Source organism: Microcaecilia unicolor, chromosome 2 (assembly GCF_901765095.1).
Source record: "Microcaecilia unicolor chromosome 2, aMicUni1.1, whole genome shotgun sequence".
Lineage (NCBI taxonomy): Eukaryota > Metazoa > Chordata > Amphibia > Gymnophiona > Siphonopidae > Microcaecilia > Microcaecilia unicolor.
In genome coordinates, this window is record NC_044032.1 from 247468823 (window position 1) to 247540911 (window position 72089).

A 72089-nucleotide genomic window follows, 5' to 3' on the forward strand; every position below is an offset into this window, starting at 1 on the left:
GCTCAGATTGAATCTCTGCATCAGAGTCAGGGTCTATAAGCTCAAAGGAGTTCTCAAAGGAGTTTCAGAAGAAAATCTGGTCCTGAAAACTATGTGGTTTCCATTAGATGAGACACTGGCACAGCTCTGATGGATTTTGGTTAGTTGGTACATAATGAGGCTCATTTTTGAAAGAGAAGGGCGTCCAAAAAGCGACACAAAAGGTACATGGGCGACCCCGTGAAAGAAGGTCGCCCAAATCCAAAAATCAAAACAGGGCCGTTAAGATGTCCTCAGCGTGAGGACACCCATCTATGGTCATCCCTACAGGGGGGCGTGTTAGGGGTGTGTTATGGGCGGCGTTACGAGATGGGCACCTCCACCGTATATCGGCTAGCAAAATGAGTTCGCATGGGCGGGAACATGGGCATACTTAGTTAGACCTGAAATAAAAGCGACCAGGAAAGGGGGAAGTCGTCTTTAGACCTATTAGCGATTTTGTGGCGTTGGAGAGTGGTGAGATCGTTGTTGGGAGAGAAAGTTGAGAGTTGTTCAATGCCCTGTTACCTTTTTTTTTGTTTGTTTAATTTATGAGAAGTCTTTATTGTTAACTTTGTCTGTGTCCCTGGTTTGCTGTTCTATCTGCCCTTCAATATGCTGGGGCTGGTGCCCACTAAGACCAGCTTCTGTGTCTGACTGGTGTCATCACCTGCACAGCAAAAGGGGCGGAAGTGTGTTGCTTAAAATAACCCAGTTTTGTTTTGCAGCATTCATATACATAGCCCCACATGTGAAGACCCAGGAAACAGATGATGAAGAATGGCATTAGCAGATAATCAGAGAGGAGGAGTAGAGTGCACTTTAGAGACTGATGTGCAAGAGAACCACACAGGCAGGTGGAGTACACATAGAACTGTGGAAGGAGTGTAGAGATCACAGTGAAATTACCTTTGCGGGTGGGTGGCTGTTTTGGTGCCATTGTACAATGTGATGCAAAGAATTGAAAATACTGAGAAGGGCGCTTAAATACTATAACAGGGATGCCCATGTAAGAACGTGATGGGCGTCCCTAAGATGGACATCCTAATTTTGATTATTGATAAAATCCCTAAACGTCCCCAGCTGCTCTGGTAATTTGGACATCCCCATTTCGAATATGGGTGGGGGAACTATGGATGTCCCCAGGTGCTCTGTGTTTTGGACGCCCTAATTTTGATTATGGGTGGAGGAGTGGCCTAGTGGTTAGGGTGGTGGACTTTGGTCCTGAGGAACTGAGTTCAATTCCCACCCTGGGCAAGTCACTTAACCCTCCATTGCCCCATGTAAGCCGCATTGAGCCTTCCATGAGTGGGAAAGCACAGGGTACAAATGTAATAAAAAAAAAAAAGATAAATGTCCCCAGCTGCTCTTCTGGTTTGGAAGTTTGCATTCCCTTTATTGGTGCCTCTTTAAAATGGCTTTCTCTGTGCTTCCAGTTTAGAGGTTTTTCTTTAGATCCTGGGGTGGTATTTTTAAGCGTTTTACCTTCAGTTATAGTAAACCTTGTTTTTGCCACTGTATGCTTTTGTAGACCTGTTTGTTTTTTTTTCGGTCTAATTTTTTTTTGGTGGGGGGGATACCTTTTGGCCAATTCTTAATAGATAACTGGTGTGTGGGCTGTGTACCTTTCCTTTCAAAACGTTTCTGGCTGGGTGTTAGCTGGCAGCTTAGCATATACTCTGCATTTTCTGCATCTGACCAACTCTCCATCTTCCATCCTTCGACGGGCCTAGTAAGATGGACATCCTTCAGCAGTTCTGTGAGAAACACGTCCTTCTTACTGTATTTTACATTTATGAATGTTCCTATTTCCCTGTACCTGGATGTCCGCAACTACATGCATTGTACTTGTGGAACAACCAGGTACATCAAAGAAGTCCAAAGTATAGTAATAAGGACGTCCTTCTCGTTGAACCAGCGAAGGATGTTATTATGACAAATTCAAGTACAGTGAGTTTTACGGACGTCCTTTCGCAGTTCTGGAAAATGGGCATCCTTTTTACTATACTTTGGGCGTCCCTGATTTGGGTGTTTTGCACTGCGATAATGGAATGTCTAAGGACGTCCATACTATTTTCGATTAAACCTACCTGATTTTGGTCAACTTCACGAGGGTGTTCTAATTCATACTTGGACGATCTTTTGAAAATGCCCTTCCACATCACTTTTCTGGTTGTGTTGCCTTTCATATATGCTCAGCTCTATTATTGATATACATGTAACATCTCTTGGTTTAGTTGTAGGTGTAAAGCTCAATATCGTAGTGACGCTTGTAGAATTTCAATTGTTTAAACAACCAATCAAACACTAAACATCTACATATGCAAGCTCAATAGGTTAGTTGTAGGTGTACCCAGGATGGCTTTACTATCAGCATAAAAACTGACTGTATCTATTTGAATGTCCATTTTATTGAGCATCCTTTCTGCTATCTCTACTGCCAGCACTGCTCCACACAGTTCTAAGCTTGAAATAATATGATCAGACAAAAGATGGCAAATCAATAGTGTCATGCAAATAGGAACAACAAACATACTCTGAAATGTCTATATGCAAATGCTAGGAGTCTAAGAAATAAGATGGGAGAGTTGGAATATATTGCACTAAATGAAAAATTGGATATAATAGGCATTACTGAGACCGGGTGGAAGGAGGATAACCAGTGGGACACTGTCATACCGGGGTACAAAGTATATCGTAATGATAGGGTGGACCGGACTGGTGGAGGGGTAGCATTGTATATTAACGAGAGCCTTGACTCAGATAGATTACAAATTCAGCAGGACACAAATCACACCTTTGAATCATTGTGGTTTGAAATTCCATGTATAAAAGGGGAAAAAAACGGTGATAGGAGTGTACTACCGTCCGCCTCGCCAGGATGAGTAGGTAGAGGCAGAAATGATAAAAGAAATCAGAGACGCAAACAAAATGGGCAATGTGATAATAATGGGTGACTTCAATTATCCAAATATAGACTGGGTAAATGTAACATCGGGACACGCTACAGAGGTACAATTCCTTGATGAAATCAAGGACAGCTTTATGGAGCAGCTGGTGCAGGAGCCGACGAGAGAAGGAAAAATTCTAGACTTGGTCCTTAGTGGAGCGCATGATCTGGTGAGGGACGTTATGGTACTGGGGCTGCTTGATAACAGTGATCATAATATGATCAGTTTTGATATCGACCTTGAAGTAACTGTACACAGAAAGTCAAATACGTTAGCGTTTAACTTTAAAAAAGGAGACTATGATAAAATGAGAAGAACGGTAAAAAAAAGTAAAAACTGTACAATAGGCGTGGACGCTGTTCAAAAATACCATCCTGGAGGCCCAGGCCATACATATTCCGCGAATTAGAAAAGAAAGATGGAAGTCCAAAAGACAGCCGGCCTGGTTGAAAAGTGAGGTGAAGGAAGCTATTAGGGCTAAAAGAAACACCTTCAGAAAATGGAAGAAGGAACCGTCTGAAAATAACAAGAAGCAGCATAAGGAGTGTCAAAGCAAATGCAAGGCGCAGATAAAGAAGGCCAAGAGGGATTACGAAAAAAAGATAGCATTAGAGGCAAAAAAACATAGTAAAATTTTTTTTTGGTATATTAAAATCAGGAAGCCGGCAAAAGAATCGGTTGGGCCGCTGGATGACCGAGGGGTAAAAGGGGCAATCAAGGAAGACAAAGACGTAGTGGAGAGACTAAATGAATTCTTTGCTTCGGTCTTCACCGAGGAAGATTTGGGTGGGATACCGGTGTCGGAAATGGTACTTCAAGCGGACGAGTTGGAGAAACTTACTGACTTCACGGTAAACCTGGAGGACATAATGGGGCAGTTCAGCAAACTGAAGAGTAGCAAATCTCCTGGACCGGATGGTATTCATCCTAGAGTACTGATAGAACTGAAAAATGAGCTTGCGGAGCTACTGCTAGTGATATGCAACTTATCCTTAAAATCGAGCGTGGTACCGGAAGATTGGAGGGTGGCCAATGTAACGCCGATTTTTAAAAAAGGCTACAGGGGAGATCCGGGAAATTATAGACCGGTGAGTCTGACGTCAGTGGCGGGGAAAATGGTAGAGGCTATTATTAAAAACAAATTTACAGAGCAATCCGAGGACATGGATTACTGAGACCGAGTCAGCACGGCTTTTGTGTGGGGAAATCTTCCCTGACCAATTTACTTCAATTCTTTGAAGGAGTAAACAAACATGTGGACAAAGGGGAACCGGTTGATATTGTGTATCTGGATTTTCAAAAGGCGTTTGACAAGGTACCTCATGAAAGGCTACAGAGGAAATTGGAGGGTCATGGGATAGGAGGAAATGTCCTATTGTGGATTAAAAACTGGTTGAAGGATAGGAAACAGAGAGTGGGGTTAAATGGGCAGTATTCACAATGGAGAAGGGTAGTTAGTGGAGTTCCTCAGGGGGTCTGTGCTAGGACCGCTGCGTTTTAATATATTTATAAATGATTTAGAGATGGGAGTAACTAGCGAGGTAATTAAATTTGCTGATGACACAAAGTTATTCAAAGTTGCTAAATCGCGACAGGATTGTGAAAAATTACAAGAGGACCTTACGAGACTGGGAGACTGGGCGGCTAAATGGCAGATGACGTTTAATGTGAGCAAGTGCAAGGTGATGCATGTGGGAAAAAAGAACCTGAATTATAGCTACGTCATGCAAGGTTCCACGTTAGGAGTTACAGACCAAGAAAGGGTTCTGGGTGTCGTCGTCGATAATACACTGAAACCTTCTGCTCAGTGTGCTGCTGCGGCTAGGAAAGCGAATAGAATGTTGGGTATTATTAGGAAAGGTATGGAAAACAGGTGTGAGGATGTTATAATGCCGTTGTATCACTCCATGGTGCGACCGCACCTTGAGTATTGTGTTCAATTCTGGTCGCCGCATCTCAAGAAAGATATAGTAGAATTGGAAAAGGTGCAGCGAAGGGCGACTAAAATGATAGCAGGGATGGGACGACTTCCCTATGAAGAAAGATTAAAGAGGCTAGGGCTATTCAGCTTGGAGAAGAGACGGCTGAGGGGAGATATGATAGAGGTATATAAAATAATGAGTGGAGTGGAACAGGTGGATGTGAAGCGTCTGTTCACGCTTTCCAAAAATACTAGGACTAGGGGGCATGCGATGAAACTACAGTGTAGTAAATTTAAAACAAATCGGAGAAACTTTTTCTTCACCCAATGTGTAATTAAACTCTGGAATTCGTTGCCGGAGGAAGTGGTGAAGGCGGTTAGCTTAGCAGAGTTTAAAAAGGGGTTGGACGGTTTCCTAAAGGACAAGTCCATAAACCGCTACTAAACGGACTTGGAAAAATCCAAAATTCCAGGAATAACATGTATAGAATATTTGTACGTTTGGAAAGCTTGCCAGGTGCCCTTGGCCTGGATTGGCCGCTGTCGTGGACAGGATGCTGGGTTCGATGGACCCTTGGTCTTTTCCCAGTATGGCATTACTTATGTACTTATGGGTTGTGGTGCTAACTTAGCTTTGCCAAAAATGAATCCCACATGAGATAGCCCATCTACATCTGTTCTTTGCATTCTCTCAAGGGTTTCTTCCTAAACCTTCTACATTTCTTCAGAGAATGAGGTTTCTTATGTATAGGGTACTGTCTGTCGGGATCCTCTACTTTCTCTGTCATAGAAGGATGATCAGATGGTGGGGTTATTGTGGGTGACACATCTGTCATGTGTACAGCTATAGGTTTCCTGTTGTTGCTATACTTCTTGACTGTTTTTTTTTCACTCAGGAAATAGCCTGTCTTGCCTGCCTCAGGTACATCAAACATGAAGCTAGGATCATGTCTCCTCTTTTTCAAATCTTAGATAAATTTCACAGTGAAGGAAGGAGTTTTCTCTTGATTGTCTTCTTTATACTTGGTGCCTACTGATAACCATTTTTCTTTTCTGTCATGTGGCAACTTTGATATAATCTCATTTATGCCCCAAGATGTATCAAAGTGATACAGGTCAGGAAGGTTTGGATTAGTTTATAGTGCTTCCAGTTCCTGGAGATCTCCTAATTCTTGTAATTTGTCATTAGCTCTATTTGTCACCTTTGGGTAACTCCCCATTCTTTTCATCAGCACCTGTTGGATAGCTTATGGACTGCCATAGCACTGGTCAAGTGTCTCCCTCATTTTATTCAACCCTCTTGAAGGGTCATGCATCTGATAATCTCTTATATAACTGGCTGACTCCGTTCCCAGCCATTTTATCATCAGGTTCATCTCTTGCATTGGAGTGAGTTTCTTAATTGCTGTAGTATCCTTAACGTTAGATTTCCAACCTCTAAATTTTGGGGGGAAGTCATTGAATTGGGTAAACCCCACGTTTACCATCTTTTGTGAGCCATGCATGTTACTAGATCTTCTTTTTCTGAAGTTTCTAGCATGCTGACAGTAAGTACTTGTGGATGTCTGTTTACTGGGGTTTGCCTGAAGTCAGGCATGGAGTATGGCTAGTCAGGTGTCTCTTGCTTAATCACAGGGTGTTTTACTGGGCATAACAGCTCAACTTGTATCTAAGCCCAGTTCCTGGGTTCTACCAGATTCTGTAGTTATGATGAAGCATTTCCTTTGGTGCACTTTTCTGTAGCGAGAGCTGGTGGCAGAGCATCATTATGCATGTGAGCATGTGGATCCCTGTGGTGAAGGTTTGCCTCCTTAGCATGCTTTTTCTTAGGCTTGCTTCTTTTGGGTGAGCTAGACTCTGGGATAAAGGAATGTGTTTGCTTAGAATCTGATGACATTTCTGAGTCAGACTGTGACTGTTCACTTTTGTATGCCAAAGAATAAACCTTCACATAGGTTGTAGTTTGCTATGCAGAATATTCTGTGATCATGTGACTAAGCTGGATCTCCTTGCCATCCTGCCGTGTGGCTTCTATCAGTTGGTGCACAGAGTCTTTTCCACCAAAGAGGTCACAGTTACTAACGTGATTATGTCTACAGCACTACAGCTGGCTTCCCACTTTGAGCTGGTTATCAATAGAAATCAAACAAAATAAAACATGGAAAAGAAAATAAGATGATACCTTTTTTATTGGACATAACTTAATACATTTCTTGATTAGCTTTCGAAGGTTGCCCTTCTTCGTCAGATTGGAAATAAGCAAATGTGGTAGCAGATAGTATATATAAGAGAAACATCAAAGCATTACTTTGACAGTCTGACAGAGTGGGAGGGTGGGGGGGTATGCATGGGGACATCAAAGCATTTCATTGATATTCTAACAGGATGGGTGTTGGTAGGTGAGAGGAGGGTAATAAATAGAGAAATACAGCTTTATGTTTTATAATGGGCTAGGAAACCCAGATCCTTGTTAAGTCCTTTCTGTTGGGTGTTAAAATATTCAATCATTCTGACTTCAAAGGTCTTACGTTCTTGTATGGTTTTAAAGTTACCTTTCAGGATTCTCACTGTGAAATCATTGGTACAGTGTCCTGGTCCTGTAAAATGCTGACCAACAGGGGTGGGAGCCCTACTGGCACCAGTATTGTTTATGTGATGTCTATGTAAATTGAATCTTGTCTTAAGCATCTGGCCTGTTTCTCCAATATAGCATCCTTCGTTACATTTTTTACACTGAATGATATATACCACATTGGAAGATGAGCAAGTGAAAGATTCCTTTATGTTGAATATCTTTCCTTTGTGGATGACTGTGGGGTCCTGAAAATAGCAACTACTAGGAGGGCAGTTCTCCAGTCTCCTGGCAAAAATGCCGCTCTTCCTGTGTTGCAGGCTAATCATTGGGCTGGTATCCCTGCCGATAGACTTTGGCCTGGATTTGGCCAGGTTTGAGATGGGCGGCCTTGGTTCTTGCCGATAATGGAAACCGAAGCCGGCCATCTCAAACCCGGCCAAATCCAAGGCATTTGGTCGTGGGAGGGGCCAGCATTTGCAGTGCACTGGCCTCCCTGACATGCCAGCACACCAACCGGGCACCCTAGGGGGCACTGCAGTGGACTTCATAAATTGCTCCCAGGTGCATAGCTCCCTTTCCTTGGTTGCTGAACCTCCAAAATCCCCCCAAAACCCACTCCCCACAACTGTACACCACTACCACAGCTCTAAGGGGTGAAGGGGGGCACCTAGATGTGAGTACAGTGGATTTTGGGTGGGTTTTGGAGGGCTCCCATTTACCACCACAAGTGTAACAGGTAGGGGGGATGGGCCTGGGTCCGCCTGCATGAAGTGCACTCCAGTACCCCCTAAAACTGCTCCAGGGACCTGCATACTGCTGTCAGGGAGCCGGGTACGACATTTCAGGCTGGCATACAGGCTGGAAAAAAATGTTTAAAATTTTTTTTTTAGGGTGGGAGGGGGTTGGCGACCATTGGGGGAACACGGGGAGGTCATCCCCGATTCCCTCCAGTAGTCATCTGGTGAGTTGGGGCATCATTTTGAGACTTGGTCCTAAAAATAAATGGACCAACTAAAGTCGGCCAAATGCTCGTCAGGGCCGGCCTTTTTTTTCCATTATCGGCCGAGGGCGGCCATGTGTTAACCACGTCCCTGTTCCGCCTTCGCTACACCTCCAACACACCCTCTTATACTTTAGCCGCCCCTGTGACGGACTGCAGTTGAGGCAGGCCAAAATCGCCTTTCGATTATGCTGATTTCGCCAGCCTTGAGAGTTGGGTAGCCATCTCCCGATTTGTGTCGGAAGATGGCTGGCCTTCTCTTTCGAAAATAAGCTGGAGTATGAACTAAAGATCATTTTTAGATTCTGTATTTACTTGACTGCTTTCTTTTTTTGCTGCTAAACCTAGCTCTTTCAAGGAATCATCTTACCAATTTTATCAGTGTTTAATAATATATATATATTTTGTGTACTTTCTTTTATGTGTCTGTACAGCAAGCATTTTCTCTTATGAGTATCTCTTCTGTGCTGTATGTGTCAACAAATGCTATAGAAGTTATAAAAATAGTTCTATTAGTACTGGTACCATGTCAATTATTGCCTGTGAATTAAATATGAAAAGGAAAAAATTAAGTGCATCGAGTATCTTTCAAAACACTATTTTTAAAAACCATTCACCCCCCTCCCCCGCCATCAAGATAATATCCAGAGAGGCTTACTGCCTGCAGCATGTAAAAATCTTAGGATGAAAATACCAGTGATTCTATAGGGAACTGTATAAATTCCCCTTCTTCTCTGTATGAGAACATCAGGGACTACCCAAAATGAGTTCCATTGTTCACAAGAGATTATATAATCACAGTAAACAGACCAACAACTCTCAGAGTCTAGGAAACATATTGCCTGATAGATATTCAAATAACATGTTGGGTAGCATATGAGAATCATCAGGCACAATTCTAGAACCATTTTCAAGAGTCTCAGAGAGAAGACTTGGATTGCTCAGAATTTAAGAAATTAACTCCTCATACAGATCTGTTCTGCTAGATTTTCATCACTGAAGAGAGAGGTAAACATTTGAGCTGAGCAAAGAGTGGTAGACCAATACTGGAATTGAAGGGGAATGCTAGGCAGGATTAAGGTGCATTAGATGATTCTATGTAGAGCCTCAAAATTGGAATAGCAGGGGATGCTGAAAGACGAAGCTGAGGTGCCTACTGAGTGAGCCTTTAAAAATATCTGTCATAATTTGGGGATTTTCTGATATACAATTGTTGAATGTCAGTTTTCTTCTCAAACAGATGCTATAAAAATGAGAAAATCTTACAGCCTGATCGGCAGAATTTTGACAAGCAGGCTTTGGAAAGAGTGAGAGTATGTTCAAAAACATTTGTTTTATAAATATTATTATTACTATTAGCATTTGTATAGCGCTGCCAGATGCACGCAGCGCTGAACACCTGACATAGAGAGACAGTCCCTGCTCAATAGAGTTTACAATCTAAAAATACAGACAGACAAGACAATTAAGGGTGAGGGAAATACTGGGTGAGAAGGAACAAGGGGAGGGCAATTGAGTAGTGGCTAGGAGCCAAAAGCAGTGGTGAAAAGGTGGGTTTTCAGCATAGATTTGAAAACAGGTAGAGATGGAGCTAGACGTACAGTATAATTAACGTTGTTACACAGAGTAACTTCTGAATCACACCATGTTAATCCCTTAACCTTTTGTCAGTGAAATATAGATAACCCCCTCTCTGTCCCCATGCTTCCATGCAGGACCATATCGAGGTGCAACCATGCCCACTCTATTCACTGCATTGTGACCAATAGTTGAAGGCAATGAATGGGGAGCAAATTTGGTGTCCCCACTACATCTGTGCCCTGTGCAGCAGCACTGCCTGCACAGCCTACAGAATGGTCCATGCTTCCATGACTGCAATCACAGAGTCATCTTGAATGCCAGAGTACACGTTGAAGCTGAAAGAGACAAGAACTTTGATCTTAATAATGAATCTCGGAAAATAACAAACAAAATAACAATGCAGGACAGGGGGTTAGAAGGTAGACCATGATAGAGCACTAAGAAACAGATACCAATGAGTAGGGAGAGAGGAAGGCAGACAAAAGAATCATAAGCAGGAACAGTTAGAGGCAAAAGTGTTTGAGAGGGAAGATGTGGAGATGAAAAGGTGGGATCAGGAAAAGTTCTGAGAATAGAAAGTACAGGAGAAGGAGATATAGGTGGGGAAACTGGCAATGGGAACATGAGGAAAATTGAGGAGATTAACAGAACGAGTTCAGGCCAAGGGAAAGGCACATGGAAGTAACGACAGAAAAAAATATGACCTCCCCTCAAAGGTGAAGTTTTAATGTAAAATTGGTCAGAGTGAGTTTTAACAGTAGATTTTCTCTGTCTGTATGGAATTTAGAAAGTACGAGGGGTTTCTGTCATCTTGCCTGAGCAGTAGTACTGTAGTAGAAATGTATCAATTTCATATATGGCTGAGCTAGGTAGCACCTTTTGTTAATTATTCACTGAAGGTGAGACAGGCAGACTGATGAGATCACATTGCATAATTTCAGAATATTATCCTCTAAAGGGGATAAAATTAAAATGGGTTTAGTAATGCAAGCATATAGAGGAAGGATAACTGAAACTAATCATGAGGTCAGAGAATTCACTCACCATAATAAAAGAGGAATGGACTGACAGTGACCTGTTGACTGAGAGCTGGGAAGTGGGTCTTCAGGTCTTTGATACTCAGAGATTATGTGTTTGATATTTTGGCTAAGCCAGGAGGTTGCTTTCTCTTGGGAAAACTCTAGTCCACATCAGGAAAAAGTGCTCTATGAGCTTCTCCTGATGAATGACAGAGGGGAGGTTGACATTCTTGGGTAAATCCTGTTACTATTGGTCACAGATCTCTGCTAAGGGAAGATGTTCTGGGTCACAGCAGGGAAAAGTACCCTATGAGCTCCTCCTGAAGACTGGCAGAGAAGAGGTTGCCTACTATGGGGGAATCCTCAGACTGTGCGTTGTGGTGCTGTGTAAAGAAATGGTATTCTGGGCCACAGCAGGACTCCTAGAGGCACCTCAGGAAGGTGGGCAGACTGGTGACCCTTGGGAACAGCTCAGGATGAAGCAGAAGGTCTGGTGAACAAATGGGATCCAAGGTCCAGTGGCAGAGTTGGCCCTTGGGAGTAGGTGTGGGGCATATCGGCCCTTGTGAGTCAACTCAGGGAAAGGCCTTTGGAGGCATGAGATGGTACTCAAGTCCCAGTGATGGAAAGCTTCCAGGGTATGATCGGTACCAGGAATGGAGCAGACGCTCACAGGTACAGGAAGACAGCAGGAGCCCAGCAGAGGAGGTAGCCCTGAGGAGGGCAATCGGCGCTTGGAGCTTGGTAGCGGGACCAGGCCAAGCTGGTTTGACTCATCGGATGTTTAGCAGCCATCAGCCTAAAGTGCTCAACAGGAAGGTGAGACTTGGGAACTTAGTGGGGGAGGTCCAAGGAAGGATATAAGGAAGGAGTAAGACATGGGCCACATTACCACGCCAATACAAACATTCAGTCTAGACTTTCAGGAAGGAGCCAGGAGTTGATGCTTAGGCAAAAGGACTAATGGATTCAAACAGTGCTAGACTAATTGGTTAAAAGAGTACTGGCTATAAAAAAAAAAGTAATTGGTTAAAAGTGTTGGTGTCAGACTGAGTGGTATATGATTTATAGTCTTTTATTAATTGCAGTGGTTATCTCAAATCAAAGCTTTAAACATTGTTAATCTTTCAACCCCTTTATGTACCTGTATTGCAAATCCTGTATATAGTTCAATGTTAAATCTTTTGTTTACAGTTTTGTTTACATAGGACATTTCTTTTTTTTTTTTTTTTTGGGGGGGGGGGGTCCGGTGGGAAAGAGGGTAAACCCATCCATTAACCCCTTCCTTCCCCAGGTGGAGGCACCAGGTGCTAGAAGCCTAAGGGACCAAAGGGGCCTGCCCTAGGGGGACTAGCCTGGTGGAGCCCTGAACCCAGAAACACCACAAGGGGTCATTACAAATATGATAGAATAGAAGGAAAATGTGAAAACATAAGAAGAGACCAGGGGTTTAGGGGATGAAATGTGGGGGTTGAAGAAAGTGGAAAAGAGTGTATAAGGAAGATCACACAACAAAATGGAGGTAGATAAAGATACACATACAGGGTGATGAGTATATTTGTACTAACAATGAAGAAAAAAATCATAGAATGTAGAAACCTCATCTTCTAACCAGTAGACATGAAATAGATTTATTCTATGATTTAAATAGAACAGGATACCTACTTTATTTTCTGACTGCCTGGCGTATGCTGGGTGTGATGATTGGGTCCCATCCAATGCATCCAGAACTTTTTTGAATTGGAACATAATTTTCCAGAAAATATTGTATACACACTTATGTTCTAGTTCAATAGGCGGTTTGGGTAGAAATTTTTTGGACCTCACATGTTTCTTCTGATTTTGCAACCTATACTTTATATAGTATCAGAAAACATAGGGTAAGCTTGGCTACTATAAGAGCATAAAAAAATGCCATTCTGGGTCAGATCAAAGATCTAGCCCATGTACATCGGTATCAGATGCTGTTGAAGTGAGCCTAGATATCGCTTTTATACACAAGAATCACATGCCCTTGAGAAAGCAGTTGACCGCGAAACAGGGTCCTGTCGGGCTCACAGTGATACCGGAGACTTTACGTACGTGGGATACATTGGATTCTGGAAATGTGACAGGCTCCAGCCCCTATGTGATAAGCTCCAGCCCAAGAAGACGGCGAGTAATGCCCAGAGCTATCAAGTTAAGTTGATTTTGCATTATCAGTAAATTTATTGCAACAGTATTTAATTTTTGAACAGTAGTGCATACAAAATTTTTTTTTGAAAAAAAATATGTAGTTGAGTAAATAGATGGACACTTAGACATTGAGGTTTTCACAAGACGCAGTTAACGTGCACTATTGGTTGGCAGGAGGTGGTCTATGATTATACAAAGTCACAAGCTTGCGAGCTTCAAAGTAATTTGACATGAATATGTCGCTGTGATGTTATGAGACACCTTCAATAATCAACATATTCCTGTTGCAGTAAATGTGCTTTGTCTGCTCTAGGTTGTGTATTTCTACAAAGGTACAATTAGACAAAGCAAAGCCATTTTTTGTTTTATTTTTTTGTATCCCAGGAGTAAGCAGTGGATCTTTTCCTGTCTACCTTAATAATGGTTTATGGACTGCTGTCACCACATTTTCCAGCAATGAGTGCCAGAGCATAATGATGCATTGACTGAAACAATATTTACACCAATCTGACTTACGTGTTCTACTTAGTATCTTCATGTTGTGTTCCCTAGTCTTTGAACTTTATGAAAAAGTATTCAGTCAATTATCATTTACTCCAAATGTTTCAGCATTAAGATAGTAGTTACGGTGGCTATTTTAGAACCTCTATTCTTGTTTTGGAGAACTGAAAACTGACATTTAGACGTCCATATTGCATGGACATCCAAATTCCAATTTTACAAAGAGGATATGGACATCTAACACTGTAACTACTTTCTCTTAACCCTGTACCTTCCCGCCACCCGTATCACTTTCAATTTATTGTACTTTCCTGTTTGTTAACTAAATGTTGTAAGCCACATTGAGCCTGCCAGCAGTGGGAAATTGTGGGGTATAAATGATATAAATAAATAAATAATTTGTCCGTATGGCAAAGGGGCATGGTCTGGGCAGGAATAGGGAGGGTCCAACATATGGACATCCAACACCTGTCACAGAAGGGGAAGGGACGTCCAAGTCTAAACAGATGGATGTCCGTATTTAGACCTGGTACATAAGTATATAAGTATTGCCATACTGGGAAAGACCAAAGGTCCATCGAGCCCAGCATCCTGTTTGCAACAGTGGCCAATCCAGGTCACAAATACCCGGCAAGATCCCAAAAATATACAAAACATTTTATACTGCTTATCCCAGAAATAGTGGATTTTCTCCAAGTCCATTTAGTAACAGTCTATGGACTTTTCCTTTAGGAAGCCGACCAAACCTGTTTAAAACTCCGCTTTGTTAACCGCCTTTACCACATTCTCTGGCAACGAATTCCAGAGGTTAATTACACGTTGAGTGAAGAAAAACTTTCTCTGATTCGTTTTAAATTTACTACATTATAGCTTCATCGCATGTCCCCTAGTCCTAGTATTTTTGGAAAGTGTGAACAGACACTTCACAACTACTCGTTCAACTCCACTCATTATTTTATAGACCTCTAGCATATCTCCCCTCAGCCACCTTTTCTCCAAGCTGAAGAGCCCTAGCCGCTTTAGCCTTTCCTCATAGGGAAGTCCTCCCATCCCCTTTATCATTTTTGTCGCCCTTCTCTGCACCTTTTCTAATTCCACTATATCTTTTTTGAGATGTGGCGACCAGAATTGAACACAATATTCGAGGTGCGGTACTTGACATGTCCAGGTTATAGAAAGGTGTTCTGATTGAGCAGATGTCTGATGGAGGGCACAACACCTCCTTAATCCCCCAGAAAGTTACTGTCCACTTCTTTCTTCTCTGAATGTGAAACTGGTAAGGGATATAAGGTTGTATGACAGCTTCAGGTATTATGGACATTCTTAACAGAAAAACATTGAAGGTTTCAGATGTAGTCTAATGGTTAGAGCAGTGGATTGAACTCCAAGAGTCCAAGGTTCAAATCCTGTTTCAGCTCTTATTTTTTAAATTGTGAATCCTCCAGGAACATAAAAATATCTACTGTACCCAAATATATGACACCTGAAAGCCTGAAGGTCCTTTTATTAAGGTGCACCAAAAAAATGGCCTGCATTGGTATAGACACATGTATTGGACGTGATCAGGTCCATTTTTCAGTGCACCTGTAAAAAAGGCCTTTTTTAAGCCTAAAATGAACATGAGGCAAAATAAAAATTGGCACGCATCCATTGACCTTACCGCCACCCACTGACCTAGCGATAAAGTCTCACACATTAACCAGGCGGTAATTGTCAGCTCGCATACAATGCTGATTACCGCCCGGTTAGTGTCGCACATTAGAAATTTTCCGTGGCGTTTAGTGGGTGAATGTAGAAAATGAAATCACCACCCTGGCCATGCGGTAGCCAAGCGGTAGTTCAAAATTGACACACATAGGACACGCGCCTATGTGGCTTACTAAAAGGGCCTCTTACTGTTTACCTGTTTCTGGAGGGCTCACAATTAAAAAAAAAACAACCCACAAACATCTAAAGTGAGAATTGAACCTTGGTCCCCTGCTTCTTAACCCATTTCTCTAACCATCTGTCTACCCTCTTACTCTGCATGGTGACCAGTTTGTAGAATGGATGTTTATTCTGAACATTTCCAGTACATGGATATCCATCTTGCATGTATTTTAGAATGGAAGGAAGGTATCGTGTTCTCATCAGTATAGGAGAATAAAAATAACTTGTGCTGAGGATCCAAGATGGCCGCAAGCTGTTAGGACGCTGCGACTCACGCTCCTAAACCATGCCGAAACAAAGAGGAAGAATAGCGGGTAGGGCTTCCCCGCTAACTCCCTCATTACCTGGTCCGTTGGATCGATACCTGAGATCGCAGGGAGTCCATCGAGAAGGCGGTTTGCTACCAGATGCACGTGCCGGCGAAACGGAGAATTCGGCGCTCTCTGGACTTGAAGTGACTCTAAGCCCCGCTGAACGCACTCCTCCTCCCCAGCCGATAGGCGCCAGTTCCTTTCTCCTGGATTCGACAGGGTCTACTCCCACAGAGGTTAGGGGCCCAGAAGAACGCCGAATCGAAGCCTCCCTTACTACAGAGAGAGAACTGGAGATCAGTTTGCCCGTGAAAACGCTGCAAACTGAGGTGAGAGAAGCTGAGGGACAAAGTGAGGACACAGACCAGCCTGTAAGGTTTGAATTACCTAAAGAATTTACGATTAAACCTAAAGACGTTACATTGGAAGCTTTGTGGGATTTGGTTTCCAATCTGGGACAAGTTTTCCTTAAACAGATGAATGATTTTCAGCCCAAAGTTAAATCCTTGGAAATTAACCTAGGGGTACAAGAGCAACAAATTAAAGATTTGAATGGGAAACTTGTCAATCTGGATCAGAGAATTATGAAGCTTGAAACTTTACAACCTATTATGGTGAAAGATTTGACAAGTCTTAGAGATAAAATGGAAATATTTGACAATTACACTAAAAATCATAATCTTAGATTTATTAATTTTCCTCGACTTCAAAATGTTACCCCTATGGACATGCTAAAACGCTACATGCATGAAAATTTACTAATTCCTGAACAGAATTTGCCACCAATGACTATGGTTTATTATATTCCTGGGAAAGGAACCTCTCAACCCGAAGCTCCGATTGATGTCTCTCTTTTACTTGAGACCTCTGATACTGAATTGGCAACCGCGGCTACACTTGTGGCCACGGTAGCATTGTTACCAGATAAGAATTGGATTTTTCGTTTGTTTTTCCGTAATAAAGATAAACCCTTTTTGGGTTTAAAAGTTTTACTTTTTCCTGACGTCTCTAAGGAGACTCGACGACGAAGGAAACAATTCCTTCTCCTTAGGCCTGAGGTTTTGCACTTGGGGGGTACCTTTTTTTTAAGGTACCCCTGCAAGTGCATAGTAAGGCTTAGGGAGAAAAAATATGTATTTACAGAGCCGTCCCATGTGTCCGCACTTATAACCTCAGTGAAAATGGAAAAGCGTTAATTATAATTGTGCTCTACTTAACAGCTTTTGTATAATTTCTTCTTTATAATTTCTTGATAATTTGTCTCCGCTATTTTCCTGAAATCTTGGATCACAATTATGGACTTGAGTATAATTTTTCCATTGTGAAGCTTACCCTTCATTTTTTTTATTTCCTGTTTTTATTTTACAATTCTGTAATTACTATATACTTTACCTGAACAAGAGGTTTGTCTTGTAATATAATGGAAAATGTTAATAAATAAAATAAAAAAAAAAAAAGGAAGGTATCGTGTTCTAAAATACGTGTGAGATGGACGTCAGTTTGTGATGTTCTGATTGGACGTCCGTATTCTGAGTTGGACGTCCTTTCTACAAATGCTGCTGCACACAAAGTAATTTTTTGTTTATAAATGGGCACTTAAGCATGCAAATGGTCTCATAAAATATTGACAGGAATAAAACTACATGTGTAAAGAGGATGGTGTTTACTTTGCTTGCAGGTGTGTTCAGGGATGAAGTGTGGGTAGAGCATAGGCAGAGTTCCCAAGTATGTACATGGATTATACAAAAACACTAATCAACAGGCAAGCTCGGTTAATCTAGGTATGAACATTTGCACCAGCTTGAGAAGAAGTGTAAATGTCCATGCTTGCAAAGTAGATATGGTTTTTGCCACTTAACGCTTGTGTCTTTATAAAATAGCATCTAAATAGGCCCTTACTAGCTCTCTTAAACTATTTGCCCCTGTATACAGTTACCCTATGAGAGTGTAATAGTCTTCACTTCATAATAGATTCTGCAGGTTATTTTCATCCTTAGACTTCGCACCAAGTTTCAAAGAGAAAATATGTGCATGTTTCCGCTTTGAAACTGGAATAAAGAGAGAGGGGTAACAGAGAAAGGAAGAGAGAGCAGATGAGAGCGGAAAATATAATTAGTAGAGAACAAAGGAGGGTGGGGAGAGGCTATGGACAAAGAAGAAGAAAGAGGAACATGGACTGACCACTAATTTAGAGTAGCTTTTAATATAGAGAGCTGCACGGCTTCCGTCCCCGTGGGAATCCCGCGGAACCCGCGGGATTCCTGCGGGGACGGAGGCAGTTCCTGCGGGGTTCCCATCGGGGATGGAAGCAGTTCTGCGGGGTTCCCATGGGGACGGAGGCAGTTTCTGCGGGGTTCCCGTGGGGATGGAACCAGTTCTGTGGGCTTTCCATGGAAGTGTAAGCTGCACCTGCACCAGCCTCATCTACCGAATACCAATTTATTTGAGTGCTGTCTCCTCCTCCTCCTCCTCTTCTTCCTTGCTTTAACAGCATAAATGTGGAAAGTCTTCCATTAAGGAGGTGGTAGAGTCACAAATGATGACGGAATTCAAAAAGGCATGCTAACCTTAAATGGCTGCATGTGTGCGGATATGTCAAGTGACACTTAGATGGCGACTCTGGCTGTGATGAACTAGAGCTGATACCTGGCAGACTTGTATGGTCTGTGTCTCATACATGGCAATCTGGTGTAGGATGGGCTGGAAAGGGCTTAGACAGCAACTTCAGTGGCTGGAACATGAGGACAGTGCTGGACAGACTTTTATGGTCTGTGTCCCACAAATGAGAACATGAATAGGCTGGAGTGGGCTTCGATGGCAACTCCAGCAGTTGGAACATAAGGATGGGGCCAGATAGACTTCTGTGGTCTTTGTTCCAGAAACACGAAAGAAAGACCATAATCAAGTATATAATATCACACTCGTTGATTTAATGATGAATTGATCATGAGTGTGACTATTGGGCAGAGTGGATGGACCGTTCAGGTCTATTTGCTGTCACTTACTATGTTACTATTAATCCTCTTTGCTCCCAGGCTGGTGCACAGACATCAGCTCTGACACAGGCACGAGAATCAGTTGTCACCTGACCTACTGGTGTGTGCGTGTGGCGACCTCTCAGCACACGCTGCCAGTGAATCAGAGACAAATCTTACATGTGCGCACCAGAGTGTTCCAAGTTCCAACTTCCGTTCCTTCCTTGCCTACAGTGCTGTGGCTCAAATCCAGAGAGAGACTGAGGGAGCTGACTGGAACTTTCTTTTATGTACTATTAAATTCTTACGGGGATGGGTGGGGATGGGTTAAATTCTTGCGGGGACGGGTGGGGACGGGTTGGGATGGGTTAAATTCTTACGGGGATGGGTGGGGATGGGTTAAATTCTTGCGGGGACGGGTTAGATTCCAGCAGGGATGGGCGGGGATAGGTAAGATTTCTGTCCCCGTGCAACTCTCTATTTTAATATTCATTTGTTTCAATTAGCTTTTCCAAATTAAACATTTTTCAGTGCACGTTTTGGGTGGTGACATGGCAATCTGCTAGAATTTTATATTTGCTCTATTTTTACTGTCCTTTGAACTTTTAACTTGTGATGGAGTTCCTATTTCTTTTTAGATTGTGTGCAGTGTCTCTGTCTTTTTAGCATCATAAGCCACGTTGCTGTGTATACATGAAACGGTAGTACATTCAGTTATATAAACCGTAAACCATCTTTCAAGCTAATCTCCAGCACCAAGTCCCAAAAGCTACGTTGCTTGAGGCTTTAAGCATCTTTTATAGCAGGTGTAAATGTGTGCAGCTATTTTTGCTGTCCTAGGTACGTAGTATGCCTGTATTTACTTGTCATACCCTTTCTCAGTCAAAAATACACTTTCTGTAGGTGTATATATCTGCACAGGATTCCATATGTACTGTATGTGTATATTATCCCCTTTATAAAATAGCACTGAATGCATAATCTTCTCTATACTCATGTCTATGCCATTTTCGTATGTGTTCTTATTGGGTATCTATAATATTATCCCCAATATGTGTAATTCTATAACCATGAGCCTATCGGTGTCTTCTGTTTATAGAATACTAGCATAACTGGGTATAGATGTGTGTATGGGCTTAGGTACATGAGCATTTACACTAGTCATAGAGCGAGCTGGTATAACTGTCTGAACCTAAATGCTAAAGGTACGTGAAATACAGTATGTAAGATATTCATATATTGTGGAAGGCAAAAGAGCAGATCATTAGTAGATATGTACCCCCTTTATTGGTAGAGTTGCAAACTAGAATGTTGCTCGACACGGGCCATGTTTCGCCCAGCAGGGCTGTGTCAGGGGCTATGTTGTGATCTGTTAAAAGCTTGTTGAAAACTGAGTGCTACTGTCCAACATAAGGTATTAAAAGACAAACATGAACCACATCATAGCAGAAAAAAATAGCACAAGTTCTATTCACATAACCAAGGCAAAATTCCAGTGAAAAGGCAGCTTGCACACCGGCAACTCGGTGTATATTTGCTACTGATCTGCTCTTTTGTCTTCCACTTTGGATTATGTGGATTGTTTCCCCTTGCTGTTTCTTCAGATATTTGTATACTTTAGTGCTTAGGTGACATTTTTGGCACTTTTATGTTCATGTGAACACAAACAAATATAAATGCCATTATTCAAGTTATTTATATGGTCAATCAATATGTAAATGTTAGCATCTATTTTATAAAATTACCCTCTAGCAGGGCAATTCTAACATGGATTTTCTAATGCACTTGTGGGAGGAGGGTGCATTTTAAAGAATAGGGTGCATACACACACACATATATTTAAACGTCTCTCTCTAAATACCCATGTGTCTATGGGGTCCTTTTACTAAGCTGTGACAATAATTGGCCTTAATTTGCCTTTGCATTGGTTTTTCATGCGCGTTTAGGCCATTTCTATCATAGCCATAAAACGGTTGATTTTCAATTATTAGTTTTCATGGCCATGCACTAATGTTGCAATTAATGCGCATGAGCCCTTGCCACCACCCATATTGTAGGTAGTAAGAGCATACTCAGAAATCCTGTGCTAACCAGCTAATATGCAGTAATGTAGCTGCCCTAAAGGGTCCTTTTACTTAGCTGTGGTAAAAAAGGTCCTGTTTTGATGTGGGCTGAGTCTCCCTTTTACCCCAGCGGGTAAAAGGCCAGATAGTTCTGGATTGGCATATGGCAAGCCCATGGTGGGCTTGCCGTGTTTTAGTAAAAGGGCCCCTATGTGGTTAATTCAGGAATGCCTACTCTCCATCCCCTGGAATGCCCTCACCAAACAATAGAAAAAATTATTTGTTCTCGGATTAAATGCACGCTAATTTGGAAGTTACTGCAGTATGCCTTAGTGTGTCCCACAGTATGCCATTTTAAGTTGCAGTAGGCACATGTTAGCATCTAATGCAGCTTAGCAAAAGGGTCCTTATACCTATATCTATATCTATCTATCTATATCTATTTCTATAGATAGATAGATAGATAGATAGATAGATAGATAGATAGATAGATAGATAGATAGATAGATAGATAGATAGATAGATAGATATAAATCTGCTATATCATATATTTTCTGAAATTATAAGGTATAGGATTTTTTTTTCACCTGGAGTGCCATCTAAAACTTGGTGGCACCCTGCCCTGCCCAGTGCACTGGGTGGGGCATCAATATCATATAAGTGTGGCTGGGGGTAAGATTGCCCACTGGGACACTAGGGACATCCCCTTTATCATTTTCATTGTCCTTCTCTGCACCTTTTCTAATTCCACTATATCTTTTTTGAGATGCGGCGCCAGAACTGAACACAATATTCGAGGTGCGATCGCACCATGGAGCGATACAAAGGCAATATAACATCCTCATTTTTGTTTTCCATTCTTTTCCTAATAATACCTAACATTCTATTTGCTTTCTTAGCCGCAGCAGCACACTGAGCAGAAGGTTTCAACGTATCATCAACGACGACACCTAAATCCCTTTCTTGGTCGATGACTCCTAACGTGGAACCTTGGTCAGAGCTGGCGAGCATGTTTCACATGCACGCCAGCTCTGATCATGGCGCAGGAGCAAGCACAGGTGCTAGTATAGCGCTAATAGCCTCTAGCACCTGCATTTGCTTCTGATCATCGGACTTCAGTAAATAAGTTGAAGCATACCATGTTATTTCCTAACCACTTGTCAAAACCATCATTTACACGTGTGGGATCATAAAGTTTTGCATGCTTGAGAATCAATGGGGAGTGTAATATTCTAAAACACTTCCATGTATGGTTTACCTGTGGAAATAGGCTTTTATAATATTACTCTCCCAATATTTATTTATATGGATTTATTTACCAACTTTTTGAAGAAATTCACCTAAGTTAGTATACAGCAACAATATACATGTAAAAGTAAGCTCATTCAGAACTATTCTATATAATAAATTGCACCTCCAACGTTCCATGTCTGGCTGGCTGGGTTCGTAACATGTCCTGACGTCAGCCAGCCACCAGCGTTCCATTCCCCCTCACTGTCCCGCCCTCGTATCAAGACGTAATGATGCCAGACTGCAGAACAGAGAGAGGGAAGGGAACGCTGGAGGCAAGCTGACGTCAGGAGGGATGCTATGTACAGAACGGAAGCCAGCATCAGCCAGCCAGAGAAAGTTCAGGTACAAATCGAGGTGAGGAGAGAATTGTGGGACATCGAGGGGAGGGAGGGAGGAAGGGAAGGGAAGGGGAGGGGAGTGCAGCGCAGGGCAGAGGAGAATTGATGTACATGGATGGGATGGGAGGACAGTAGAGGAGAGAATCACGGGACACGGATGGGAGGGCAGGGAAGAGGGAAAAAAAGCTTACATGACAGCCTTCCTAGGGCCCGTTTCATTGTTGAGGAAATGGGCATGGTTCTACTAGTATTCTATAAATGGTAACTAAAAAAATTGGCTCTGATAAAAAAAATTTGCTTAGTGCTATTCTATAAGCCATGCTTAAAGTTAAGTGCAGTTTATAGAACAGCGCTCAGCACTGGGAATCATGACTACTTTTAGGCACGACCTTTTACACCAATGAAAATCTAATCTAAATCCCTGCACATAAATTAGGCGCTGATCCTCCTAATTCTATAATACCACAAATAAATTGCAGGAACACCCCCAACCCAGCCAAGCTTGCTCCATAACCACACCCCCTTTTCAGGTCCGCACACTAGAATTTATATGCACCTGTTTATAGAATATGCTCAAAATGATGTTCCAATTAGTGCTTATAATTGCTTATTTTGCCCAATTATCAGCGCTGATTGAATTTTTAGTCAATTATGTAAATTGGATGCTTGTCCAAATTTACATGCATGTAAGATTCTTAGCACCAAGCAGAGGAGTTCCTGGGGACAGAATTGAGGAGGGGTTGCCACTTACATGTGTGCTTTAGAAACTCTGAGAAAATCCTCATACATGACCACATAGCCAGAAAATGTGTGCATGCTAATAAGCAGGTGCCAATTTTATGCATATACTACCCCTGGACTGTGTATAGCACCATTTAAGTTGTGCGCACAAATCCAGCTGTCTATTGGATTTGCATGCAACAGCATTAGCAAAAAAGCCAATTAGCGCAGATAGCTGCTAACAAGCAGTTATTGACACAAACTGATATTAATTAGAATTTATGTGCAAGCTGTCTAAGCGTATTCTGTAAAGTAATGTGCATAAAGTCTAAGGTGCATAACTGAAAAGGGGTGATGGCCATGGATGTGGAATGAGCGGGTCATGGGTGTTTCTAAAATATATTCGCGTTGTTATGTAATACACCCAGTTTGTGCCTAATTTAGGTATAGGCATTTATACCAAATTTTATTCGGCGTAACTGCCCACAACTAAATTTAGTTGCGTGAATGGGTCCTCGATGTATTCTATAAACCTCCCCCAAATTTAGGCGTATTCTATAAAGTATGCCGATTTAGGTGTACTTTATAGAATACTCCTAGGTGTAATTTTTTTTGTGCTAATTTTTTTAGGTGTGATATATAAAATCTTACCCACAGAGAGTAATTCTGAAAAGGTCACCAAAAATTAAGCACTAAAATGCTGTGCACTAATCGTGATTTTTATGTAGGTAATTATTATGTATGGCATAGTGCAAAGTATCACAGTATTAACAAGGCATACAATAGTACTTAGATGGTGAAGGGAGTAGGTAAACAATCTATCTCTCAATACTCAACTGCACATATATTGAGCATCAATATTTAAATGCAAAGATTAAACACATCAGTATGTGTTTTGAAAGGATCATCCGCTCTAAGAAAATAGGAGACTACCTTGAAACAGCGTGCAGCGAAACGTGGATCTATGTCAGAGACATTGAGTCTCCATTATATACAGCGACTTGAGGCTGGAAAGCTAAGTCTTAATTTGGAAAAAAAAGATGATAATAATTATGGTAAACTAAAGAAAAATGAAAAAATAAGTAAATATCAAGAACTAGGATCTATGAGGATTGTGGTACTGCCTCTTAAATATGCTTGGCTCAAATCACTGATAGCCATTACAGAGGCAGGTACGCTGGTCTGATGCTCCTTTCAAAATGCATACTGATGTGTTTAATCTTTGCATTTAAATATTGATGCTTAATATATGTGAAGTTGAGTATTGAGAGATAGATAGTGCAAAGTGTGGCATAGAGGGGCATAATCGAACGAAAACGTCTATCTCCATGGGCGTTCATCTCCGAGAACGGGTCCGTGAAGGGGCGGACCGAACCGTATTATTGAAAAAAAATAGACGTCCATGTTTTATTCGACAATTTGTGAGCTGGGTGTTTTTGCTTTTCAGCGATAATGGAAAATGAAAGTGCCCGGCTCAAAAACGAATAACTCCAAGGCATTTGTTCGTGGGAGGGGCCAGGATTCGTAGTGCACTGGTCCCCCTCACATGCCAGGACACCAACCGGGCACCCTAGGGGGCACTTTTACAAAAACAAAAAAAAAGGTAAAAGAGCTCCCAGGTGCATAGCACCCTTCCCTTGTGTGTTGAGCCCCCCAAATCCCCCTCAAAACCCACTGCCCACAACACTACACCATTACTAAAGCCCTAAGGGGTGAAGTGGCACAAAGTAAGGTATGGGAGCATTTGAGGATATAGGTAGGGCACTTACCCTTCATTAAAAAAAAATGAATTTCTGTGCACAATTAGTTTGAAACCAAAGCTGTGTTTTCTGTTCCAGGGGGAAGCCTTGAAACAGCAAAGACAAAACACTTGTCAGCACTTACTGCCCACCATAGAGAATATTCAAGATAAGTAAATTAAAAAAAATATTTTCTGAATATATGTACATATAAAGTTGTACAAATCATTTGAATTTGAGAAAGTTATGAAAATTAAAAAAAACAAAAACAAAAAAGTATATTTGATAAGAAAATTGGACTGATGACGATTTAAGTTGTGCCACCTACTTTTACAATAGGAGATTACTCTCCAGTGGAATAATACCCCTGATGGTCCGTTAAATTTAAAGTTGTGGGTGATTGAAAAGAGTAAAGTTGTGCAGGACTGCCTGGTTTAGTGCCACTGGATATCGGAGGTAGGCAGCCACCCTGCCTTGCTTATAGGTCACTCCTTGAAACTTTGATTATTAAACTCAACAATCACAATGATCCTTCCACTCTCCCCCAGGACAATCCTATGCAAAGTCATTATAAGATATAGGGAAGATGTTTATCACACTGAAACACCAATTTATCAAGATAAAAATATTTGTTGAAAATTTCCTGTTTTACAAGCTCTTTCAGGTACAGTATACACAGTTCAGAAGGAAAGTATGTCATAGTTTCCCTTTGAGAACTAGGTATTCATTCTTTTAATGTTTGTTGGATTAGATTCTATAAATGGAGCCAAAAAAAAATCAGCACTGAAAAATTAAGTGCAGAGCGTTATTCTATAAATCATTTACATCTGAAAACAGATGTAAATGCGAGTGCGTAAGTTAGGCTCTGATTGAATCTATTCTGTAACAATGTGTGTAAATTCTGGGAATGCCACTAGAACACCCCCTGAGATGGCCCTGGCCATGCCCCCTTGGAATTATGTACTATAGGAGTTCCATATACGTCATTATAGAATATGATGTACATGTGGCTCCCAATTAAGGCCAATTAACATTAGTAATTGGTCATTAGCAGCTAATTATTGGCACTGATTGGCTCTTTAATCAGTTAAGTTGTGCACGCTAATCGGCAATGCATGCACAACTTTAGTCGCCACATATAGAATCTGGGGAATTATGTATTGATGGGTTTTTTCATCATCTACCTCCAAAAATTATAAATCATGTTAATTAGACTCTGAGGTGTGCCTTTCTAAAAGACCCCCATAGCAATTTTTGAAACTGCAAAATGTCTTCTTGTTTTTTTAATGGCCACTTGCTAGATATTTTTGTCTGTTTGGTCCATTTTTGAAAAACAAAAAGCCATTGGGATGTATGGGGGGGGGGGGCAGCATTATTAGTAGACTGGCTACAAAGATATTACAGCAGAGCAGTAAGGCACCCTAATGGACATTGCAGTGGACTTCACATAAAAGCTCCCAAGTACACATCTCTCCATTACCCCATTATATTGTATGGGGAGCCCACTAAAACCCACCAAAAACCTACTTTACCCAACTATACACCACTGCAATAGCCCTTATAGCTGCAGGTGTCACATATATGTGGATACAGTAGGTTTTTGGTGGGCTAGGGGGTCTGACACTTTCCACCACAAATGTAACTGGTAGAATGGATTATGGGCCTGGGTCCCCTTGTCCACAGTGCACTGCACTGACCACTAGGCTACTCCAGAGACCTGTTTGCTGCTCTAATAGGACTGGCTAAAACATCTGAGGCTGACATAGAGGCTGGTATATACTGTTTCTTTCACATCTTTGGGGGGGGGGGGGGATGAGGGTCAGTGACCACGGGGGGAGTAAGGGGTGTCAATCCTTTATTCCTCCAGTAGTCATCTGGTCTTGTAGGACACTTTTTTGTGGCTTAGCCATTACTAAAACAGGTCTAGCTCAAAACTTCTTAGTTTTAGTCCTGGATGCTTTTGTTTTGTTGCATTATGGCAGGGAAACATTCAATTGTTAGGAATGCCCTAATCCTGCCCTATTTGCACCCCAACACACCCTCAACATGCCTCTTATGATTTGGACACATTTCAGATGAAATACATAGGTAAATGTCTGCAAAATGGGTTTTGAAAATAGCGGTTTGAACATTTTGCAAGCAAAATATTCAAATGCTGCTTTATAACACTTTAAACATTTTTCTCTTTCGAAAATGAGCCCTGTGGAGGGGCGTTTTCAAACAGCACCAGTCATCTCTAAGGTAGCCCATCTCCGAGGATGGCGCCGCAAAGGGGCGGGGCCGACCGTATTTTCAAAATGAGATGGGTGGGCATCTTTCATTTTGATAATACGGTTGGGGGCACCCGAATCTCAACATTTGGGTCGCATCGCTGACTGTAGAGATGAGCGCCCTCGGTTTTCAGCCATAATGGAAACCGAGGGCGCCCATCTCAAAAATGAACAACTCCAAGGCATTTGGTCATGGGAGGGGCCAGGATTCGTAGTGCACTGGTCCCCCTCACATGCCAGGACACCGACCGGGCACCCTAGGGGGCACTGCAGTGGACTTCACAAATTGCTCCCAGGTACATAGGTCCCTTACCTGCGGTGCTGAGCCCCCCCCCCCAAAACCCACTCCCCACAACTATACACCACTACCATAGCCCTACGGGGTGAAGGGGGCACCCACATGTGGGTACAGTGGGTTTCTGGTGGGTTTTGAAAGGCTCCCATTTTCCACCACAAGTGTAACAGGTAAGGAGGGGATGGGCCTGGGTTCGCTTGCCTGAGGTGTACTGCACCCACTAAAACTGCTCCAGGGACCTGCATACTGCTGCGATGGACTGGAGTATGACATTTGAGGGTGGCATAGAGGCTGGCAAAAAAAGTTTTTTTTTTAGGGTGGGAGGGGGTTAGTGACCACTGGGGGAGTCAGGGGAGGTCATCCCCGATTCCCTCCGGTGGTCATCTGGGCAGTTCGGGCACTTTTTTGTGACTTGGACTTAAAAAAAAGGACCAAATAAAGTGGACCAAATTCTCGCCAGGGACGCTCTTCTTTTTTCCATTATCGGCCGAGGACGCCCATATCTCCTCAGCTGATAAACACACCCCAGTAAAATCGGCTTTCGATTATACCGATTTGGGCGCCCACAGGAGAAGGACACCCATCTCCCAATTTGTGTTGGAAGATGGGCGCCTTTCTCTTTCGATAATAACCTGGATAGTAAGCTATGGAACTTTGTAAGTCTAAGTGCTTTGAAAATGAGCCCCTCTGTAGGTAATTCTGTAAAGGGGTACCTAAATTTAGTGCCTACAATGTGTCTACTTGTAGCCTGTTCTGTCCTATTCTATAAATAATAGTATATGCATTCCTTTCTTTTATAGAATGTCAAACATGCCACTAGAATTAAGATATGATCCCTTATACCTTCTGTGGAGCTAATGTAATAATCAGCGGAATCACAGTGCTATCCAGCGATATTCAGTGGCACTTAACTTGAAGGTGCTGCTGAGTTTTAACTCTAGCCACCTATGCCAAAACTGGCTAGTTTATGGGCAGAAATACAATGGATGAGAGAACACTACACAACTGTTATAATTACAAATCTGAAATTGTCAAAGCCTGTGAAAAAAAAATAAAGAAAAAAATGTGGAGAAAAAAAGAGAGACCTCAGTAATGAGTGAGTCGGAGAACACCAAACAAACACTGTTAAACCATCACAGGTCTCCCCCAAAAAACTTCACACATCTTTTTATTGTACCAGAGTCACTCTCTACATACATTGATATCAGAATTGTTCAAAAGCTGTGCCAATCAATAAACAAGATTATTCCACTTATCTGATTCAGGGACTTGTACCGAAAAAGCCTTTACTCCATCAATTCACTGCTCATCTCTCATGCAGACACAACCAGCTTCATTGGCAGCCAAGCATGCACCCAACAGGGGTTCCGGAATGCACTGTCCTGCAGCCGAAAAGTAAACAAGATGGAACTGGATCTTCTGAGATGCCAATAATTAAAACAATGTCACTCAAAAGCACCCACACTTTTTCCTTTATTTTCTTTTTCCTTCATTCCCCCCCCCCCCCAACAGGCTTTACAACTTGACATTTGTAATTATAGCAATCATGATATGCTCTCTCATCCACTATATTTTTGCTGTTTTTGTTATATTCTTCTCATACATATAGTTTGTGGGCAGTTCAGGGGCAGAGAGGTTGAGAGGAAGAAACTATGGAGTGCACTTATGTGGTTTCCAGACAATATTCAACTGAGATCTGCATAAATATCTTGTGCAGGCCCCAACTGAATATCGACAGGGACCCACATAAGTTCTGGCAGCCAGAAGAAGGCCAGTAAGACCAGAATATTCAATGTCAGTGCCTGGACGTGGCCCAACATTGAATATATAGGACTAATTTAGCCAACGATGGTCAGCATTTAAAAAAAAAATATTGAATGTCGTCAGCTGAATATTGACCAAAGAATATATGCACATAAAGGCCAATATTCAAATGCAGTTAAAAAGTGGTTACTGGGTAGGCACTGCATAACTCCCTTATGAACAGATTTTAAAAAACATATGGTTAACATTGGATCATTTAAATTACTATAGGGTCAATATTCAAATTGATTTAATTGGCCAGAAACAGCTTCTAGCTGGATAAATCACTTCTGTGGGGCTAACCATTCATACTCAGTGGCACCTACTGTGACCATGTGTGCTGCTGAAAATTGCCATTTAGCACCCAATATGAAATTGGCTATTTTGAGGCCATTCTGGGGACAGAGTTAGCGCTTGGCTGGTTAAGTGCCAATATTCAGTCCTTAACTGGCTAAACTAATGGCATAAATAGAACCACATAAAACACAGTCCTATCTTTATGCAGTTCACCATGCATTGAATTTCCAGGGATAAAGCCAGTAGCGGCTTAGTAAACTGGGGGGTAAATGTCTGTACCACAAATATAGGAATAATATCATCATCAGCTGAATATCAGACCTTAAATTGATATTATTCCCATATTTGTGGTTCAGACATTTACCCCCCTGTTTACTAAGTCACGCGAGCGACTGCCATGTGGTGACGCCGACACAGCCCATTCAAAGTGAGTGGGCTGCATCGGCATTAGAGAACCACCAGCCGCTAGTGTGGTTTAGTAAACAGGGGGGGTAATTTAAGCCTGAGGCTGTGTGGCTAATTATGGGTTCTATAATTTTCAATACCAACCAGATTATCGTGGGTAAATATATGTAAGTAGAGGCTTTTCTACAATTGCTACTTAGACCCATATAGCCACACCAACGAGCCATGCAAGTCTTTTAAAATAACTTCCATTATTTAATATTTTAAAAGGGTGTTTGTAAAAAGCATTTGGCTGATTAAATAGTATTTAGGAAGGTAAAATGGCCTGACTCAAACAACCTCCTTAAATGCAGTGAAAAGTAAGCATTGCTTCCCTAGCAGTGATGCTATTGTTCTCAGATAAAAGAGGCATTGCATAGGTCTCATTTAGGCTGGGGAGCTATGTGTACAGAGGAGGTTTTTTTTAACTGTGCACCAGCTCTTTAGCCCTAACATTGCGACCTACAGGCACAACTGGTATATCAATTCATTGAGCATGAGTCTTTGTGGCTTCCAATTTTCAAAGGGAAATAATGGTTATCACTCTTATAATGGCATAAGTTTCTTAGCATGTTCTTTTTGATTTTTGCAGAAAAGAGATATAAATGAACAAGACAGAAATGATAGAATTTGTTCTTCTGGGCCTGACAGACCGTGTGGAGCTAAGAGGTCTCCTTATTGCAGTGTTCCTGGCCATGTACCTGATCAACATACTGGGGAATGGAACCATGATCACAGTTATTAGTGGGAGTTCCCAGTTCCATACTCCCATGTATTTCTTCCTCTGTAATTTGTCTTTTGTGGACATGTGTTTCACTTCAGTCACTGTCCCCACAATGTTAAGTAACCTCATATCTGACAAGAAAACCATCTCTTACCCAGCATGTATCATTCAGCTCTATTTCTTCATTGTCTTTGCTGACACCGAATGTTTGCTCTTGTCCATCATGGCATATGACCGTTATGTTGCCATCTGTAATCCACTGCATTATATTACAATAATGAATAAGAAGGTATGTCTAAGTATGTCTGCTGCTTCTTTGATCATCTGTTTTCTGAATGCTCTGTTACATACATTACTGGTATACCGACTATCCTTCTGCAACTCTAACGTAATTGAACACTTCTTCTGTGATTTCACACCACTAATAAAACTCTCTTGCACAGACACTTCTATCAATGAGCTGGTGATCTTCACTGAGGCCTCACTGCTAGTGATAGTACCCTTCCTGATCATTCTGATCTCCTACTTCCGCATTATCACTGCCATTTTGAAGATCCAGTCCACTGGAGGGAGGCAAAAGACCTTCTCTACATGCTCCTCCCACCTCACTGTAGTAATAATCTTCTATGGGACACTAATTTTTATGTATTTCAGGCCTTCTTCAAGCTATTCTTTGGAAAAGGACAAGATTGCCAGTGTGGTGTACAATGTGGTGTCTCCTATGCTCAACCCATTCATTTACAGCCTGAGGACGAGGGATGTGAAGACAGCTCTACAGAAAAAATTATCTCTGATATTTAGATGGTAAACATTTACCAAATAACGGATACCAAATTAAAAAAAAAATCCATCCTGTTCTTATTTGTGCTTCAAAATAACAGAGGGAAGGTGCTTAAGTTCCATCTTGACTCTGACTTGCAATTAATACTAGTAAAGTAGTAAAAGAGAGCAAATTCCGACAATTGTTATATCTGTATTCCTACAGATCTGTGGGTTCTTTCTACTAATGATGTACATTCATCAGAGCACATTTGGTGTGTTAGTATGTTTTCAGAACTTCACAGATCAATATTCAAAGGCATATAGTCAGATAAAGTCAACAATTAATTGGATAAATTACTTAGCCTGATCAGGCTGTGGATCATCTTCAGTGGCACTATCCAGGTGGTACAGCTGAATATTCTTATAAATCAATTTGGCAATATTCAGATAGTGCCAGTGAGGTGTATAGGCAGAAAGTGGCAATATTAAGCCAGCTACCAGGAAAGCTACTCAAATAAAGTTTGGTCAAAATATTGTTGTTCTAACTTTATCCAGTTAGCTATCCAGAGAGTGGGATTACGATCATAGCTATCTGGAAAGCGCCATTGTATTGTTTTGATAATCAACACCGGCTGCAATCCAGATACCAGTGCTGAATATTTGTGTTTTATGAAACCTTTTTGGCCAACATTTTTAAACAATATTGACTGTGGCAGCTGAATACTAACTTGTATGTCAATTTACCATGCATTAGCCTTTGAGTTGATTTTGTTATCACCCCATTGCCAACCTTCCATTCTTTAACAAGATTGCGGAGACTATTATTCATTCTCAACTTCAAGATTTCTTGACAAAAACAAATATACTTCATCCAAATCAAACTGGCTTCAGATCACACCATAGCACTGAGACCGCTTTTCTCGGCATTGCCACATACATACATCGTAGTCTGGATCAAAACAGTTCAGTTATATTACTATCACTTGACCTTTCATCAGTGTTTGACTTGCTGGATCATGCTTTACTTCTCCGCAGACTTCATCAAATGGGTATTTGGGATTTAGCATTCATCTGGTTCCATTCATATTTCTCTGATCATTCATATATAATCCACTTTCAAACATTACATCAGCAAAGTTCTTATTGACCTCTGGAGTCCCACAAGGATTAATTTTTTCACCTATTTCTTCTTAGCTAAATTTCTTACACTCTATAGATTATACCTAGTGCTTTTTTTGTAGGAAAAAAGGTACTGGTACTTATTATGGGTGGGGTCACCATCGATAAAGATAAAGAGAAGCAAAAGAAAATACTTCGTAAAGTTTCACAGATGGAAATGATCACCGTCCAAGATAAGTAATATTAAAGTTTTGGACTTTTTTGATATGAAGCATTGCATGTCCGCCCTGAATGAGTGTTTATAAGGGTGAGATGGTATTATGAATATGAAAGTAAATGAAGTGGAGTTTTTTTTAAAAGACTAATGATTAAGAGGTTCCCTCTCTATTTAAAAGGTGTGTCCTTTACAAAGAGGTGTATCCGGTTTTCACTGAGGTCTTTTTTTTCTCCACTATTTTTTCAATTGATTTCCATCTACTCTTGAACACTCAAAGTTGATTGTAGAATTGTTTTTGGATTATTGTGGCAACTGTTATTCCCCAATTGCCAAGTACAAAAATATTAGGCATCATTGCAGATGAATCACTTTTTTTTCAGCCACAAATTACTAATGTAATTAAGCATTGTTTCTACAGATCAGCAAATCCGTTCGATTCACCCTTTTATTGACCCACCAGCAATAAATATACTTACCTATTCCTATCTCATTAGCAAACTTGATTATTGCAACTCGCTATACATGGGCCCCAAAACAGCTGATATTAGGCACCTACAAATGGTCCAGAATACTGCTATCAAACTTAATATTGGAAAAACAGAAATTCAATCACGTTATCCCATTACTGAAAGTGGCAAATTGGCTCCCCTTGCCGCATTGTACTATCTATATGATTTTATTCTTCATCTATAAAATTCATCTGTCCGGTGAACCACTGTCAGGGGCATAATCGAAAGAGAAGGGTGCCCATCTTTCGACACAAATCGGGAGATGGGCGTCCTTCTCACTAGGTCGCCCAAATTGGCATAATTGAAAGCCAATTTTGGGCATCCTCAACTGCTTTCCATCGCGGGGATGACCAAAGTTCACGGGGGTGTGTCAGAGACATAGCGAAGGCGGGACTGGGGCATGATTAAGAGATGGGCGTCCTTGGCCGATAATGGAAAAAAGAAGGGCGTCCCTGACGAGCATTTGGCCGACTTTACTTGGTCCATTTTTTTCACGACCAAGCCTCAAAAAGGTGCCCGAACTGACCAGATGACCACCGGAGGGAATCGGGGATCACCTCCTCTTACTCCCCCAGTGGTCGCCAACCCCCTCCCACCCAAAAAAACTTTTAAAACATTTTTTCCAGCCTCTATGAGAGCCTCAAATGTCATACCCAGCTCCATCACAGCAGTATGCAGGTCCCTGGAACAGTTTTAGTGGGTGCAGTGCACTTCAGGCAGGCGGACCCAGGCCCATCCCCCCTACCTGTTACACTTGTGGTTGTAAATGTTGAGCCCTCCAAACCCCTTCCAAACCCACTGTACCCACATATAGGTGCCCCCCTTCATCCCTAAAGGGCTATGGCAGTGGTGTACAGTTGTGGGGAGTGGGTTTTGGGGGGCTCAGCACACAATGGAAGGGAGCTATGCACCTGGGAGCAATTTGTGAAGTCCACTGCAGTGCCTCCTAGGGTGCCCAGTTGGTGTCCTGGTATGTCAGGGGGACCAGTGCACTACAAATGCTGACTCCTCCCACCACCAAAGGGCTTGGATTTGGTCATTTTTGAGATGGGCGTCCTTGGTATCCATTATCAGCGAAAACTGAGGTCGCCCATCTCTAAGGTCGACGATCTCAACATTTAGGTTGACTATCTCTAAGGTCGACGTAAATGTTGAGATTTGGGTGTCCCCGACCGGATTATCGAAACGAAAGATGGACGCCCATCTTGTTTCAATAATACGGGTTGCCCCTCCCCTTCCCGAGGAAGTCCTCAGAGATCGGCGCCCTTAGAGATGGGTGTCCCCATTCGAAAATGCCCCTCCACATCTCTCTCGTATGTTAATCCCATATTCAAATTTAAGAACACTCCATTCAACGTTTCAAAATCTACTGATGGTACCATCTTTTAGAGAAATAATTCATCAGCACACTAGGATGGCAATTTTCTCAGTTCAGGGTCCTGAACAAATTACCTCAGTCTCTTCGGCATCAGACATCTCTTCAAAATTTTAAAATAGAACTCAAAATGTTTCTTTTCTCCGTTGTAGTCCATGGAGATTAAGCCTGTTAGACCCAACAGACCAGTTAGATCCCTTTTCTATTTCCTCATCTATCTTATCAAAAATTGTATTTCTACCCCATTACTCCTCTTTTATATTTTATTACTATTTCAACTTTTCTTATAATTTTTAGACTGTAAGTTGCCTAGACATGCTTTTTGATGGGCAGGATAATAAATCCTGAATAAACTAGAAACTTGACATGCTGAAAAGTTCTAATACAATAAGAATTGTTTTATTAAACAGAAAGTGTGAAACAAAATGGAAAAGAATATCTGAAAATTGGGAGAAAGGCTAATATTGGTCAATAAAGAAATATGACTGCTAATGAAACTCATCCTCTCTAATACCTAAAAATACCATAAACAAAGGTAGTTTTTGTCTAAGTATCTAATTCCAAGTATGAAAAACTGAGCCATGGATATTCAATGCTTGACGTTGTGCAGCAATTTCCTGAAATTGTGGACAGAATGAGCTCTGTTGGAAACTGAAAGTGGTTCTACACAGGAGCAATACATGGGGTAAAGGCAGTACTTCAATTAAAACAATATAGATACTATGCCACCCTTTTATAATATGCAAACACCTTGGAGCATTCAGAGGACTTTTGTAGGTGAGTGACACCCAAATCCTGTTGTTCTGCTTCCAGCTTGGTTGAGAATATGACTCAGAATAAAATCTCTCTCTTCTGAATTTGCTTTGCTTGGTCTTCATGGCATATTTAATGACAGTAACATTTAAGCCAGGATGGTGGAATCAAAGCCTGCTGCACTAACCATTATACAACTCCTCCACTCCCTTATCAATCCTCTTCTTCAGACTTTTCAGTGAAGAATCTTTGGTTAATGCTGAGCAATTCAGACAATTGTATGAATGAAAGATCATTTTCAGATTCTGTAGCTACTGTACTGCTTTTTCTTTTTGCTCTTAAATTCTAGCTCTTCCTAAGAATCACCTCACCAATATTAACTGTGTTTAATATAGTAAACATACTTCCTGTGCAGTTTACTCTGTGTGTCTGTTGTATAGCAGGCATGTTCTCTTTTGTGTTGTATATGTTTGGGAGTGCTACAGAAATGATTTTTAAAACTACTACTACTACTACTATTTAGCATTTCTATAGCACTACAAGGTGTACGCAGCGCTGCACAAACATAGAAGAAAGACAGTCCCTGCTCAAAGAACTTACAATCTAATAGACAAAAAATAAAGTAAGCAAATCAAATCAATTAATGTGTACAGGAAGGAGGAGAGGAGGGTAGGTGGAGGCGAGTGGTTACAAGTGGTTACGAGTCAAAAGCAATGTTAAAGAGGTGGGCTTTCAGTCTAGATTTAAAGGTGGCCAAGGATGGGGCAAGGCGTAGGGGCTCAGGAAGTTTATTCCAGGCGTAGGGTGCAGCGAGACAGAAGGCGCGAAGTCTGGAGTTGGCAGCGGTGGAGAAGGGAACAGATAAGAAGGATTTATCCATGGAGTGGAGTGCACTGGAAGGGGTGTAAGGAATGGGTGTAGGGAATACTACTAATGTTGCTGGTACCATGTAATATATTACCTGTGAATTAAATAGAAAGAGCAAAGAAGTAAGTGCATTAAGTATCTTTATCAAAACCACTATTTTTAAATTGCTTTCCCTCTTCCTTACAGATTATGCCCAAAGTGGCTTACAGCCTGCAGCACGTAAAACTCAAGTGATGCTGCAGGGAACTGTAGGAATTCCCTTTCTTCTCTGTGTGAGAACATCAGGGACTCACAAAAATGAGTTTTACTATTCACAGGAGATTATATAACCACAGTAAATCAATCAGCAGCACTCAGAGTCTAGGAAAGGAATTATCTGAAAAATGCTTAAATAAAACTTTGGGTAATATATGAGAAACATCAGCCACAATTGCGGAATCATTTTCATCAATGAAGAAAGAGGTAAACATAGAGACTGAGGTAAGAGTGGTGAATGGTACTGGAATTGTAGGGGGGCTGCTGGGCAGGATTAAGATGCTTTAGAGAAGTTGTTTGTGGTATCTCGAAATTAGAATAGCAGGAGAAGATAAAGGGCAGGGCTGAGGTGACTGCTGAGTGAACCTTTAAAAAATGTGTCACGATTTTGGAATTGTATGTTGAAAGTTTCTTTTCTTCTCAGCAAGACGTTATAAATATGAGAAAATCTTACAACCTGACTGGCAGAAGTTTGACAAACAGGCTTTGGATGGAGTGAGAGTGTGTGACAAAATTGTATTTGTTTTATAAATGCAGTATAATAAACATTGTTACAGAGACTAACGTGAATCACGTCATGTGAAGTCCTTAATATATTGTCTGTTTAGAGAAATATAGATAATCCCCACCCTGTCCCCGTGCTTCCATGCAGGACCATACCGAGATGAAATGGTACCTTGTGCAACACGCCCCCCATTTTGCTTGTGCCCCGTGAGGCTGCATCATCTATACAAATGTCTAAATGGCTCTGCTTCCATACCTGGAATCACAGAATCATCTTGAAGGACACAGCATCTGTGGAAAGCTGACAGAAACAATAACCTTGATCCAACTAGGGTATCCAGGAAAGGTTGCAACTAAAAATTAATGCAGGACAGAGGGTTTCCTGCAATCATTTTAGGGTAGATTGTGGAAAAGAAGACTAGGGCACATGCACCATTGGTAGAGAGGGGAAGGGAGGCAGAACAAGGAAAGAAAATGGAACCATAGACATGGGCAGTTAGAGGAAGAAGTTTTGGGAGGGGTGATGTTGAGGGAAAAGATTAGGAAAGGATCTGAGAGAAACTAGAAAGAGTTTGGAGTAAAGGAAAGGCACACAGATGAAATGAACTAAGAAAGATGATGAACAGAAGGAAAAAGTGAGAACATAAGAGATCAGGGGTTTGAGGATGGAGTGATGGGTTTGAAAAAAGAGAGGATGAGGAAGATCAGACAGCAAAACAGAGATAGATAGAGAAAAACATACAGGATGGTGAATATATTAGTAATAGCAATGCAGAAAAAAATAATGGAAAAATGTAGAAGCAGCATCTGTTAACCAGAGGGCTTGAAAGAAGTAGATTTATTCTATGATTTCAGTAAATAGAACAGGATACCTACTTTATTTTTTTCACTACCTAGTGTGTACTGGGTGCGATGAAGGGGTCCCATTCAGTACATCAAGAACTTCTTTGATTTTGAATATAATATTCAGGAAAACGTTGTATATACACACGTTTGTTTTAGTTCAAGAGACAGTTTGAGTAGAACATTTTTGGACCTTACATTTGTCATCTGAATTTGCAATATGTATTGCCATTCTGGGTCAGAGCAAATGTCCATCTAGCTTAGTATCCTTTTTCCAACATTGAATAGTTTAAGTAACAAACACCTGACAGGATATCAAAAAGTAGCAAGATTCAATATTACTTATTTTAGGCATAAGCAGCAGAAATTCCTATGTCTACACACTATTTCCTGAAAGTGGAACCATCACACATGCACAAACCATTGCACATGTGCAAAGTACAACAAACACATGTTCAAAATTGTGAACGCTTATGCACTCTATTGGGAAATAGTGTGCCCTCTTTCCCCATAGTGTGCACCATTTTCAAACAGTGTGCACTACTATCAACAACTGACAAAAACAACAAAATAGACCAAAAACCCCCCAAAAAACAAAATGAAAATTCTTCTAAATTACATGAAATAAGTATTTTCTGGCTGCCCATTCTTAAAGTTTAATTATGCATTAAATGAAAGAATATTTTCACCAATTTGATGTGGTTTGATTTGCACTAGATAAGTAACTTTATGGTGTAGCTCCTAGTCTTTGAACTTTATAAAAAAAAAAAAAAGTAAACAACCAATTTCCATTTTATTTATTTATTTGTTACATTTGTATCCCACATTTTCCCACCTATTTGTAGGCTCAATGTGGCTTACATAGTACCGGAGAAGCGTTTGGAGACTCCGGTGTAAACAAATACAAAGTGATGTTGTGGTAAGATAAAGTTCATGTGGCACAGCCACATTAGGGAATCGTACAATGGAAGAGTTGTGTTATGTCCATTACGTACTTTAGTTTTGTTGTGTTGCAGAGATCAGGCATTTATGTTGGGTTGGTAGGGTATGCCTTTTTAAACAGGTTAGTTTTTAGTTTTTTCCGGAAGTTTAGGTGGTCGTACGTAGGTTTCAAGGCTTTTGGTAATGCGTTCCACAGTTGTGTGCTTATGTAGGAGAGACTGGATGCGTAAGTTCATTTATATTTGAGTCCTTTGCAGCTTGGGTAGTGCAGATTTAGGTACGTTCGTGTTGACTCGGATGTGTTTCTAGTTAGTAGGTCGATCAAGTCTGTCATGTATCCCGGGACTTCACCGTAGATAATTTTGTGAACCAGAGTGCAGATTTTGAAAGCAATGCCTTCTTTGATTGGGAGCCAGTGTTTACCTGTTTGAACTCAGAATTTTATAGTCCTCAGCTATATCCCCTCAGCAGTCTCTTCTCTCACAGCTGAAGTGCCTCTCCCTCCCAAGCCTTTTATCATAAGAGAGTCATTCTATCCCCTATCTCATTTTGGTTGCCCTTCTCTGCAACATTTCTAATTCTGCTATTTCTTGTTTGTGATGTGCTCACCAGAATTGTATGCAATCCCAGGGGTTCTATATATATTGCACCACGATTTCTGCATGGAAATGGAAGCATATTCCATAACAATGGGCATAACCTAGGAGCCCTTTTATGAAGGCGTGTAGGCGCCTATGCATGTACAACACGCATCAAATTGGAACTACCGCCCGGCTACCATGTGCCTTGGTAGATTGCCAAGACCTGTCGTTTCTTTCTTTACAACATCCGTAAAATCCGCCCCTTTCTTTCCGAGCACTCTACCAAAACCCTCATCTACACCCTTGTCACCTCTCGTTTAGACTACTGCAATCTGCTTCTTGCTGGCCTCCCACTTAGTCACCTCTCCCCTCTCCAGTCGGTTCAAAACTCTGCTGCCCGTCTTGTCTTCCGCCAGGGTCGATTTACTCATACTACCCCTCTCCTCAAGACACTTCACTGGCTCCCTATCCGTTTTCGCATCCTGTTCAAACTTCTTCTACTAACCTATAAATGTACTCACTCTGCTGCTCCCCAGTATCTCTCCACACTCGTCCTTCCCTACACCCCTTCCCTTGCACTCCGCTCCATGGATAAATCCTTCTTATCTGTTCCCTTCTCCACTACTGCCAACTCCAGACTTCGCGCCTTCTGTCCCGCTGCACCCTACGCCTGGAATAAACTTCCTGAGCCCCTACGCCTTGCCCCATCCTTGGCCACCTTTAAATCTAGACTGAAAGCCCACCTCTTTAACATTGCTTTTGACTCGTAACCACTTGTAACCACTCGCCTCCACCTACCCTCCTCTCTTCCTTCCCGTTCACATTAATTGATTTGATTTGCTTACTTTATTTATTTTTGTCTATTAGATTGTAAGCTCTTTGAGCAGGGACTGTCTTTCTTCTATGTTTGTGCAGCACTGCGTACGCCTTGTAGCGCTATAGAAATGCTAAATAGTAGTAGTAGTAGTAGTAGTAGTAATTTTTGATGTTTGTCCAAAACACAAGGTACACATTTTCTACTGCGAGGCGCTTATCTGGCTGTAATCAGCAAGTGGTTGATTGGTGGAGTCTGGATGTATTCGTGGACTTTTGTTTCAAGTTGGATTTGGGTTGGGTTTTTTTCTTACTTTGGTGGCTTTGTTGCAGTTTGGATTGTAATATAGGTTTAATTATGGGTTTGGGAGCAGTGAATATTTGTTTATCTGGGTTATTTGACTGAGTGTAAGCTGGTTTATTTGGCAGTAGGGGGAGGGGTAAAATTTAGCATTCTGCTGGTATGAGAAGCTGCTGAGATAACAGAAGGCTTTGTACATTATTTGAGTCATGTATGAAAGGACAGTGCATTTTGTTAACAAAATATTCATTTTAATTACATGAATCAGTGCAGGAGGACTGCGGGAGCCTGGCATTTTTATGCTGCAGTTTTGAGGAAGTCAGGCAGTTTATATGAGAGAAGTAGTTGAGTTGTAAAGAGGAGCACTGAACTGAAGTGGTGTTAATTTAAAGTAGCAGCTGCAATTCAAGAAGGTAATGCTAAGTGGTTTGCTGATCAGCTATAAGTCTGTAGGGGAGAATATCTATATATCAATATATTTTTATTGCATTTTCAAAACTTGTACATCAAAGAAGCACTTTGAAAAGGAAATAGTGCAACACATCTTACAGGAATAAGGATGACAGGATTATATAGCTAACAAATAATATAAAAGATATCTGTGCAAATTAGCTCACATTGCTGGAGAATCTAAAAAGAACAGAAGTAGCGGCAATGCATTAAAAGAAAAAAGATAAATACAAAAACAGTCAGACTAACTCTAAATTATTAAGGCAGAGCATAAATCCTGGAGGTGTACTATGGGTTGTCCTTAAGTAGATCCTTATTTTCCAGAAAGAAATTAAATTGAGAAGGATCATAAAGAAAAACATAGGAATGATCCTCAAAGACCAATACACATTTACATGGATATCTTAAGTTAAATTCTGATACGACAAAAGCTTCCTTCTGGACTGTTTCCACTTGGGCACATCAGGAAAAATTGAAATTTTCCCTCCCAAAAATTTACAAGGAGATTGGCATTAAAAAAAGAACAGCTTCCTTTTCATGTAGGAAAACAAAGGAAAAACGTTGTTCTAGCAATAACCTCATCCGTAGAACTTTCTAGTGTATCAGTAATATCCAAACTATTTGATGAAACTTCAGCCAGCTTCAGATGTATGTTTAACTGCACAATATGGTAAAAAAATATATATATTTTGTAATGGAGGAAAAGTCTCTGATGAAGAATGCAAGGATTTTTTCAAAAATCTATAAAACAGATCTTTAGGAGAAACAAAGTCTCTGAAAATTAAGTCTTTAAACTGAAAGATGGACGATCATCGTATAATAGAACAGAGTAAGATTGTTTGACCTGAGTCACTTGAGTTTTTTTATCTCTTCAACCTTCTTATCAGAATCAACAGTTTTCTTTTCCAAAATCTGTAGAAGATTATTGTTACCTTGTATGGTTTGTGTTAAAGCAGAGCATACTTTGTAAAGGGTTTCCAGAGCATCTAATATTGCTTCCAGCTTTATCTACAGAGCTTTCACCAGTGGTGGCATGCTGCAAGCAGACAACAAAATTTCTACTCCCTCCATGTCTCCAGCAAGCAATGGATGTTCAGAAGCTACTGTTGAATCCGCTGAAATGCAGCAGAACCCATGACTGCTCTCTGCCCCCTGCTAACAGTAGCATCAGAGATCCCAGGACTATCTGAAGCTGAGCAGACATCTCCTGTTGCAAAGCTGGTGGAACTCCTAGGCCAAGAAGGCTGAGTAAAACATCAATCTCAATTCCTGGGTTCTTCCTCCCACACAGAACAACCAATGTGCCCATTAGGTTAGCCTGCATGAATGTCAGAATATGAGTCTACCTGAGTGAGGAGAAATAGCAAGCTGGGTAGATGCCCAGCAACCCTCTTTTCTATTCTGCATGGAAACAAACAGCTGAAGCCACTTGAAAACAGGAAAATACTTCATGGTAAGAGAATACGTCTAAGGTAAGCACTATAGGACGGTTGGTTTCTTTCAAGTATCTCACAGGTGTAACCCAGTCAAACTCTGTGTGTGACATGATGGACATGGCCTTGCACCCCTCCAGCCCTCCCCCTTTGTTTCAAGATGACTGATGCTCCAGAGATGCCAGGCCTCTTGAAACACTAGCTAAAAATTGTTCTACATATGTGTTTGTAGCTACAGACACAATAGTTCTTGTAAAACAAAGCATGCAACATAGCAATGAATGAACAATTGCAAATCAAGACTAATACAGCATATGCTAAAACGGAACATAAAAATGATAACAGTAATAGTCAGAATGCAATCAAGCTTAAAATTCAAACAGTAAACTCAAAGACAGAGAAAAATATAATACAGCAAAGTAAACGTACATGCTATAAACATAAATGTAACAAAACATAGCTTCCAAAAATGCAGTAATTCAAGTTTTTGCACAGTTAATCAGGATAACAGTTTCTGCATGTGCAGCGAGTCCATACATAGGTGTGGCTGTTAGCATAATACAGCCAACACCTACAGAAGTTGATCTCTCCACAAGAGAAACGAAAGCCAAACAAACGAACAATGGATCCAAAAACATCCTCTACTTGTTTTCTTGAACAAGGTCTTTATTCAAATCAATAAGAAACAACCCGACACGAGTCGTGTTTCAGCCGCAATGGCCTGCATCAGGGGTTTATGAGTAAATATAATATAATAAAAACACATATATATATATCATAAATACATATAAAAAAAAAGAAACTTTGATATTAAAAGAATAATCTTAAATAAACATTATAAAAGCAAAGTATGAATGTAATCAACACAATATCATTAACATGTATATAAAGGAACATACCTATTGATTTTGGATACAAAAATAATCTGACAAAACAAATATCTCTCAGTCGTTTGCCTACTATCTGAGATATCTATGACAAAAAAATAATAATGAATTAAAAAACCATGTTATACAACATATATATGAGATAATCATAAAATAAATGTAACACATATATATTTTTTTAACATAAAATGGTATATATAAAAAGGTGAATATAAAATAGAAGGATATCACGTATAAAATTTGTATATACATAAATGCCATAATTAGAACCAAAGAAAAATGCTTAGGAGTACCAGAAAAAGATTGCTTATGTATATATACCTCGAATGTTTATGACACTACCACACATTGGACAACTCCACAGATTCTGTAATAGTCAAGAATATTAAAATATTAAAAGAATATTATGATCAACAGTATCAAAGGCACTGGATAGATCAAATTTAAGTATCAATATTTTGTTGCCAAAACTTAGTTAGTTAAGAGGGTGGTAAGCACAGTTTCTGTACTGTAAGAGGGCCTAAAACCAGATTATGAACTATGCAAAATGGCATGAAGCTGGAGATACTCCGTAAGTTGGTGCATGACAAGTCCTTCTATTATTTTAACAAGAAGAGGAATTGAGGTTACAGGTCTATAGTTGGCAACTAAACTTAGGCTAGTTTGGGTATTTTTAGGTATAGGAGTCAAAATAATATTGCCATTGTCAGAGGGAAAGAAACCTTGAGACTACATTAAAGTAAGATTTGAGTGCTAATAATGTAAGAATCAATCAGGAGCTGACTTTAGGAGATACGTAGGGCACATATCAAGCAGACCATGTAAATTTATGTATTTGTGTAACATGTTATTGAACTGATCAGTAGTGATTCGATTAAAAATGGACCACATTCTATCTGCTTGATAATGAGGCAGTAAAGCATCTTGTAAATAGAGGAAATAGTCTATAGATGAAGGGGTATTGTTAAGTTGTAGTCTGATTTTAGCTATTTTCTGTTTAAAATAAGTAGCCAAGTGGTCAGCAGTAGGTGAGGGATCAGTTTAATTGGTTATTAGTTGAGTGTCCAATAAACTATTAGTCAAGGAAAACTTTACTCATTAGTTATCACCAATGAATTTTGAATAGTAGGAGGTTTTCGCCTAGTTTTTATGTTATTTTAAATAATTTGAATTAGAACTTAAAGAAAGATAAATGTTTCAGTTGGTATTTTTCCCTTTTTCAGACATTTGCATAGTTTCTCCAAGTCTTCATCTGGAGCTGAAGTATGAATTTTGTGGAAGTGTCTCACTTTTGATCTTCAGAAAAGGATATTTTATATGACTGCCCTTATGACATGGTTTTCTTAATGTTTTCATTGCTTTCTATACCAATAGGATAGAAATGGAATGGAAAAATCAGACAGCAGTGCTAGAATTCCTTCTCCTGGGTCTCACAGAACTTGTGGAGCTAAGAAGTCTTCTCTTTGTTGTGTTCCTGTTAATGTACATGATGAATCTGCTGGGAAATGGAACCATGATTTTATTGATTGCTGGAAACTCACAGCTCCATACCCCCATGTATTTCTTCCTTTGTAATTTGTCTTTTATGGACTTGTGTTTCACTTCTGTCACTGTCCCCAAACTGTTAAGTAACTTAATCTATGACTCTAAGACTATCTCTGCCTCTGAGTGTATTACTCAACTCTATTTCTTCATGGTCTTTGGTGGGACAGAATGTGTATTCCTGTCCATCATGGCCTATGACCGTTATGTTGCTATCTGTAATCCACTGCAGTATATCAAAATAATGAGCAAGAAGGTATGCCTAAATATGTCAGTTGCTTCTTGGATCATTAGCATTTTGCATTCTTTGCTGCATACACTGTTGGTATACCGACTTTCTTTTTGTAAGTCCAATGAGATCCAGCATTTCTTTTGTGACCTCACACCACTGCTACAACTTTCATGCACTGACACATCCATTAATGAACTGATGATCTTCACAGAGGCCTCATTCCTAGCAATGCTGCCATTCTTTATTATTCTGATCTCCTATATTCGCATAATCACTACGATCCTGAAGATCAAGTCAACTAGTGGAAGGTGGAAAACTTTCTCTACCTGCTCCTCCCACCTCACTGTGGTAATACTATTCTATGGAACAATTATTTTTATGTATTTCAGACCTTCTTCTAGCTACTCCTTGGCAAAGGACAAGATCAGCAGTGTGGTGTACAATGTGCTGTCTCCCATGCTCAACCCATTCATCTACAGCCTTAGGAACAGAGATGTGAAGATGGCACTGAAGAGAGTCCTACAGAAAAAAGGATAGACTTCCACTGGGTAGACTGTCCAAAGAAGGACTACTTACATTAATAATATGGAAAACCTCATTTTTCCTTTCAGTCTCATTCCTTATTCAGTTCCATCTTGGATCTGATTCACTTTCAGGCTCATTTTCGAAAGAGAAGTTCGCCCATCTTTCGACACAAATCGGAAAATGGGTATCCTTCTCACAGGGTCGCCCAAATCAGTATAATCGAAAGCCAATTTTGGGCATCCCCAACTGCTTTCCGTCGCGGGGATGACCAAAGTTCATGGGGCATGTCTGAGGCGTAGTGAAGGCGGGACTTGGGCATGCCTAACACATGGACGTCCTCGACCCATAAAGGGAAAAAAGGGCATCCCTGACGAGCACTTGGATGACTTTACCTGGTCCTGTTTTTCTTATGACCAAGGCACAAAAAGGTGCCCGAACTGACCAGATGACCACCGGAGACAATCGGGGATGACCTCCCCTTATTCCCCCAGTGGTCACTAACCCCCATCCACCCTAAAAAAAATCTTTAAAAATATTTTGTGCCAGCCTCTATGCCAGCCTCAAATGTCATACTCAGCTCCATCACAGCAGTATGCAGGTCTCTGGAGCAGTTTTAATGGGTGCAGTGCACTTCAGGCAGGCGGACCCAGGCCCCTCCTCCCCACCTATTACACTTGTGGTGGTAAGTGCGAGCCCTCCAAAACCCACCACAAACCCACTGTACCCACATCTAGGTGCCTCCTTCACCCGTAAGGGCTATGGTAGTGGTGTACAGTTGTGGGTAGTGGGTTTTGGGGTTTTTTGGGGGGGCCCAGCACACAAGAAAAGGGAACTATGTATCTGGGAGCAATTTATGATGTCCACTGCTGTTCCCCCTAGGGTGCCCGGTGTCCTGGCATGTCAGGGGGACCAGTGAACTACGAATGCTGGCTCCTCCCATGACCAAAGGGCTTGCGTTTGGTCGTTTCTGAGATGGGCGTCCTTGGTTTCTATTATCGCCGAAAATCAGAAACGGCCAAGTCTAGGGACGACCATCTCTAAGGATGACCTAAATTTCAAGATTAGGGCACCCCCGACCGTATTATCGAAACGAAAGATGGATGTCCATCTTGTTTCGATAATACGGGTTTCCCCACCCCTCCATCAGGACGTTTTGCGAGGACGTCCTCAGCAAAACTTGGGCATTCCTTTCGATCATGCCCCTTTTTGCATACTAGTTGAGTGTTGGAAGGGTCTTATGTTTTACACAGTCTCCTCCCACTCCACAATTTCAGATGTTTTCAGTTCTTTGTCATCAGTTTTCTGCAGTGTTGTGCATACTTAGTACTGATAGAACTATGAGCTGACCTTCAGCTCATAGTTCCTCAGCTCATAGTTCCTTGGGTACTAAGTATGCGGAATTTTCATTTGAAAATCTACAAAAGTAGATGACAGTGGGACATCTTTGACACATATATTGGTAAATTCATGAAAAGTCATCCAAAGCTATATACCAAAAATTTCAACACTAAACCTCAGTTCAACAATTGCAGTCTCATTTGGAACTGCCACTATAGAGTACTAACGCAAGTCCGTATTGGCACTCCTAACTTTAGGCCTCAGCACTTACAGCAGCTCAAAGGCTGGTGTAAGTACTCATGCCTAACTTTAGCAGTTAGGTGTGTAAATTCATCTATTCTATAATATGTTTGTGCAGGTCGTGGGTGTGCCCCTGTCCGATCTATTCCCCTTCTCGGTCCACATCCCTATTGCTGTTGCGCTATGGATTTTGCACGCACATGTTATAGAATACCAACTTAAGTTGAGTTGTGCATGTAACTGCTAATTGGTGCCACTTGGCACCAGATAATACTACTTAGTGTCAATTATTGCTAATTGACATCAATTATCAGCTCATTATTATACGAAGGTACTCAACTGACCTTATTCTGTAACTAGTGCACACAAATTTGTGTGCTAAGTATAAAGTTTGTTGTGCAAGTTTATGGAATTTTGGGGATACTGTACATTGGAAGATCAAGGTATGTAGGTTGATGTTCTGGAAAACAGGCACGGGGATTTGAAAATGAAATCCATGGACTTATACTTTTAGCTCATCCCTTGCCCTTACCCAGCTTGAATACTGTTGCTGAAAGAGTCCAGGGCAAGCTTTAAAGGGGCATTCTTTGTAGGAAGGAACCTTTTTACCCACATAGATTAGAATCCCTTTCAAAAATGTCCCCAAATAACCAAGACATTCACTGACAATGTGCCTTCCCCCCTCCCCGTCTTTCAATAGTAAATAATACCACACAATAAACCCATTTAGAGTGTGTGTAATTGTGATTGTGGAAGTGTTTTTCTCACCCCAGTAATGTTGTGAATCTTATTTATAAAAAAGGTTGCTGGGCTTTCTGTTAATTTTTAATGATACATAAATGTTTTGGGTTGGGAGGACTGTCAAGTGAAAGTAAGAATTAATTTATTTGAGTTTTTTAACTAAAAGAAAACAGTATATGATCAAAGACTGGATGATCAAGTAATACTACATTTATTACTCTAAAGTTAAAAATATATACTATAGTATTCAGAAAAAAAATTGTTTCTTGTAATTATATAAGTTGTTTTTCTAAGGAATATATGAACTAATGAGAAGCTAAAATCATAAACCCAGGGGATATTTTACTAAAGTGTGATAGCTTTTGCACTTACCACATGCTGTAAGTATATAGCCTATGAGGCAAATACAAAAGTGTTCCTCTCCTCTGCCCTGCATTTACCAAAGAGGAAACACAGTTAATGCATGGCACTGCATTACGGGGTACTTTTAATAAAGCCGTGGTAGCATTTTTAGCTCGTGGTAGAAATCAGCTGGCAGTAAACGCCGAGATGCCCATAGGAATATAATGTTATAGTGGCATTTACTGCCAGCTGATTTCTACCATAAGCTAAAAACGCTACCGTTGCTTAATAAAAGACACCCACATGTGTGGGTCAATTGCACCTGCCATCCACACTATCAGTTCAGGCAAGCAGTACCATGAAACAACTGCTAGGGGTTATCCCCAAGATTCTATATATTGTGCCTTCAATTTCAGTGCAGAAATCAAAGCATATTCCATAACAATGCACATAACCTAATTGGTTAACAAGCTAATCAGCACTGATAATTGGATGTTAACTAGCAATTATCAGCACTGACTGACATTAATTAGAATTTATATGCACTACTTGCTAAACATATTCTGTAACGTGGTGAGTGTAAATTCTAAGTCACATACTTGAAAAGTGGGCATGGTCATGGGCATGGTCATGGGCAGGTCATGGGCGTTTTGTAAAATCTATGCACATTGTTATAGAATACACCCTCTCTGTGCATAATTTAGGTGTTGGGATTTACACCAGATTTTATTTGGAGTAATTGCTCGTGACTACGTTTAGTTGCGTGGACTGCTGCTCAGCATGTTCAATAAACCACATGGAAATTAAGCCTATTATATAAAATACACCTCAATTAAGACATACTTTATATAATTTCCCTAGGCATATTTTATTATCACGCTGATTTTTCAGGCGCTATATATATAGAATCTAGTCCTATCTGTGCAATTTTGGATGATGGTATTGACCTGGGTGGAAGAGGAGGATTACTGCTTCTTGGGACTACTGATCCTCCACTTATGACCCCTAGTAAGTATGTAGAACAGAAGAATATCCATTAGAATAGCCATACTAGGTCAGATTGATGGTCCATCTAGGCCAGTATCCTGATTCCAACAGTGGCCAATCCAGGTCAAAAATACCTGGCAGTATCCCAAATAGAAGAAATATTCTATGTAATCGATCCTAGGGACAGCAATAGCCTTCCCAATGTTTATCTCAATAGCAGGCTATGGACTTTTCCTCCAGGAATTTATCCAAATCTTTTATTAAACCCAGATACACTAGTTAATTTTACTACAACCTCTAACAACAAATTCCAGAGCTTACGTATTTGTTGAGTGAAACAATATTTCCTTCTATTCATCTTAAAAGTGTTACCACGTAACTTCATTGAATGTCCTGTAGTCTTTTTGCTTTTTGAATGGTCCAGGATGGTCCAGGGCAGGCTGGTCAGAGGCAGGCTGAGAACCAGCTGAAGTGTAGCCTGTGTGTTTAAAAGGTTTGCAATTTAGGCCAACACATCCTATATGGCTTGCATTGTGGTGCAGCTGCCTGTCAATAGGTAGGGGCAAGGACAGCTGGGGGCTGTCGGTTGTTACCTGGGAGATATCTACAATTTGTGGCACCAATGAGATGACATAATAGGGAGCCCTGGAGCCAATGATAAGATAGTTGTTTGTCCCTTGAGAGGGTTGACTCCCTACAGGCATGCAAGATGGGTCCTGGCACTGCAGGAAGGCCCTGGGTGAGCAGGCACTGACTGGGAGGTAGCATGCCACTGGATTGTTGCAGGAATTAAGTCATTGTTATAGCTTTTGTCAGGGATGTGGGGGGGAGGGGTGCATTGCCATGCTAATGCGGCCTACAGCTGGCTGGGAGATGTCTGGGAGACCCTTTTTGATCTTCTCATCCTTCTGGCCACCTCTGCTTGGAGCCCCACGAGAAAGGCAGTTTATATACTGAAATGTGGGAAACCGAGGTTTGGGGGATTTTATCTGTGATGTAATCATGCTAGCTGACTTGGGGCCTCACTTATGCCAGTGACTGCATATCACCCCATGACTCAAGGGTATGCAGTTTTCAAGGAAAGTTTTGGTCTTGAGAGATGTTTCACAGGGGAGCGTACCTAACTTGCAACCTCACAGTGGAATATACAATCAGTATGGGCTCTTGGACATGAGAGGCCATCCATTTGGGTGGCAATTTGTGCTCTCACAGCCCTCTGTGGTCAGTGTAACTGTCCTTCTTGAACACTCCTTTGTCTGGTATATGTGTGCCCTAAGGGTTAGTGCTGTGTACCTTCAATGCAGGGAAGTGGGTTTGATTTCCACTTTGGGTCTTTCTGGTTACTGTTTTATTTACCCTGCCATAGCTTCTGCAATGTGCTAGGTAAGTGACATGCTGGCCACTTTTCTATTGGTCACAGGAGGGTGCTGTCCAACATCCCTTCCACCTCCCCCTTCCTTGCCATGCCATATCATAGGTTTGGGGTTGGCTGCATCACATTCTAGTGGATATGGGGGTTGCGGGCATACTGTAATGAGGATAGGTGCATACTCAGACCTTGATCCAGAACTGAACTGTTATAGGGGTGCAATATCAGTGGTACTTATATTGGGCCCTGAGGCACTCTCTTATGTGCTAGATGACGCCTGGTTCTTCCCACCTCAAGGTCACAGTGGATGCCAAATCATTGGCAAAACACAAGTTGGTGGAGATGGGGTTCAGATGGGCTTCTTGGCTTCACATACATACAACCAAAATCTCATCACTTGACGGACTAACTTCGTTGCTCCTAATGAACAAGCACTATTACTTCAAGCCTTATGTCGAAAATGGACTTTCCATAGTCGATGACCTAATGTATGTCATAATCCAATTATCACTCAGGAATCTCACGCACTATCATAATATATTCTTTCTATCATGTATGTTTGCACATGGTATATATACATACTACAAAATGTTCCATGTATGTTATATTTCATCTATGTCACCATGTATGTATGCAACTTAACGTAACACCATTTGTAATTCTGTTATCCGGAAATGGCAACCGCCGTTAGGGCAAATGTGGGATACAAATGCTACAAATAAATAAAAAATAAATAAAATGTTGTGCAGTGCTTCTCATATATCCTGTGACAGGTGGCAACATCCAGATTTGGTGGGGTGGGGGCTGAATAGTGGGTATGCATTACACAGACAAAGGTGATGTGTGAGCTAAGGTGGCCATGGGGACTGAGGATGGCATGGTGGCCTTTCTGTGGAGCATATGCACTGTTGCTAGGAAGTACGGATGGGCAGTGGGGTAAAGCAGGTGTGCCTTTGGGTGACTGCATGTACTTTTGTGAACTGCTGCCAATATTTTCATCAGTATACAGGCACTGGGCAGCATGCTGGGGCTGGTGTGCGTGTGTGTGTGTGTGTGTTAGAGGGTCCATATATGTGCAGCCCCTCATTTCAGAATTTAATGGTTAGTGGAGGAAGCCTCATAATTACTTCTCATTGGATATTTTAGACATTCTGATCTTAGGAATGTTTTGGTATTTTTTCTTATGAAAAATCAATACAATTTATAGTTTAAAAAAAACTCACTGTATCTCACCCTGCCTATGTATGATGCTTACACATGAGTGGTGATGTGATCCTGGGGGGCAATGTTTCACACTCACTTTTCCAGGCTGATGGATGTCCATGACATCATGGAGACATTGTCTGGTGGCAGGTGATGCTGACTCGTAAATATCTCTGGACCGTGAGTTCAGATTCCTGCACAGAGATATTGCTCTCCCTGCACAATGACATCGCTGTCCACAATGAGGAGCACATACAAGGTACATATATGCATGTTTTGCATATGGAGGGAACACCTGCCATTGTGCCAGATGTTTTCTCGATGCGAGGGCCACTACTGCCATAGTACGTTTTCCATAGTGCATTTCCAATTGGCAGAGATGTTTATCTCAAAACGTTTATGATGTTTGAAGTGCAGCTTTTGTTTCAACATTTTTAGTGTATTTTTAAATATTGGAAAATGTTTATTTACCTCTTCCTTATGGACTTAGTTTTTGGCATTAAGATAAACTTTATTTTCATCATTATGGAGGTCATGTCAAAAACGCCCCTCCACAGATTTATCAGTCCTACAAAAATAATACTATACTAGCCTGAGCAAGAAAGTTGAAACATTTTAAACAGTCAAAAATGTGGTGGGTTAGTCCAATAAAAATTTTATTATTTTCTGTTTTAACGGTATTAACAAAGAAATAATGAGCAGTTGTGTAGATAGTATTATTGTATAATATATTTATAGTGAATTAAACATGCTCATCAATTAAATACCTCAAGACTCTGTTACATTAAGTGAAAATCCTGTTTGGAAAGTAACGGTGATATTCCAGGAAACTCAAGAGATTACTTTTCTCCTGTGTGAGAACATTAGGGACTCCTAAGAATGAAGTTCATTTTCTTTGGGAGATTATATAATCAGCAGCAAATGAAGCACTCAGAGCCGAGGAAAGAAATATTTTCTCTCACACATCAATTCTGTAACGGAAGAAAAAGGTGAACACAGAAACTAAGCTAAGTAAATGAGGGGGTTCAATGCAGAAATAACAGGAGGCGCTGCAGGACGTGACTGAGGTGTAATAACAGAGCTGTGTTTGGATCTCAGTATTGGGAAAGGGTAAAATACAAAAAGGCACAACTGAGGTGCATTATTAGATGAAATAAAAAAAAGGTCTCCTTTACAAAGTGATGCTACTTATTTTGAAGAAGCCCATGGGAATTGAATGGGCTTCTTTACATTCAGCATGCCACTAATTGGTAGCCCCACTTTGTAAAAGGAGGCTAAAATGTGATTTTTTTTTTTCAGGAACAGTCATACTCTGCTGCCATGTGTAATAATATTTTGAAAATATTTTCACTTTTCAAATAGAAACCGTAAAGTGAGAAAATCCCTAGAATCCCACAGGCAGATTTATAACATATAGGCTTTGAACAGGGTATGAGAATGTTAGAATATATTTTTATACTATATCATAAATATTATGTAATACGCAGGGCTTTTTTTGAGGGGGTACTGAGTACCGGCACCTTTTCCATTGTCTGCAAAAATTGACCCATGGTCCCCAAGTTTTAATGAAAGAGCTCAAGCTCTGCACACCAATTTCTGCCTTGTCATAGATTCTGTGACTGGTTGCAGGGGGCCTGGCTATTGTGGGGTGGGTCCCTAGTGATCACCCCACCCCCCCTGAAGGGTGACCTGCACCTTTTTTTGCTAGAAAATATACACTGGTAATACATATACATGAGACAGGAAGAAGGCAAGTGTTTTACTCTTAACATTAAAGTAAGTTGTATACCATAGCATTTGCTCACTTCACGAGAGTCACAGAATTATCTTTGTATAAAATACAGGTGGAAGGCTGGGAGAGACAAAAGCCTTTTTCTAACTAGTGAATTAAGGGGGGGGGGGTAGTCATACAAGAAGGCCATACAGGACAATTAGCATTAGGATAGAAGGAATGAAGGCAGAAAGAAAAAGGTGACAGAAGAATAAAAGGAAGACAAATAAAGGATTGATCATAAGGGAATATGAGGTAAGTACTTTTTTTCTGTAAATACAAGGGGAAATAATGAAAAGTTTTTATGCTTATGCTTATTCTTTGCTTTTTGTTAACCATGTTGGACTAAAATAATTTCTACTAGAGGGAGAAATGAGGAACAAAAAGGGTGGACAAGAGGTCCAGAAAGCAGGGACAAATAAACTTGTTCCAGAGCAAGCAATGCCTTGACTAGCCATGGTTACCAAGTAAACGTGCCTGATCTGTGTTTAAGGCTTGAGCAAAATACCAAATATCTACTTTGAACTGATGGCAAAGAGGTTTCTGTTTTCATGTTATTAGGAAGCATATTCCACAGACAGGGCCAATTGTGAGAAGGAAGAACTGAGTCATCTCCAGACAAATTTCGGAAGGTGGAAGGGCAGACAAAAAAATGATTGTTTGTCTTGCTTATTTTTGGCTTATTTTTGTTGTACACCACCTTGGGTGAATTTCTTCAAAAAGGTAGTAAATAAATCTTCATAATTACATATTCTGGGAGGAATGTAGGGACTGCAAAGAAATATAAGGAAGAATTATGTCAGATGGATATTTAGGGAACTGATGAAAACGGTTTGATGAGTCAACAATAGAGTAGAATTCTGTAGTCAATGGGGAGCCTGTGCTCACTAAGGGCTCCTTTTACTAAGCCGCATAAGCGTCTATGCATTCCCAATGTGCACCAAAATGAATTTACTGCCCGACTACCAGTGCCTCTTGCAGTAATTTCATTTTTGGTGCATGTCCACTACACACACCTGAAAAATATTTTTTTATTTTTGGACGTACATAGTGGACACGTGCCATATGGCACCTGATGCACGTAGGTCCTTACCGCTCAGTTTCTTTACCGCTAGGTCTATGGCTGGTGGTAAGGTCAGACACCCAAAATGGACGCGCAGCAATTTTGATTTTGCCGCACGTCCATTTTCGGAAAAAATGAAAAAAAAAGGCATTTTTGGTATGTACTGGGTCAGACTAATGGTCCGTCTAGCCCAGTGGTCCTGTTTCCAACAGTGGCCAATCCAGGTCACAAGTATCTGGCAGAACCCCAAATAGCAGCAAGTGGGTGTACAGTCAGGTAGAGTAGGTATTTCCCTGTTCCTGGAGGGCTCAGAATTAAAATAAAGGAGTTATAGGAGGATGTGAACCTGGGTACTCTGTTTTACAGTCCACTTTACTGAACACTAGGCTGTCCTTCTATTCTGCAAGGACAATTGTATTGGTCATTTCTGTAAAAATACTGCCAGTTGAAACTGACTGTTCATTTTGAATGTTTTCTCATATTTTCAAACAGAAAACCCCAACATCTGTCCTGTTTGCAAAAGGTTGTGAGATGGCCTTTTTTTGGGTGGTGGTGGGGGGGTACGTTATGAGCAGGATGTCCCAATTCTGTCTTGGATTTTTTTTTAATGCCTCTCCATTTAAAATAATGTGAAGATTGCAGCCCAATGCGGCCAACGACGGTAGTCCCACCATGAGAGTGCGCCATTTCCGGGAGAGAAAGAAAACTCCCAGAAATGACTTGCATAGCAATAACCCGGCAGTAATTGGACATCACTGTGCACTGCCTGGTTACTGCCGGGTTAGCATGGGAGTCCTTATCATCACCTCAGTGGGTGGCAGTAAGTGCTCCCTGTTGCATGGTCATGCGGTAAGAGTTCTCTTACCGCATGGCCATGTGTGCCTGGAGTCTTTTTACCTGCTGCAGTAAAAGGGCCATCCCACAGCTTGGTAAAAGGACCCCTTTATTTCTTGCAATAACAAAGTGTTTTAGCAATTGACAATCATCTTACGTACCTGGTTTCTCTCAATCCTTCTCCACCTTCCCACTGTCATTTGCTTACTACGTTCTATGTGGGATTCCTTTTGGTTTTCTCCTTTCAACGGGTTATTCTACACCACTGCACATAAATTTTAGGAATGCCCACAACCCGCCCATGAGATCCACATGGTAGAATTTGTGTGGACTACTTTGTAGAATATGCTTAGCAAGTACATTCTAATTAGTGCCAATTAGTGCTGATAATTGCTTGAAAACATCCAATTATCGGTCCTGATTGGCTTGTTAGCCAATTGAATTGCACACATAAATTAGAATATACTCAGATTTGTGTGCACAACTCAAGTTGCACTATACAGAATCTGAGGGATGATGCATAAACGTCCATTTCCCTGCATTGTAAAACAATACATTGGCAGATTCTGTTCTAAAATGCAGGTTAAAACTGAGGCACATATCTCAATTCCTACTTCTACGACCTATCCAAAATGCAGCCATAATGGTCAAAACTACAATTCTACATTAGGAAGAAGCTACATTGAACTGGCATGTAGTAAATAAGCTAGGTGATATTATTTGAAATTGGGTAATAGAAAGCCGGCCAACTCATCAGGATTTTTAAGTTTTCTAGGCAATCTTAAACACTTTGTCCTGCTATATAAAACAGTGAATCAGAAAAAATGGAGAGGAGTGTCCAAACCAAGCAAAAGTGGTAAGAAACATATAAGACTATGCAAGCAAAGCTATTCAACAAGGCTATCTAGAGGAAATACAGTATGGAGGCATCATAGGGCAATTAGAATGTCTATTTGATCTCCTACAGTACAAAGCTATTTCAGATCTGCAGCACTTTATACATACTAATCATATGCCTCCTACACTGTAATAAACCTTCTAATTTTTTTTATTTTTATGATGAACAGTACTACACACTCATTTAAGAATCAAAAGTCAAAATCAGCAACCCCAGTACTTAACTGACACCTAACTGACACAGCACTGAAGATAAGGGAGCTCTGCATATCTTCAGCTCTGTGCCAGTTAAGTATTGGGGTTGCTGACTTTGACTTTTGATTCTTAAATGAGTGTGTAGTACTGTTCATCATAAAAATAAAAAAATTAGAAGGTTTATTATAGCATAGGAGGCAGATGATTAGTATGCATAAAGTGCTGAAAACAGGTCTAGACTAAAACATTGAAGTTTCAGCCCTAGACATTTTGGTTTTGTTCGTTTATGGCTGTAAAACACCCAAGTATTAGGCATGCCCTAAGACGGCCTAATCCCACCTTCAAAAGGCCCCTGACATGCACCCTTGTGCATGCACCCAGGTTGCACTGCAGATGAATTGCAAAATAGGTTTCAAAAATACCGATTTGGTTGTTTTGAGAAGAAAAACATCCAAATGGTGCTTTATAACACTTTTGGGATGTTTTTCTATTTCGAAAATGAGCCCCATAGTAATATAAAACAAAACAAAAGAAGAACTGACCTTTGCATATATGCAAACCAAAAATACAAACAGAAAAGGTGACAAGAAAAACCCAAAACATATGGTACAATATAGCAATTTATTAACTCATCAGGACTCAACACGAGCCGTATTTTGGCCTTAAGGCCTGCCTCAGGAATCAACACCAAATGTATCACTGGCTTTAAATGTTCTTGCAAAAATTATATGTATATACACTACACCACAGTAGTACACCAAATTCAATCTGCATTCTGGTAATGCTGACAAACAGCTCTGTATCAAGTAGCAATATAACGTGATAGTAGATGATGGCAGATAATGACCTGTATAATCTATCCACTTTACCCAACAAGATAAGCTCATACCAGCCAATATTCAAAATGATTTAAGAGGGCAAGAGAGGCTCCTGCCCACTTAAAATCACCAAGGACCAGCTAACTGCCGATATTCAGTGACACTTAACAGGTTAGCATTGCTGAATATTTGTGGTTAATGCCTGCGACAAAACCGGCAAACTTGTGGGTGTTCCAGGGGCATAGTTGGCACTTATACGGTTAAGTGACAATATTCAGCCCTTCACCACATAAGTTAACTGATTAAATTGGGCGGCATAAAAGGCAGTCCTATCTTCAAGCGGTTCAGCATACTGTATGTGGTCAAGGGCTGAATATAGCACTTAACTGCATAAGCTTTAGTGGCCAAACTAAACTGAATATTCAATGCCGGTGCCCAGCTTAAAACATCCAGGATAATAGCCGGCGGCAGACATAGAAACGCTGACTGTCATAGGCTAAATATTGGCCAGATAGTATATGATATGATAACATATGCATACTTGATCCTGATCTGTCCTTGCCACTGGCTTCATGTTCAACATCCCTGCATATTAACACAATGTATTTGTATACATTAAGAAGCCCTGATGCAATTTCCAAATTAAACAATATTTAAACAAACGTGTGCAATGAATTAAAGAAAACATCTAAAAACTGAAAAAAAAAATCTGAAAATTCCAAAAGCAAACTGAAAATGTTTGACTGTGCACCTTGACTGCAGCAGAAATAGAAATGGAAAGCTGTAGAAACTTGTCATATGAACAACTGAGCAGTAATATAGTACAGTCAAAGGCAAAAAGATTATCAATTTGAAGAACAGGGGTGGGTGTAAACTCAGGCTATTTGAGCTATGTTCAGTTTAAGGTGGATTTTGAGGATTCAGGGATTTGGGGCACTGAACAAGGGGTTAGGAGAGCTAAAGGTTAGGCTCACTATAGTAAATGGGAGGAGACAACTTCTGAATGCATCTTGTATCCTCATTTTTTTTCTATACCTAAAAGGGGGAATGTTTGATATAGTATGGCTAGGTTTTGTCTTATTTTTAATGCTATTCTTTTCCTTTTTTCAGATATTTTCAATCTTTTCCCCTAATTTGTTTTCTCCAAGTCATCTGAAACTGAAGTGTTATTTGTGGAATTGTTTAATCTTTGATCTTCAGAAAAGGACACTCCATATCACTGCCCATATTACATGTTTTTAGTGTAATATTTTCATTGATTTCTATACTAAGATTGAAATGGAATGGAGAAACCAGACAACTGTGCTTGAATTTCTTCTCCTGGGCCTCACAGAACATGTGGAGCTAAGAAGTCTTATCTTTGTAATGTTCCTGGTAATGTACATGATGAACCTGCTGGGAAATGGAACCATGATTTCAGTAATTGCTGGTAACCCACAGCTTCATTCCCCCATGTATTTTTTCCTCTCTAATTTGTCTTTGGTGGATATGTGTTTTAGTTCTGTCACTGTCCCCAAACTGTTAAGTAACCTCATCTCTGATTCCAAGACTATCTCTTACTCTAATTGCATTACCCAGCTCTATTTCTTTGTTGTCTTTGGTGGCTCAGAATGTGTGATCATGTCCATTATGGCCTACGACCGTTACGTTGCCATCTGTAATCCACTGCATTATGTCACAATAATGAACAAGAAGATGTGCATAAGTATGTCAGTTGCTTCTTGGACCATTGGTTTTTTTCATGGTTTGCTGCATACACTGTTGGTATACCGGCTTTCCTTTTGTAAGTCCAATGAGATCCAACACTATTTCTGCGACCTTACACAGATGCTACAACTCTCTTGCACGGACACTTCAATTAATGAACTGGTGATCTTTGCAGAGGGTTCACTGTTAGCAATGCTACCCTTTTTGATTATCATGATCTCCTACTTTCGCATCATCTCTACCATCTTGAAGATCAAGTCTACTGGTGGAAGGTGGAAGACCTTCTCTACCTGCTCCTCCCACCTCACTGTGGTAACACTTTTCTATGGGACACTTATTTTTATGTATTTCAGGCCTTCTTCCAGCTATTCCATGACAAAGGATAGGATCACCAGTGTGGTGTACAATGTACTGTCTCCCATGCTCAATCCATTCATCTACAGCCTAAGGAACACAGATGTGAAGATAGCACTGAAGAGAGTCCTACAGAGAAAATGATCTTCCAGTGGGTAAACATTGTCCAAAGAAAAACTGCTTACATTAATAATATTTTTTTAAAACTCTCATTTTTCCTTTCTGCCTCATTCCTCATTCTGTTCCGTCTTAGATCTGATTTGCTATCTCATATTAGCTGAATGCTTGAACAGGTCTTAAGTTATATCCAATCTCCGTCTCCTACCCCAGAGTGTCAGATGCATTTAGGTTTTCCAAAATATCTTAGCTTCATGTTTTAAAGCTCAATTAAAATGAATGTATAGTGAAAAAAATTGTCAATATTATAATCCCATAACTTCCAGAAATATTATTTTGAACCAGCATATGGATCACCAAATCCTTGGTTTATTCCCAGTTCTGTTGTGACTGATAGATTTAAGAGCAGTCTCTTACCTTCCATTAGTACGCTTCCACCCCACTCTCCCCCTTTCCCGTGCCTTTCTTTCTTTTTCACTCCTCCTCTCCTATATTTCCTACCTTATCAGTGTGAATGTTTTGACTTTCCTATTGATTTTATTGGTGTTCCTTTCTTATGATTTTATATGAGTTCTTTGTAATTATAAACCACATTGACATGACCAGAATAAGGCAGTATTGCAAGTACACAAATAAATGTACAATCAAATCAGGCGTGGAAATATCAAATCGCTTGAATAGAGAACATCAAAATATTTCCACAAGCTGAAAAAGTCCTGATTAGGCTATAGCACTTGGATTACTGCAACGGAATTTATGCAGGTTGTAAACTAAGAAACTTCAGACCGCCCAGAACACAGCAGCCAGATTAATCTTTGGAAAATCAAAATTCGAAAGTGCAAAACCCCTCCGTGCAAAACTGCATTGGCTTCCCATCAAAGAACGTATTAGCTTTAAAGTTTGCACTTTGGTCCACAAGTTCCTGGCTACATGTTGAACCTAATAAATTTACCACCCAGAAACAGCACCAGTCAATCCCGAACTTACTTAACCCTACACTATCCAGACTGCAGTGGACTTAGATACAAATCTACTTATGCTTCCAGCTTTTCTTACATCAGTGCACAACTATGGAATGCCCTGCCTAAAACTTTGAAATCTATTCATAACCATCTTATCTTCAGGAAGTCATTGAAAACCATCTTATTTATAAAAGCCTGTCCTTTGGATCCAAATTAACGTCCTACTATATGCAACTGTATTACCCTTTTATCACCACCCCTCCTTATTTCACTGTTGCTTTTTACTTCTGTTACTTTATGCTCCTACTGTATATTGTATTTGTATTTGTGTAAGCCACATTGAGCCTGCAACTATGTGGGAAAATGTGGGGTATAAATGTGTTAAATAAAAATAAATAAATAAATAAATAAAATAAAATATGTGCTTGTCCCATCAAATCTAAACCAAACAGCTTGAAACTGTAGGGAAAAAGGCCTCAAAGAGCTCCAGGATAATGTATATCTTATAGAGCTAACTAGATCAACTTGATCTTCTCTTCATCATTGGCCAAAGAAAACCTTCCAGAACTTCCTCTTATTCAGCTGTTTTTTATTTATTTTTTACAGCTCTATAAGATATATATTATCCTGGAGCTCTTTGAGACCTTTTTCCTTACAGTTTCAAGCTGTTTGGTTTAGATTTGATGGGACAAGCACATATAGCCTAATCAGGACTTTTTCAGTTTATGGAATTTTTTTGATGTCCTGTATTCCACAAATAAATATAAACACAAAAACAAACAATAAGATTTGAATTCTCTAACAGGAGCATCATTAGAGTCTCCAGTAAAGGCAGAAAGAGGCTAATTCTTTACTGTCACTTCCCTGCTCTGCAGTGTGTAATTAGAACCCATAGAACTGTGAGCTGGCCTTCAAAGAGAAACACCCTGTGGAATTACCATATGAAAATCTACAAAAGTACTACTACTAACCATTTCTATAGTGCTACTAGACATACACAGCACTGTACACATTATCCCCCTGATTCTGTAAAGGTTGTCGAAAATTATATGCGCAAATTTAGGCAATATGACGATTTGCGTGCACAATTTAATAAGATAATGAGTCAATTAGTGCCAATAATTGGCTTTTTAACAAGCAATTCTTGGCACTAATTAGATTTAATTGGGTGTACATGAGTACAGTTAGGCGCATAATCCCCCCTAAAATTTACACACGGCACAAAAAAGGGGTTGCAGAAAGGGGATGGTCATGGTGTTTCACAGTGGAATGGGGGCGTGGTTTGGAGTTCCAAACATAATTACAGAAGGGTGCTCCGCATGTAAGTTTAGGTACGGACATTTACACCATGTTTTTGTTGTTGTATATAGTGATGCCTGACTGTAGTGCTTAAGTGTTATTCTATAAACTGTGCTGAACTTTAGGCGTGGCTTATAGAATAACATTTAAGCTGGGGTTTTTTAGGTGCCATTAACTGAATTTACCCCATATGCAGGTAGTTTCTCTGTCCCTAGTGGGCTCACAATAAGTTTTTTGTACCTGGGGCAATGGAGGGTTAAGTGATTTGCTCAGGGTCACAAGGAGCTGCAGTGGGAATTAAACCCAGTTCATCAAGATTTCAGCCCACTGCACTAACCATTAGGCTACTGCTCCAGAAGTAGATGTCAGTGGGGCATCTTTAACCCATATACATTGCAAGAACAAAGTATGCAAGTTAAAGTTGTGAAAAACAGGCATGGGGATTTGAAAATTAAATCTATAGACTTGTATTTTTGACCCATTCCATCCCCACACCCAAATATTGTCCCTAAGAAGTCACCAGGAACCTTCTCTTTAGGTAAGCAACATTTTACCCACGTAAAATAAATATATACTATTGTATTTACTTATGAATCGCTATGCATTTTTCTCTTTAAGCCTTGATATGGAAATACTACAGCAAACAGAAGCTAAACTCAAACTTGATTTGCTATTAGGTTATTTATTTATTTTTGAGAAGCATCTATAACTGTTCTTTAAGATCTCTTATAGCACTTCAAGACAATCCTTATGTGTGCAGCCTACTGTGGTAACAAGTTGTGTATACTGTGTGGCTGCATATATATTCATTAAATTTATGTATAGCTTTGTTCTTTATCATCCTGATCCTGGTATAACAATAGCAAATGGTTATGGAACACCTTATCCTCGTTATTCTCATTTACTGCTTTATTTGCAAACATGTAGTTGTGGTGGGGGGGGGGGGGGGCATCATCTGCCCTGTACTTACTGCCCAGGGCAGACAGTTACCACAGGGGAACTATGTTACATGCAGTGCCTGATAGTACAGGTGCTCATCTGTGCTGAAACCCCCCATGGGGCCCTTTTACGAAGTGATAGGCTTACCGCTGCTTCATAAAAGGGGCCCCTTGGGGTTTTCAGCAAGGATGAAAAACATTTCCAGTGCTGCAAATATATTTCAATTTTTATAGCACCGGCGTGAACCCGGCGGTAATCGGGCAGTGCCGCACACTGCCTGGTTACCACCAGATTAGCGTGGGAGCCCTTACTGCCACCTCAATGGGTGGCACTATGTGCTCCCCCCAAGAAATGGCTTTGTGGCAAGTGCTTCACTTGCCACATGGCCATTTCTTGAAAAAAACAAAGATCTGCTTTTTACCTGCTGAGGTAAAAGGGGCCTTGGCGCGGGTCAAATACGTGTGCCAACACCAGCACAGGCCCCCTTTTGTTGCAGCTTCGTAAAAGGACCCTCATATTAAGTGCTTGGCAAAGGGCCCCTTAAGTAATTAAGGGGCACTTTTACTAAGCCACAGCAAAAAGTGGTCTTAGTGCCCCCTTGTGGGGTTTACCTGCATGCTGAGGCAATTTTTGATGCAGCCATAAAATGGCAGATTTTCCATTTTTTTGTAATAATGGCCATGTTCTGTTACCATTAGCATGTAACCATTAATAAAAATTACTGTATGAGCACTTACCACCCCCCATTTTCTAGGTGATAAGGGTTCATACAGTAATTCTGTGCTAACCAGTTAGCGTGTGGTAATGCATATGTGCTATCCAATTAGCACACGAACACACCCCTAACACGACCCATTAAAAAAAGTAAAAAGAATATTTTTTGCACATGGATTAGTGAATGCTAAAATGGCACTTACCCCAGGATGCTTGAGTGCATACTGCAGTATGCCAATGTAAGTTGTGAAGTTCATATTAGTGCCTAATGCAGCTTAGAAGCAGTGTACTGAACATACAGTCTAAAGGATATAAAAATGTTCCAGTTCTCAGGGGACAGTTCAGAAATAGTCCAATTCACTAAGATGCATTAACCGATTAATATGTGTTACCGCACATTAAACATGTTAATTCAATTTAACCATATCATAAAAACACTCCATTGAGTTTGTGTTATTTAAAATCTGTAAAGTTGTATTAAGCACACATTATGCATGTATATCATTAAAATAATGTTATATTTATTTATTTATTTATTTATTTAATTGTTTGTTTGTTTCTTGAGATTTATTATCCAGATTTATGAAGAGATTCACTCAGGGTGATATATAAAAGATTCCAGTGAAATCTTACAATTTTGTAAAGAGCATAACAATAGTAAAATGACCAACTCTAAGCATGAATACAATCAATGAGGTAAATTTGAAAATGGCAAATTGAATCCTAATAATAGGACTAACATGAAATACTATCATAAACATAAATGTTTAACAACACTGAAAACAATCATATAACAGAACAATGATAAATGTCAGCAAAATATGAATGATAGAGCCAGCGTTATTCAATTATCCCCAGATGAAGCCATGAAAATGGTGAAATGGAGATCCCTGTTGGGACTGAACTTTTGAGATAAGTGCTGCTTTTGTTAAGAACTAATTCTGTGCAGGTATCCAAGGAATTATGTAGGAAATGCTGCAATCAAAGTAGATCTTGAACAGTATCACACATGGTCAATGAACTGTGAGTTGAAAGAAGTTGTCTAGTGTGAGATGAATAAAGAGTATATAAAGGGGCATTTTCAATATGACATCTGTCCGACTTTCGACATTTTGCACAAAACAACTAAAAATCCAAATAGGAAAGAAGGTCATTTTCAAAAAAGGAAACACATTTATCTTTTTTTTTTTTTCAAAAATACTGTTTCGAACAAAGTTTTGTACTGTGTATGCATTTTTTGACCATGTTTGGAAAAAAAATGTCCAAGTAAAAAACACACAAAACCAAGCCATTGGGATGTAGGAGGAGCCATCATTGTTAGTAGACTGGTCTCCCAATCATCCCAGGAGAGAAATGGGGCATCCTAGGGGGCAGTGCTGTGGACTTAAAATAAATGCTCCCTGGTACACATCTTACCATTGCTCCCTTATTTTGTTTGCTGAGCTCCTCCAAAACCCACTACCCCCAACTGTACACACTTCAATGACCCTTATGGTTGAAGAGGGCACATATATGCGGGTACAATGGTTTTCTGGTGAGCTTTTGAGGGCTGTTTCCTCCACAAGTGTAACAGGTAGGGGGGAGGTATGGGCCTGGGTCCACCTGTCTGCAGTGCACTGCACCCACCACTAGACTACTCCAGGTACCTGAATGCTTCTCTAATGGACCTGAGTATAATATCTTAGGCTAGCATTGAGGCTGGTAAGTAATGTTTTTAATCACATGTGTGGGTGGTGGGATGGGGCCAGAGATCACTAGATGAGTAAGGGGAGGTCATCCCTGATTCCTTTAAGGCATCTTATTTGCCTTAATCATTCTAAAGCTCAAAACATCACAGTTTTAGTTGTAGAAGTTTTTGTTTAGTTCCATTATGGCTGAAAAATGTCCAGTTCTTAGGAACACCCAAATCCTGCCCTTAACAGGAACACCCAAATCCTGCCCTGACACCCCCCCCCCCCCTTGAGATTTAAATGCACTGTAGACGAACAGCATAGAAAAACATCCAAATGCTGCTTTATCACAGCAAACAGGAAGAGGCTCTTGTTGTCCACAGCAAATCATGACAGACCAAAGCAGACAGAAGTCTAAAGATCTTTATTGCATAAGTCCAAAATGATCTTTAATGCACAAGTCCCGATGTGGCCACATTTCGCCAATATGGCTGCATCAGGGGTCAATACAGCAAACTATCGAAAACAAAACATCCACATATTTAAAAAAAAACTGCAAATGAGAAAAATAAGTATATATAAAGGGGAGAAATGGAAATGTGACTTGATATACTACCTTTCTGAGGTTTTTACAACTACATTCAAAGCAGTTTACATATATTCAGGTACTTACTTTGTACTAGGGGCAATGAAGGTTTAAGTGACTTGCTCAGAGTCACAAGAGGCTACAGTGGGAATTGAACTCAGTTCCCCAGCATCAAAGTCCACTGCACTAACCACTAGGCTGTTCCTACACTAGTGGCATTCCATGTAGAAGCCTGCCCTTGCAGATCAGCAATGTGGCCGCGCAGGCTTTTGTTTCTGTGAGTCTGACATCCTGCACATAAGTCTGACATCCTGCACGTATGTGCAGGATGTCAGACTCACAGAAACAGAAGCCTGCGCAACTGCGTTGCTGATCTGCAAGGGCAGGCTTCTACATGGAATGTTGCTAGTGGAATAGCAACATTCCATGTAGAATCTCAAATAGTAGCAACAGAATCTCAATAGTAGCAACATTCCATCTAGAATCTCAAATAGTAGCAACATTCCATGTAGAATCTCCAATAGTAGCAACAGAATCTAAACATTCCAATTAGATTCTCAAATAGGGAAAGGGAAATGGGACTTGATATACCACCTTTCTGAGGTTTTTGCAACTACATTCAAAGCAGTTTACATATATTCAGGTACTTATTTTGTACCAGGGGCAATGGAGGTTTAAGTGACTTGCCCAGAGTCACAAGGAGCTGCAGTGGGAATTTAACTCACTGCCCCCAGATCAAAGTCCACTGCACTAACCACTAGGCCACTTAAAATGCATTCCTATTCATATACAGTGAAATATATAAAAGCTAATAAAGACGCAAAAGAGCTCCAAGAACGTACTTGACTCTTAAATTATGCAAAACATTAACAGTAATCAAAACATACATTAGAAATGATAAAACATCTGATTAAAATATGTTTTCAACTTTTTACCACAATAGGTAAATAACAACATGTGTAGATGTCTGAGAAGACTAGACACCTACCTAACCAGGGATGTTCAAGTTATCTTACTGGTTGGCAGAAATTAATTGAAGATTGCCTGAGGAATGCATATCAAAACTCAGTGAACTGAGTGAATTAAATAAAATACCATTCTCTTTCTCTCTCTCTCTCTCTCTCTCTCTCTCTCTCTCTCTCTCTCTCTCTCTCTCTCCTCCCTGGCTGAAACTGGAGTCAAAACCAGTAACTCTTGGGTAACTACAAACTCCAGGCCAATCAGAGCTCAGAACAGAAACATTTGAAAACAGCTGGCTAAATCACTGCAGGCACTTCCCCTTTCTCTGTGCTAACTAACAAGGAAAGGTCAGTTCTCTGTAACAGCTTTAAGAATAAATATGCACCATCTGCTGGCCAAACTAGAGAAATACACCGCAGGAAAATAACGCAATTAATACAGGTTTAAAACACAATGTTATGTCACTACTACTACTACTACTACTACTATAAATCATTTCTATAGCGCTACCAGTCACACCTCCATGCTCAAGAGACAGACCCCGCTGGTCGGGTCTCGATAGTCCACTGTCAGGGTTGTTCTGGCTCTTGCTTCCTGGAGAGACCATCAGTGTTATTGAATTCATTGCCCTTCCGGTACTTATAACAGAAGCTTTTACCACACTCAGCACATGTGAATGGTTTTACTCCTGTGTGGATTCTCTGGTGCTTTGTTAGCTGTGATTTATGAATAAAGCTTTTCTTACATTCAGTGGATATAAATGGTTTCATTCCTGAATGGCTTCTATGCTGCTTTGACAATCATTTCTGGCAACTGAAACTTTTCTTACACTCCGTACTTGAAACTGGTCTCTTTCCTGTGTGAAATTTTATGGAGCTTTTGTGGAGCTTTCTTCCTGGTTGAAGCTGCTGTCAAAACCAGGACATGAAAATATTTTCAGTGCTTTTCTGATATTCTGTATTGTTTGCTTTATTGATACAGCTTTTTCCATATTCTATACTTGTATATATTTCACTTTAATATTTTTCAGGTGCTGAATTATCTCTCTCTTCATGCTGAAATCTTTCTCATACTTAGAGCATGTAAAATGTGTCTCTTTTATACATGTTTCTGGTTGTTCTTCTAGTTCTCCTTTTTGACTGAAGGTTTTTTCACAGTCTGTACATTTAAATAGTCTCTCTTCAATGTCAGATCCCTCTGGTAATATGTCTGCTAGGAAGTCAGGTATGGGTTCACTATCCTGACACTCTTCTGGTAGGTTACACACAGCTAGTACCATGTCTGTGTGATTTGCATAGGTCTTTAATGTATTTACATGAAAGGTACACTGCTTTCTATCTTGAGAGTCCATCGAAATAACATAGTTTGTTTCATTCAGGTGCCTTATGACCTTGTAATGTCCCACCCAATTAGCCTGAAGTTTATTCTGACATACTGGGACTAAAACAAGTACCTGCTAGCTATCATAAATCTCTCTATTTCGAGTCTTATGATCATACCATAAGTCTGGACTGGGCTGCCTTTATGTTGTCTCTGACAAAGCCCACAAAGTCTAATCTCTGCCACATATTAACTACATATTCAGTTGTAGGGGTGTCAGAGATGTCAGCTTTCCTCTCCCAATGTTCACTAGTTAGGTCAAGGGGCCCTCTCATCCTCTAGTCATAAAGCAGCTCAAATGGGGAGAACTCTGTAAACTCCTGAGGTATTTCTTTGTATGCAAACAGTAGGTAAGGGTATTTTTCCCAGACAAGGGTCTCCTGATTCCACAAAGTATGCCCATTAGTTTTTTGGATGATAGGCTGAGGAGTATTGTAGTCTGACTCCTAAAGAGGCACACAGTTGTCCCCAGAATCAGAACATAAATTGAATCCAATGGACATTAAGCATCTGGGACGGAAGTCCACGTAAACAAAAGATGTACTGGAAGAACATGTGGGCCAGGCCAGCAGCCGATGGAAGGCTAAGCATAGGAACAAAGTGAGCCATCTTTGTGAAACAGTCCACTACAACCCAAATGACTGTATGCCCATTGGAAGGGGGAAGATCTGTAATACAGTCCATAGATATCTCCTCCCAAGGTTTTTTAGGAATAGGCAAAGGCTGTAGTATGCCCAAAAGACAAGTATGAGGCACCTTGTTTTGGGCACACTTAGGACAGGTAAGAACAAAGTGTTGTACATCTTGAGCAATTCAAGGCCACCAGTATTTATGGGATATCGAACTCATGAAGGAGCATTTTCAAAAGGGACATCCAAGTTTTGATTTGGACGTCTTTGCAAAACGTCCAGATCCAGGGGCAGGGAGACCTGTATTTTTAAAACAAGATGGACGACAAGATGTGTAGTGATGCTGGTCAGCAGGCAGGCAAGTGTTGCACGCCAGTGCAGGAAAAGTGAGTTCTCAGGTGCTAGCCCAGAGGGACTATGGACAACTGATGAACCCCAGACAACGTCACCTGACTGACCACTGTTCTCCAGGAGTTGAGCCTCCAGGTGCAGGTGGCCAGTAGGATGTACTCCACACAAGTAGAAGCACCAATGCTGATGGAAAGTTTTAGGCAAGACCCTCAGACAGGCACCATAGCTGGAAGTGCAATACAAGTAACCAGGTAAACTCTTGCTGAAACTGCTTGTTGTGATTCTGCCTAAAGCTCTGTAGCTTTAAGCAGGAGCCACAGCAAGGGAATACTGTGACTTCAATCAAATACTCCCAGTAAAGAAGTTCTGTAACTTTAGGCAAGAACTGGCTGCTGGTAAATCTGTAACTCCAAACAAGCAATCTCAGCATGGAAGTTCTTAGCTTTAAGCAAGAGCCACAGCAAGGAAGTTCTGTGAAAACACTCACGGCAAGAGGTTCTGTAGATTAGGCAGCCAACAGGCTGTTGGTAATCTGTAACTTCCGACAAGCAGTCTCAGCAAGGAAATTCTGTGCACAGCAAGGATATTCTGTGATAGCAGACAAACACTTACGGCAGAAGTTCTGTAGATAGGCAGGAACACACTGCTCGTCAACGACAAGAAATTCAGCAGCTTCAGCAGGAGCTCACAGTAGCTTCGGGAGACACTCAGAGACACAAGGAAACCAAGCCTTTGCCAAAGCCCCGATTGTCCTGAGTCAAGGAAATTTAAAGGGGCAGGCTGGCAGTAGAGGCATGGCCAAGTAGACACACTGGAGGAAGCAGATGACGTCAGGCATTCAAGTGCGCATCCTCCTGCCTCGGACCTGCGCTCGGGAAGCTGTGTGATGCCAGATGCCCTGCCCACTTGCAGCCCCAGTGCTTCCAGGTAAGAAATGTGACATCTCTTTTATTTCAACCAATATGTTACAAGGCTTTCAGGTGACACGTAAAAAAAAACCCCAAAACTAAAGGTGAATCTCATGGCTCAAAAAAAAAAACAAAAGTCCATAGCCCATTCTTTCCCTGGTCCAGCAACAACTTTGGTGACCTCACTGCTCCAAGTTATGTAGCCCGCTTTTCCCAGATGGCCAGCTCCCCCTACACAGCACTGCTGCAGCTATGCCTTCCACCAGCTGCTTTCCCAGGAACCTCATGGTTCTCCCTTAGCAAGCTGTTTCTTTTGAGGGCCAAGCATCAACTTTGGTGACCTCATTGCCCCGGATTGGGTAGCCTGATTTCTCCCAGCTGGCCAGCTCTCAGGGAGCTCCTTGCTCCCTCCTCCTCTCTTGGGCTTCTCTTAGCCCTTCTGAGGCTCTCCTTCAGTTACCCAGCTCAGCATGCTTTCAGCTGGCTGGGGATGGCCACATCCTACCCTCTTTAATGGGAAGGCCTTCAGTAGTTTTTCCCCTATGGGAACTAGCCTATGTCTCTAGGACTTCCCTTGACTGCCAAAATGGGTAGCTTTCCCCTATCTACCTTCTCCTTGGTGGGGAGTCTTATTCCTAAGGGCCATTCCACTGGATCCCTGTCCTCTAGAGGAAAGTCTTTGGATGTGCAGGTGCCTATTCCATTAAGGCAGCTCCACTCCAGGTTTTGAGCTGTTGCTCTCAATGCCTTCTGGGATGTGTAGTAGGCTTTTTCCCCACTCTTGTGACAAGCCCTGACTACTACCTTGTCACAATATCTTTAGGTCATTTTTTGTATTCCTGCTTTGAAATTGGTAATAATGACAAAATATATAAAAATGGAATAATGAGATTTCTACAAGATGGAGAATGTACTGTGGAGTTCATCAACACCTTTTACAAATCTCAGCACCAGCATCAGCTCCCCCTTCTCTTAGTCTCAGCTCCCTTCTCCAACCTAACCCAGCATTAGGCTCTTTTTGTTAGCCCAAGCATCAAAGTTCCCTTCTCCTATCTACCCAAAGCATATGCCTCATTCCTCAGGATAGTGGTGGGAGCTTATTCCTTCACATCTACCATTCCGTCTCTCTTCAGCTGCCACCTGCACCAGGGCAGGTTTGAAATGTGGGAGTAGGCACTTAGCTAGAGCAGGAAAGAACCGAGATGACCCACCCTGTTCCATCATCTATGGTAAGTTCCAAGGAGCAGGGACTGTCACTTATGTGTATTTCTATAGTCCTGTATCCTGCACATCTATTAGAGCTATAAACAATGATACTGTCCTGATCTGAGGAAGGAGGCTGTAACCATTGAACTTAGTCAAAAATGTGTTAAGTTGATCAAATAAAAAGGAATATTATTTTCTGTTTTATTTTTATTAACATAAAAATAAAAAAGTAATAGTAATCTATAATAGAGATGGAGAACCAGAAAACTTTAATTTCATGTAATTTTCCAGGTCCCTTATGGAAATTTTTGTTTTATTCATTTTCATTTGGCCAATTTGTTTTGATAGTTGCTGATAATAATGCACACTATGTGGAAAGAGGGTGTACTATTTCAGAAAGAGGGTGTGCACATTTTCTAATAAGCCACAAATGCACTCACAAGTTTGTGCATTGCACTAGTGTGTATATGAGTTCATGTTGCATGGTGGTTCCTCAGTTGGGGAAGAGTGTGTTCTTTTTTTTAAAATAGTGTGCCCTCTTTCTAAAGAGTGTGCACTATTATTGATGATTGACAAACAAAAAAGTGTGACTTTTTTCTGCTCAATTTTGATTGGTAATGACATAGGATATGTCAATAATATTTCCTATGTCTTTGA

General features: G+C 40.7%; 3 protein-coding genes across 3 annotated transcripts; all 3 read left to right on the forward strand.

Annotated features, from left to right (window-relative positions):
* The first annotated feature begins 30823 nt into the window (after positions 1–30823).
* Positions 30824–31750, forward strand: LOC115461936 (olfactory receptor 1361-like). The gene has a single exon (XM_030191987.1). It carries the CDS (start codon positions 30824–30826, stop codon positions 31748–31750), a length of 927 nt encoding a protein of 308 aa, XP_030047847.1.
* A 13184-nt stretch (positions 31751–44934) lies between these two features.
* Positions 44935–45864, forward strand: LOC115463411 (olfactory receptor 1361-like). Its single transcript, XM_030193877.1, has one exon. The coding sequence runs from the start codon at positions 44935–44937 to the stop codon at positions 45862–45864; it is 930 nt and encodes a 309-aa protein (XP_030049737.1).
* Positions 45865–58928: 13064 nt separating this feature from the next.
* LOC115462376 (olfactory receptor 1361-like) lies at positions 58929–59855 on the forward strand. Its single transcript, XM_030192384.1, has one exon. The coding sequence runs from the start codon at positions 58929–58931 to the stop codon at positions 59853–59855; it is 927 nt and encodes a 308-aa protein (XP_030048244.1).
* Positions 59856–72089: the final 12234 nt, after the last annotated feature.

Excerpts from the sequence above, each read along its gene's own strand:
- LOC115461936 (XM_030191987.1), top strand. The coding sequence starts at position 30,824 with ATGAACAAGACAGAAATGATAGAATTTGTTCTTCTGGGCCTGACAGAC.
- LOC115463411 (XM_030193877.1), top strand. The coding sequence starts at position 44,935 with ATGGAATGGAAAAATCAGACAGCAGTGCTAGAATTCCTTCTCCTGGGT.
- LOC115462376 (XM_030192384.1), top strand. The coding sequence starts at position 58,929 with ATGGAATGGAGAAACCAGACAACTGTGCTTGAATTTCTTCTCCTGGGC.